The 72,089-nt window shown below is 42.4% G+C and overlaps 1 long non-coding RNA gene across 1 annotated transcript; it reads left to right on the top strand.

The window, feature by feature from the left end:
* Positions 1–42,835: 42,835 nt before the first annotated feature.
* Positions 42,836–53,581, top strand: LOC311519407. Its single transcript, XR_014711267.1, has 2 exons — positions 42,836–43,291; positions 52,139–53,581. It is a non-coding gene; the product is annotated as an uncharacterized lncRNA (long non-coding RNA).
* The last annotated feature ends 18,508 nt before the right edge of the window (positions 53,582–72,089 follow it).

Here is a 72,089-nt window from a genome sequence, read left to right as displayed (position 1 = left end):
AAGTTACACTGTTGAAAATGATAATGGATTTGTTTGGCCAGTGTTTTGTACACATTGAATGTTTTGCAATGACGTTTATGAACCTCCTTTCCCCCCTGCTGAAGGTAGCAATGGCAGAAGGATTTAGAATAGAATATAATAGGGTGGCTTGCCCTATAAGGCTCACTTGAGAGGAATCAGGTGATTCCCTGAAAAGAGCAGCTGGAAGGTGCACTGAGAGAAAGGAAGGAATGTGCATAACTCACTGTAAGCAGGTTTCAGAGTAACAGCCGTGTTAGTCTGTATTCACAAAAAGAAAAGGAGTACTTGTGGCACCTTAGAGACTAACCAATTTATTTGAGCATAAGCTTTCGTGAGCTACAGCTCACTTCATCGGATACATACTGTGGAAAGTGTAGAAGATCTTTTATACACACAAAGCATGAAAAAATACCTCCCCCCACCCCACTCTCCTGCTGGCAATAGCTTATCTAAAGTGATCACTCTCCTTACAATGTGTGTGATAATCAAGTTGGGCCATTTCCAGCACAAATCCAGGTTTTCTCACCCCCCCCCCCACACACAAACCCACTCTCCTGCTGGTAGTAGCTTATCTAAAGTGACCACTCTCCTTACAATTCACCAACAATCACATACCACACAACAGAACCACTAACCCAGGAACTTATCTTTGCAACAAAGCCCGTTGCCAATTGTGCCCACATATCTATTCAGGGGACACCATCACAGGGCCTAATAACATCAGCCACACTATCAGAGGCTCGTTCACCTGCACATCCACCAATGTGATATATGCCATCATGTGCCAGCAATGCCCCTCTGCCATGTACATTGGTCAAACTGGACAGTCTCTACGTAAAAGAATAAATGGACACAAATCAGATGTCAAGAATTATAACATTCATAAACCAGTCGGAGAACACTTCAATCTCTCTGGTCACGCAATCACAGACATGAAGGTCGCTATCTTAAAACAAAAAAAACTTCAAATCCAGACTCCAGCGAGAAACTGCTGAATTGGAATTCATTTGCAAATTGGATACTATTAATTTAGGCTTAAATAGAGACTTGGAGTGGCTAAGTCATTATGCAAGGTAGCCTGTTTCCTCTTGTTTTTTCCTACCCCTCCCCCCCCAGATGTTCTGGTTTAACTTGGATTTAAACTTGAAGAGTGGTCAGTTTGGATGAGCTATTACCAGCAGGAGAGTGAGTTTGTGTGTGTATGGGGGTGGGGGGGATGTGAGAACCTGGATTTGTGCAGGAAATAGCCCAACTTGATTGTCATGCACATTGTGTAAAGAGTTGTCACTTTGGATGGGCTATCACCAGCAGGAGAGTGAATTTGTGTGGGGGGGTGGAGGGTGAGAAAACCTGGATTTGTGCTGGAAATGGCCCACCTGATGATCACTTTAGATAAAAAGCTATTACCAGCAGGACAGTGGGGTGGGAGGAAGTATTGTTTCATATTCTCTGTGTATATATAAAGTCTGCTGCAGTTTCCACGATATGCATCTGATGAAGTGAACTGTAGCTCACGAAAGCTTATGCTCTAATAAATTGGTTAGTCTCTAAGGTGCCACAAGTACTCCTTTTCTCCTTACAATGTGTATGATAATCAAGGTGGGCCATTTCCAGCACAAATCCAGGGTTTAACAAAAACATCTGAGGAGGACTGTAAGCAGAAACTGTTAGGAGTAAGCAGACGCCAACAGAGTCCTGGGATCTGTGATGAAGACTTCAGCTAGGAAGGGCTGCAAGTAGCCTGCTAAGGCTGGAGCTACCCTGAACAAGCAGGGGAAAGAGTGCAAATGCTCTCCAGGCAGGGAGGCTTGGGAGAGACCCTGAGTAGCCAAGGGGGTAAACAGAAGGGACTGCAAAGCTCTTCAGACAGAATAGCCTGGGGGTAAGGAAGAGGAAATCTTTGGTGTTGTATCTCAGGTTGGGACTCTGAGTTTTATTCTGAGTTTATTTTCTGTGAACAAACACAGATCCCAAGGAGAGGGGTATCTTGACCACATAAAATTGTGGAGAGTCTGCATAAGGGGTCCTGAAGAGGAGTAAACAGAGAAAGGTGCTATCGAGTGACATCTGGCTATGGGGGGCGGGGAGGTGCTCAGAGCCCATTACAAAGTGGCAGATATGTGAGCTCAACATTAATTTTGAGGCACTTTCAGGATTAGTTTTTTCAGCAATAACCTAGTTTCAGCATGAACACATGTAAATTAAAAATTCATTATAGTGATTATTTACCATCTTAAACACAGTTGAATGTGTTTTAACAATATTCACAGATGATGACTTAAATATCAGTAGTATAAAAAGCATGCTCATTGCTGCTAAATCTAATCCCGTCAAGCTTATCGCCAACCCCCAGTCTAGCAGCAGTGTTTGAAAACATTCCAGTGCTGATCTCTCAGGGTCTAATTAGCATACATGAATCCCTTGAGGTCCAGATGTGCAGGTAATGAAAGACATTTTAGCAGCTAGTAGGTAAACTGGTATGTGTACGTGATTCTATGATCATTCACAAATGACCTGTGGTCTTTTCTTCGTTCAGTGTTGCTCCATAGTAACGCCCATGGGCAACACTGACCTTCTGATGTTAGCAGCATAGATCAGTTCCCCTGCTAGTGAGTTCATTCAAAATAATCTTTGCCACTACAGAACTCCTTGTGGTCAATGTGGGCAACCAAGACCACTTAGAGCAACCTCTCCTTTTGGCTGAGTTCTTGGAAGCCTCACTACCATCTGGGCTGAGTCCTTGGAAATGGGATGCTCCCCTTGTCATGCAGTGGGGCCATGCTCGCTTTGCTGCCTAAGAAGAGGGACTTTCATGACCTAAGTTTCACTGCTCAGCATGGACTGCATGGTTATAGCAAAAGCCATCTCACTGCACCTGGGGATTCATATGGACAGATGTTACCTACTCTGACTGGAGGAGGGCAGACATGGCCTGGTCTGCATCTGCAGACGGGTATACCCTTCCACCTTCAGGAACTGCAAACACTCCTTTCAAACACTCCTGGCAAACACATCCCTCCATCACCTCTTAGGATTCCAGTATGACTGGCAGCTCTTTCACCTCCACCTGATCGGTTTTCCCCAAGATATCTCTGAGCTGCTGTCTTTTACCAGGGCCTGGAAGCCAGTCTCAATGACCAGGTCCATAGTAGTCACCAAGGACTATCAGAACCCCAGTTACACAATCCATTCCAGAGGTTGGTCCTGTCTAGTATGACCAGACTTGACCTCCTGAACAGTGATCAAAGGAACTGGGTGGCCCTTGTGATGCTTGGCCAGTGCATATGGCTGTCCATCTGGCACTTCCCTTGTTGTTTTCTCCAAGAGGTGAGGGCTGCCTTGTCTCCTGCTTCTCTCACTTTCCTCAAACTGATCCTGATCCCCTCACCTCTGGCCCTCCAGAATTCACCATCAGGCCCCTGCCCCATCCACTTCCCGACAGCAAGTGGCAGGACCTGTTGCCACCTGAGGAGGGGTAGGAACCCCAGTGGGCCAGCCTGTACTCCACTCTGGTTCCACGGCCCGCTGGGGATATTAGTTGGTGGCTCCTCCACAGAGTGTACCATGTACCTGGCATGGTTCACAAACTCCATTGATACCTGTCCCTTTTGGGTGAGAGGGAGACCCTGGGGAACATCTATGTAGGATGCATCAGGATGCAACCCCTCTTACAGCCCCTCCAAAACCTCTTACCAAGGTTCAGGTTGCACTTTTCCCTGTGCCTCCTGATCTATGCACACCCCCCATGGCCCCACAAAGTCTCAGGACCTCCTCATCAACCTCCTCATGGCAGTGGACGAGATGGTCATCCGTAACATAAGGAGGAGAAAGCTGGATGGGGGTGGGCAGTATTCTGGAACTATGGGGCCTATTTATGGACCTTTGTCCAGTCAACTCTCTGGGCAAAGTTCCTCTGGGCAGTATCCACTAATTCCTTGGATGTCTTTGAGGAGCAGTTGGCACTGTCCGGGGTTCTCTGCTTGGTGTCCCCCTCTGGATCCCTAATTCTTTTATATTTTTATATAAAATATAATATATAAATTCTTATAATTAATTTTATAAGATATAATTAATTTTTATATATATATATATATATATATATATAATTAATACCTAGAGAAAAAGAATAACCTTGAATTAATCTAAAAAAAATGTTGCTGAATGTAGATGATCTGTAGCACATTGCTTAAAGAGTACCCAAATCAAGAGACCTGTCAGTTTTGGAATGTCAAATGTCAGGTTATTTGGAGGGAGGGGAATTCTACTTGCTGCAGAAAACCCAGGTAAAATATATCACTTTTTCTATATCATCTGAGCTGCTGAGCCCACCTAGTGGTAGTGATAACATTTTGAGGGTCTTCCTGTGTTTCGTCTGGACAAAAGAGAGACCTGAAATCAGTGCATGATGTGATAAACCTGAAATACTGCAATGTTTGGGCACAAGAGGGCAACCAGAAGTGGATTAAGCCTCAATGTTTCCAGATCTAGTCCAATCATCAACCCTCCTCTATTCCCCTGCCCACTTCCCCATCCATTCCCATGACCACCAACAAATCAAGTTGCTCATGATACTCCTGGCTTCCTGCCAATACCATCTGCATCCCACTCTTCATGGAGGACTCCAAGATTCTTTGATTGTGCCTGTCCATAATTTTTCCAAACTTTGTGGGCCATGGGTCCCTCTCAGCTCAAGGTCTGGATCTACAAATGGGTGTATCCTTCCTTAGTCCTCCTGTGAGGACAAACGAAGGACAGAAGTTGTCTGTGATCCATCACAAGGTTTGAGTCACAGTCTTAATGCTATTTACAATAAGGAAGTGATTATTCAGTTTTTTCTTGATACTTTGGATACAAAATATTGGTATACATTTAATCTGATATGAAGTACTAATCTGGCCAAAAAGACCTTAACTGAAAGTTTTAAAATATCTTTTTTTCTCCAAGAGTGCTTTAAAATCAATACACTAAACCAGACAGAATATCTGTTTCATAATTAACAATGTAAAAACATTTCTTAGCGACAGGATATATTTTAGTTATCTGCGTAACATCCTCTCTTCAAACATTAGGGGAAATTCATCCAAGCATCAAAGGCCGGTGCATTTATTATTCAAATTTAGTTATGGACTGAATACTTTTTAAAAACATTGTCCTTTCTGCATTGTCTATGAGCACTCTGCAGTTGTGAGCAGAATAGATCTCAACACTGCTTGATGAGTCTCAAAAAAATTAAAAAATGTGACACTGCAATGGTAAAATACAGCATTAGAGGCAGATTTTCCATTCTGATGGCATTCTGTTTCCACCAGCCCATTTGTATGGGTCACAGAGATCTCAGACAGATATAAGGTTATTACCCTCTCCCAAGTGTTTTCATTATAAAGAGATAGTCAGTTTGTATTTTCCCTTACCAGCTCTACACACTTCCACTAACCAGATAGGGCTTTCCCTGTCATGGGTTAGATAACAATTTCTTCAGGTGTTCTGCTGCTTCTATAATTTTGGAAATTTTGACTTTCCTCTGAATATTTTCTTCAGGCAGTTTCTTCAAAAGTCTTTGCTTCCCCCTAGATTGCATCAGAAATGAATTGATAAATGTGAGAAAATTGATTATATCTCTTGTGCTGTAATGCTAACAGCTCCCCATGCTGCTAGCACAGTGCAACCAGGATAGTAGTACCTCAGCTACTATCTATCTAGCTTCCACCTGGGGATTGCTGGAGGCAAAGATTGCTTGAAAGCCCTTTGGTGCAAGAGATGACAGTGCGATGGAGGCTACTGGACAAGAAACACTGGGATCTAGATCCTATTCCCACTTAAATCCTATAAACATACATTTAATTACCCTTACATTATTGTTTATTACTCAGAGGATGGGCTTAAGAGGGCAGTTGGGAGGCCAACTGGCAGGAGCTCTGAGTGATGAGAAGCAAGTCAGTGTGGGGGCACCAGAGCTCCTATTTTCAATGAAAATGAACATGAGCTGCGGAAGCTGTGAAGGAGAAGGTGGAGGTTTCCCTCCATAAACAGAGTCCGTGTGGATGGGGTGGGAACTATGAACAGGAACTGGGAGCTTGGGCACGCGCGTGGGGGAGCTATAGGTGCTCTCGAACAGCCAGGCCTAATTCCCTTTTTCCTGCCTTGCTGCTTAGGGACAGTGGAAGAAGAAGGTTTGAAAGAATTGATCAGCTTCCAGCAGACTTGACAAGCATGCTGCAGCTGGCCTCTTGAATGGGACTAACTTATTAGACCACATCACTCCCCACACTCTGCACTGGTTTCCCATCCATTCCTGGCCCTCTTAAATTTCTTGCCCTTAAGGTCTTCATTAGGCTGTGCTCTAGCCACATCAGAAACAGACTCTCTCTCAAAAAATCTCTGAGAATAATATAGTCAGGGGAGATGGTCCAGCTAAGGGAATGCCATGGGGGAAATATTTGGGTGCTGGGGATAGGCCACTTTCCGGCAAAGTACCAGCAGGAGATGAACATATATTGGCTACATGATTCCCTATGCAGCAGCAGTTACCTCTGAAAGAGAATGGAAACTCAGAGCTTCTTCTTGTGGAGTTTACTAGTCATTGTTACCTTGCAGAGGTGAGGTTTGGCCTTTATGGAAGGAGAAGGGCATTCAGCTTCAAATACTTGCAGATGCCCTGACATCCAATGTTCAATGCCATCTGCATATAGGAACTATGTCTCTGGACTTTATCTCCACTAACTATCTTCTAGGTCTCTAGAGGTTCCACAGCTCAGAAGTGGGAGGGATTTAAATTTATGCTATTCTCCTCTCAGCCATTGTTTGCCCTCCACTCCCAGTACAGAAGGGTGGAACTCACCCCTTCACTCCTTTCTCCTCTCCACTGCTACCATCCTACCACTATCCCAACCCCCCCCCCCTCCCCCCGGCTTGTATCCACAAGTTTTTCATCTCCTCCAGTTATGCAGGCAACAGAAGGGACATTTTAGTCCTGTCTCCTGCACAATGCTTGAGTAAATATTCTCTGTAAAGACTTCACTGACTAAGTCGAGGAGCACAAAATCATCTTCCCCAAGCCAAAGGGCCCTGCAGAAACCATTCCATGGCAGCTACTGCACCCCCAAGAATGCAGTCGCAAATGTGGCAGCTGTCCAATGCATAAGAGAGGATGTTTGGCCTGTGGATATGCACAGGCACAGGTGCATTGGTCATGTCTTCAGATTTGTCCCCCCATGGGCTTATGCCAGAGGCTATGAAAGAGCTTAGCTGTGAGGCTGTCTGGCCTCTTTACACCCTGTGCACATTGATTCCTCTATGATCCAATCCTTCTGTAGTTTTTTGACCTCAATATGCCAAGTTTAGAGAAACATCAGATAAGAAGAGGAGAAAATGGTAAACTCTGGAAGAATAAAGAAGGATGCATGAGAAAGGGGAGGGAAAGAGTGGAAAGAAGATGACATTATCTCACACTTCCCTCTCATGTTTAATTTTCTTAAGCTTTCTTTTTCCCCCCTGCAGATCAACAGTAACCCATAGCTATTATTAATTTGTATCGCACTACTACCTTGATGGCCCACCTTGATTATCATGCACATTGTAGGGAGAGTGGTCGCTTTGGATGAGCCATTACCAGCAGGAGAGTGAGTTTGTGTGTGTGGTTTTTGGACGGGGGTGGGGGGGCTGAGAAAACCTGGATTTGTGCTGGAAATGGCCCACCTTGATTATCATACACATTTTAAAGAGAGTGGTCACTTTGGATGGGTTATTACCAGCAGGAGAGTGAGTTTGTGTGTGGGGGGACGGAGGGTGAGAAAACCTGGATTTGTGCTGGAAATGGCCCAACTTGATGATCACTTTAGATAAGCTATTACCAGCAGGAGAGTGGGGTGGGAGGAGGTATTGTTTCATGGTCTCTGTGTATATATAATGTCTTCTGCAGTTTCCACAGTATGCATCCGATGAAGTGAGCTGTAGCTCACGAAAGCTCATGCTCAAATAAATTGGTTATTCTCTAAGGTGCCACAAGTACTCCTTTTCTTTTTGTGAATAAAGACTAACACGGCTGTTACTCTGAAACTACTACATCTATGTTCCTACAGAACTTTTTGAAGCCTAGTATGGAAAAGGAGAGACCATTCTAAAAAACAAATCGGTTGGGTCACATTCTGATGGTTCAACCTCACTGAAGTTTGTCCCAGCAACGTAACCCAAAATAGCAGTATCAGTAGCAGAGTCTATAGCCTACTGTCTATATGTCTCTTCATTGTTACCTGTTTATAATGCTTAACTGACTGGGAGGGTATTGTCTCTCTTTTTCCATCTCTACTGTTATGAGTAGTTTGAACATTTATACCTAATTATTACGTGTGTTGGGCATTTTTTTATTTCTTTGAAGGAGCAAGAGGAAACTTTCAAGTGTAATCAGTACTTCTTGTTTTACCCACTCAGCTCTCCTTCTGTTTTCATAACTGTAGAGGAATGGCTTTCTAAAAAACAAAGAGAATGACAAAGGGCCAAGGGAAAAGATATAAATTCTCTCTTAAAAAAAAAAAGTAGAATAGTGTTGTTGCTTGTTTTAACAAAACTGCCTGTAAAAAGTATCTGTGGGTAATAGATTAATAATACAGTGATACACATGAAGGCAGTAATTTCTTTGAAGGCATTACATGAAATACATATTTTAGAATTATAATTGTGACAAGTTGAACTGATGAAATGCTGGCATAATTCAACCCTAACCAACAGCTAGTGAAGAACAGCGAGATACAGAAGAAAAACATAATGTCCTTCTTATTCTATGGGCTAAATCCCAATTTGGTATATACATTCAGAATTGGATTCCCTGGAATCTCTCACACTGTGTATCACTGCAGAAATATCACAACAAAACAATCTCAGGTGATAAACAATGGGCACAATCCTACAGACCTTAATGAAGTTGGTAACCTTTACCGTCCCATGTCCAGAGCGAGCATTAGTTCTAGGGTCTTGATGTTTGGTGAGGCCTCAGTTCTGGTTCCACTCATGCATAAACGACATGCACTGAAACAAGTGGACTTTAGAGTGTGAAAATTAGGCCTTGGATGTCATTTCATTGGAGGATTTTTAACTACATTGAAAGGAGCTCAATATCATGTGTATATATAAATATAGCTTCTCTAACAGTGCATTAGTGCTTGTGCACAGATAGCCTATTTTTATTAGTTATTTATAATTCATGCAATATACATAATCGTATACACCACATATACACATAGAAACCATTAGTTCCCAGATCTTTACATATATTCTCTCATTTAATATAATTTATTGACCATGAATAATTGTTTATTTAGTTGTAAACTTGAATTTTTAGAGGTGAAGAAGACACACAAGTTCCAAATGTAACTTTTATAACTTTTAAATTCAGTCTTAATTATTGAAAATATTCCAAAATATCACAGTACCTACATCAAAAACTACTTTGTCCAATAACTGCAGACTGTCCTAGTATACAGGTCACAGCATGATGTATGCCAGTTGATCAGATCAAAATATATTGCACTGTATATAACATTTCACATAATATACATGATACATTTTTTCAAATAATTGTTGTTAAGAATACACTGAACTGAAAAGCGTACACATACACATGTTAGCAGAATTAATCATAGATAAACCCAATTAAAATAAATTATAGCACCTCATGACTTCACTCTGGGAAAATCCTGACAAGCAAACTGAATGTAAGTGTAAACAAGAATATATGTACTTTGTGTTCATGGACCAAGGAGGAATGTTTAATGGAGCATAAGGTCAAGAATCTGGGAAAGAATACAGAAGTAAGTGGCTATCAGTAAGAAAGGGCACAAAGATTCATGTAGGGCAGCACCCAGTAATGTTGACAAATCAGAAGAAATCTAGTCCAATGTAGAAACTGGGAACGGGCGATAAGGGATAGATCACTTGGTGATTACCTGTTCTGTTCATTCCCTCTGGGGCACTTGGCATTGGCCACTGACAGAAGACAGGATACTGGGCTCGATGGACCTTTGGTCTGACCCAGTATGGCCGTTCTTATGTTCTTATGTATACAGATTGTACAGAATCTTATTGTGCCATTAAGGCACTGGCCTTTGTCAGAGTTGGTGCAGTGCTGGAGTGGGGTCAACATAATAAATCTGAATTTTCTTTAGGGAAGGTAAAAGTCCCTTGTTTTGTATGTCAGAGTCCTCCAATTCAATTCCTTACACATTTCCTTTTCCAGAAATGCTTTGAGATATGTATGAAACACATAAACCTGCTGCCTTCACAGAAGACCTCCAGATTGCCAGCACAAAGCAATATCCTTTCTAGGGTCACATATTTTTCATTCTTGTTTAAATGCTTTCATACATTTTTGACATTGAAAGAGAACAGAACTGTAATCTCAATAAAAGTATTGAACCCTGAAAATTAGACTCTGATTTATGGGCTAATTTAAAAACATTATTCCTCATTCCAAGACAAGCACATTTTGTAAGCCCTGAGTAGGCATTACCTGACTAGCCTTCTCATGGAGATGACACACTGCCACATATTGTTGAAGGAGTTCAAAATTATTCAATCCCCACATTTTTATAATGTGTCACAAAATATTGTCTCTTTTGTTGCTGTGTCTTCTGGATCCATGCAACCTGACATATCTTATTTTGAACATATTTTCCAGGTTATCAATTCAATTATCCAGTGCTGTAGTCCTTAAGATTTACAGCCAGACCAATGTTTTTTTTTCCAGTGCAACTTATCTCCATGTTTTCAGTTTTCTATCTACCTTCTGCAATATGATACAAATGTTTTTGAACTTCTTATGCCTATTAACTATTGTAATTTACATTGCATCCCACCTTTTAATATTTCATACTGAGCAAGTCCAGTTCTATTTGCTTAATCAAATGAATCCCTCTAGATGCTAGATACCACAGTGAAGGGTGTAGTACAAGAACTAGAATAGAATAGCAACCAGGCCTATCTTTCTTTGTAGTGGAAGCTGAATTCTGGTGTACCTCTTTCCAGCTACTAACCATGACATCATTCCTTTTTACCAGCCCTTAAGAAAAGGGGTTTAGTAGTTAGAACAAGGAAGAGAGAATGTCCCAGTTTTGTTCCCAGCTCCAGTACTATCACATTGTGTCAGTTTGGGCAGAGGGGAACATTTTCAAAAGCTTGAACAGGTGCAAATACCCACTGGACATCCACCTAGGAACTCAAGTGGGATTTGCATACCCAGCGGATTTGCAGACCCACTGTTTGGCAACATCCACATTTTTTGATAACTCAATGGCTTGAGCACTCCAGAGTCTGGGTCAGGGGTATGATCCCTGGAATGGGCACCCAAGCAGCATTTTCAGATGTGCCCAAGGCTGTTCAAGGGCTGTTCCAGCTATTCCGAAACTAACTGTAAGAGCCAGGAGTAAGCAAGTTAAGGTGCTCCTGAAGCAACCCTTCTTTGGTTGGTCTGCAAAATGTGCACCCTTTAAAACAGCAACATGCAGGGTAAGGACTGATATGCATATCTGAGAGACACAGAAACAGATTCAAACAGATGGAATGCAAAAGCAAGAGACAGAGAACAAGAAATAGACGTTATACTTTATATAATTAGTTTTTGTCAAGGAGGAGAAGAATCAGAAATATTGTAGGGGGAAGGAAATGGGGTTGCAGGGCAGAAGGGCAATTAGGGGGTTGCTAATGAGAACAAGACTGCACCTTGATGGCTCATAGACAAGACGACCTTCAGGTCATCGTTGATAGATTCTCTGAAGCATCCCAGCTCTTTGGCCTCACTATCAGTCTCAGGAAGACAAAGGTTTAGTTCCAACCAGCACCTCATTCCAGTGCCCCAGTGCCAGCCATCTTCATCCAAGGCACACAGTTGAAAAATGTGGATCAGTTCAAGTATCTGGTCAGTACCATCTCAAGTGATGTTTCCCTTGACAAGGAAATTTCCTCCAGAATTAGTAACACCAGTCAAGCCCTTGGCCAACCTTAGAGCAAAAGTTCTTAACCAACACAACATCTGTCTCTCCATCAAACTGAAGATCTATAGGGCAGTAGTTCTAACAGCTCTCCTGTATGGATCTGAGATGTGGACTCTTTATAGACATCACTTTAAACAGCTTGAGCAATTTCACATGCGCTCCCATTGCTCAATAATGAGCATTCGCTGGCAGGTCCCAGTGACCAAAATTAAGGTCCTTGAGAGAGCAAACACAACCAGCATTGAGGAAATGTTATTGAGAGCACAACTTAGATGGACCAGGCATGTCTCCCAAAACAGATCTTGTATGGGAAGCTGAGTCAGGGCAAAAGAAAGAAGGGTCGTTCGTATAAGCGCTTCGAAAATAAACTGAAGAACAATCTCCAGTGGGCTGGCATCAATCCTAAAGAACTTGAGCAAATGGCTCAGAACAAGACTCACTTGCTGTCTCTGACAAGATCAGCATGTGACAAAATTGAGCAGGATGGACGAAATTATCTCCAGGGTGCATGTGAACAGCACCACAGAGCTGCATCATCAAACATCATAGATACAGACTTCCCATGACCTCAGTGCGGCCAATTCTGTGCATCAGGATTTGGACTGCGGAGTCATATGCATAGCTGTATATGAGAATTGTGACAATATCGTCATCAACGTCAGCTATGGACTACCAACACAATGAGAACAGTACCAGGGAGCTGGAATTGTATAATACCCTAACCATGGTGGGGCTAGTATGTTATGAGGTAACTCAGAGAAAAGAGACATCAGGCAAGGGATAAGCATGAAGTAAGAGGTGTCCAACAGGGTCTGAGAATCTGAAAGACCCTACTTGACTTCACTAAGATCATAGGGAGGTATACATTCACCCCTAAAGCCATACAGAATCTTTCTGATGTGCTGAAGTGTGGGCTATAGACAATGATAAAGAGGAGCTATTCCAAGTCTGTACCAGTTGAGTTTATCCATTCCACTTGACATTTTTCCTATCATTGGAAACTCCACGGACATCAGCTAGCCAACTGCCTTTGAGGAATTGCTAAATGCTATGACCCACAGGCTATGCTCCATATTAGTTCCCTGTAGATGGGCAGACAACACCAAACTGAACATGAATTATGTTTCCCATCCGTCCTGGGCATTTTAGAGAAGACATGTATACCTATGGTGGGATCAGTGGTAGATAATGCAGCTTATAGAAATAGAAAACATATCCAATCCATGAATATAATGGGTGCATACACAAAGATGGTGTTCGTGGCTGTGTTGTAACAAGGATCATGACACTCCCATAGTCACACCCAGAATCATGTCATAACTCCTATATACTGCCACTACCTACCCCAGTTTTGCCCCACCCACTATTCTTCCCCTCCAACACTCACACATAGAGCATTCATATAGTATACAATCTGAGCCCATAGCCTCCTCCTAAAATGGCAGAGTTCTGAACTATTTACCCCACAGTTTATCTTCAAGGATGAGAGGGGATAGTCATTTCTGTAATAACAGTATCAATTTCTGGGATTGTGTAGTAAAGCTTCAACTTGTAACTTCCACTTGTTCCTCTCATGCTCTTCGCCACCTCCCTCATCATATACACCTACCCCAAAGCCTGTCGTATGGCCAATGCTCACTGCTAAGCTTTTGGAACTCATTCGCATATGCTCAGGAGCCTGAAGAAAATCTCCATTGCCTCCGTCTCTCTTTTGACTCAAATCTCACACTCACTCTGCTACCAGAAGCCCAAGTGTTCAGTTAAACTCATGCTCAAAGCATTATCTCTGACACCCTCTTGTCCACTCCTAATTTTGTATTGAATCTTAGAATGAACAGCAAACCGATGAAGTTTCCAAGGATAGGTTTTCCTTTCTGGGTAAGAGTGAGGTAATGAGATACCATGCTTTGAAGAGCTGAGATTCTGACAGATCATAAAGGTGAGAACTACAGGAGTGAAGATTAAATAGAGATGAAGACATGAATAAGAGCTTTGGTAGAAGAGTGACTGAGAGAAAGTCTGCTAATGTTTTGGACATGAATGTAGTAAAATTTACAGATATGAGAGGTGTGAAGATAAACTAAATTCAAGGGTGAGTCAGATACCTAGCTATAGTAGGGATGAATGTGAGATTTGTATTGAGGATCAGGGATCTGAGCTGGGATTACAATCGGTGGAGATCCTCTTATCGAAAACAACATTACACAAAAATAAGTTATTTTTGCAACTGAAGTGCTTTGACTTTCTCAATGAACCTTTCTCATCTATTGTAGTCTCATTTCCAACAAGTACCAATTTTATATTCTATAGTCTTTCTAATTAGTTGCAAAGTACTGAACTACAAATTGTATAGGCTCACTTGATCTAGATTTCTTCGTCATATATATTCCTTCAGAGTATGTCTGAGTGCCTTCATTAATCATTTTGCCCTAGTTTGCATTTAAATGTAAGTTATATTAGGATTCGTATATTCTATTGGATATACTAATCTGTTTTGCAGCTTATGTCAGTTTGGGGTCTTGCTACATCCCTGAATATCCTATGCTAAAATTAAAGCTGTTTAAATCTGACAATATTTTACAACATGTTTAACAAATTAATTGCCAAAGGTTAGAGATTTCATTTGAACTGTTGGATATGTAGTTAGCATTGTGATTTTTATGGGACAGTATTTATAGCTTAAAGCTGTTATATTTATACAGAAAAGACAGTGAGAAATGGAAATCAAAGGTCCTGATTCTAGTGTCACTTATAATGGTACATGAAGGGCCAAAATCCATGTGCTATGTATGTAAAATCATGACACAGGCTGTGTCAGCAACTTTTCACAGGCCTAAAGCCCAGAGCTTGACCAGTGGCCTAAGGCCTAGCGGATAGTGAACAATATTATCTAAGAGAAGCAGAACAAACAAGAGAAAACCTTGTTTTTTACTAAGATAAGCGTGGTCAGCAAAACGGCAGGTGGGGAGCAGTTATTGGCACTCTTATCTGAAGCTGCAAACAGACAAAAGTATTGAAAGGGGCCCTGTGTCTGTGTCTATGTCTATGTCTACTCCTTTTTCAGGAAAAGATAGTCATGCCCTCTCCACATACCAACCTTGGGTTCATGGAAAGGTCCAGGCATCTCCGTATGAGATATGACATCCTCCCTCTCACAGATGCACACCCCTCCTCCCTCCCAGATACCAGTGTCTGCCTTTAGAAGCACACTGAGCAACCTAAAAGACAATTTCTATTGCCATTATACTTTTCAATGTCTTTTTGCTTTAACCCCCAGAAATGTACCTGTTGGACAATAAGAGGACCTACCTCATTCCTATGGACCCAAAATCAGAATTCAACATATATATTTTATACTTAGTACACAGGTGTTTTCCTTTAAACAATGTATAAAGTGTGTAACAACATGTTGCATGTTAACCTGAACCCATGGGCGGAGACATTATGTAATTTTTAGACTATTGGCTTACTGTGCTTATCTTGTCTTGCTGCTAGACCTATCCAGAGGCTTTGGACCTCCTACCCCATCACTTCCCTCTGCTCATGGAAATTCCACATAATCCATTGTAATCAATTGTTTGGCAGTGTCTCTGAGCCTAATAAGCAAAGTGACACTCCGCCGTGTTAGGATATAGATATTCAGGTCTGTCTGTAAAGGCCTATACTCTAAGAATGTAGGTGTATGTTTATCATTTAGCTAGTAATAGAGGTATACAAGAAAGAATCTGTGTAAGGGTCTTTGTGTGACAGTCTGAGGCCCTGTTCTTAGGCCAATGCCTTTGGCTAAGCAGCAGAGGCAGCCATAAGCTGGGAAGCGACCGGTCACCTCCTCACATTCCAAACTAGTCAATATGGGGCTGTTAGGAAGGTGATCCGATCTATTACCTCCAGAGAAAGGGAAGAGCCTAGAAGATGTAAAAGGAAATTTAGGTTGATCGTTTTCTGTCTGGTAAGAACTCACTTATCAATACACACAGCTGGGAAACCCTTATGTCTTTATAGATGTAGTTGTGAAATCCTCACTTCTGTATTGTTTTGTCATTATAGTTCCCACTTTGCTATTGTTTATTGGCATGGTCTCTGTCTGGTTCTGTAATTGTTTCTGTCTGCTGTAGAACTAATTTTGCTGGGTGTAAACTAATTAAGGTGGTGGGATATAATTGGTTAGCTAATCATGTTATGATATATTAGGAATGGTTAATTAAATTTCAGTAGAATGATTGGTTAAGGTATAGCTGAGAATATTACTATATAAATTAGGGGCAAACAGGAAGTAAGTTGGGATTCGAAAATAAGGAAAAAGGAACTTGGATTTAAGCTTGCTGGAAGTTCACCCCAATAAACATCGAATTGTTTGCACCTTTGGACTTCGGCTATTGTTGCTCTCTGTTCATGTGAGAAGGACCAGGGAAGTGGGAGAGTGAAGGAATAAGCTCTCTAACACGTCAGCACTGTGCGTATTAAACCCACTTGGCTGATTCTACACAGTGTCCATTCTGTTCCTTCAGTACAAATCAAAACACCTATGTTGTAGTTGTGTAAAAACTGGTGCAAGATCACAATGAAGTCTAGAATCCACTTGAAATAAAAAATCACAGCCTGCCGCTGTTCCCCGCATTGAACAGGCACCAGTCTGTTGTGAGTAGATCCAATGGCAGTACCCCTCATACTTCTATGCCCCTTACTCTGTGAAATGACTGGTCACTGTTCCTAGCTCTTGGTCTCTAAGGCATACTCCCAGGTGCAGATCTTGTGTCTAAACTCCTTTGTGTGGATGGGAGGTCTGCAGTCCAACTGCCTTATATACCAGAACTTGTACCTCATTCCTCATATATATAAGGTGAATCCACCATGCAGAAAATGGAAGATCAAGAATTTATTTTCAACATAGCTACATAGGAATTAGCATACCAGATCAGCCTAGTGGTCCATCTAGTCTAATATCATGTCTCATAAAGTGACCAATGTCAGATGTTTCAGAAGAAGGTGCAAGTGACTCTGCAGTAGGCTGTTATGAATATAACAGTATGTTATGAATATAACAGGTGCAAGTGACTCTGCAGTAGGCTGTTATCTGCAAAAGATAAAATTTCATTCCAACCCTGGGATCAATTATGTCTTGAAACATTAAGATTTTTGGAGGTTTGTTTTTGGTTCTTTTATCCTTATATTCTACTAGAACTTAATGGAACCTGTTCATCTGCTCATAGATCTATGACTCCTGTTCAACAACATTGATTAGATAGTATAAAATAGCAGATTTCTACAAGGAGATGTCTACTTCCTATTATCTATTCCTCCAGGATGACTTGTCAGTGTCTTTACTGATACAGTGCACCTGGAGGGAAATCATTCCTCTATTCCGTTTTGCTTTAAAGCCTGATGCTTTAAGTAATATTAGACAGGAATGACTCAGTGTATCCACTATATTACTTTCACTTTTATTTTAAAATTTCATCAAATTAAACAACAGGAGAGGATTGGAATAGGAAATATGCTGGCTGAAAATCTTAGATATTGAAATAGGGTTTCAGTAAAACCTGAAAAACAAATGCTGCACTGAAATGCCTATATACAAGTTGCAGAATCTCTATTAACCGCTACAAGAAAAGAACCACATAAAGATGTCATATATAAGAAGTATTCACTCCTAAGCTAAAATTTATTGGGTGAATTCTTGGCTCCACTGAAACTCATAGCAAACTCCCATTGACTTCAATGGGGCCATGAATCAGCCCCTGATGTTCAGCCTACTCACATAGGCCAATGCATTGGTGGAATAGAGAATGTGACAGAGGAATTAAACAGTCACACTTCATATTAATAGTACACGTATAAATAGTTTATAAAGGGTTAATAAATAATTAATGGATACCATAAGCATGTTACAGAGCTGAGTACTGTTATGAAGGGTCATGAGCATGTCAGGTGAAAGTGTGCTAGGTAGTTATAAACCAGAGGTATAACCAACCTAAACACGAGTTGAGCTCTCCAACAATGGATCAAACATTTATTAGAACATTTGTTAATCATTTATAGCCTCTTAGAAACTATTTACAGATGTACCCTTAATGTAAAGTGTGACAAAATAAACTAATGATGCGGGGGGGGGGGGTGTTACATTTTAAAACATCCTACTGAAAGACTACAATTAAATGGTACCAGAAAAAATAATATATTTTTTTATTAAAAAAACCTCTCCAACAGATAACAAATTTTTGAAAGCAATGCATTTTGCATACAAGGATTTTTTAAACATTCCTATTTGTGGGTGTCATTCTAATTATTTAGTTCTGATAAACTGCAGCCTACTTTTCAAGTGTGTGTCATTTTCCACCCTATTGGGTAATCTGCATCACTGGACAACAGCCTGCTGTCAAAGCTGGCTAATGGAGTTGCTGGGCTGTGGTGCTGAAGGTCTTGTGTTCAAATACTGTTGAAATGTATGTAAGGGGTTGAACCAAGAAAAAATTTGGTTGGAAGAATTTTTGATCCTCATGGGTGGGAGGGAGATGTGAACAAATTCCCCGTTAGCTCCTGGAAACTCTGGCTGGTAGGCCCTATTTGTGAATTAAGCAGTTCACCAGGGTGTCTTTATTATTGTTTATACTCCAGGTGCATCTCAAGTAAGAGCAGTTATGTGGAAGCCTCTTCCTACTCTCTGGCTCTGCCTTTTATACTGCTTGCTTTCTTCTCAGAGCTATCCAGTTGCTGAGCTAATCACCTCATTAGCTCATCAGGTTCCCTACAGGTGCAAGTAATTGTTAGGATATAGATATTCAGGCCTGTCTGTAAAGGTCTATACTCTAAGAATTTAGGTGTATTCTTATCACTTGGCTATTTATAGAAGTATAAAAGAAAGAATCAAAATCACTGTCCCTGATTGTAAGAGCCTTCTCTTACTGTGACAGTCTGAGGCCCTGTTCTTAGGCTAAGGCCTTTGGCTAAGCAGCAGAGGCAGCCATAAGCTGGGAAGCAAATGATCACATCCTCACATTCCAAACTAGTCACATTGAAAGAAGGTGCTATTGGGCTGTTAGGAATACAATCCTGTCCTGATAGTGCCTATCACCTCCAGAGAAAGGGAAGTGCCTAGAATATGTAAAAGGAAACTTAATTTGATAGCATCTTGACTGGCAAGAACTCACTTATCAATAGCTAGGCTGTGAAATCGTCATTTCTTTCAGAGTAACAGCCATGTTACTCTGTATTCGCAAAAAGAAAAGGAGTACTTGTGGTACCTTAGAGACTAACCAATTTATTTGAGCATAAGCTTTCATGAGCTACAGCTCACTTCATCGGATGAAGTGAGCTGTAGCTCACGAAAGCTGAAGTGAGCTGTAGCTCACGAAAGCTTATGCTCAAATAAATTGGTTAGTCTCTAAGGTGCCACAAGTACTCCTTTTCTTTTTTCCTCATTTCTTTGTTCTTCTACCACTGTAGTCCCCATTTCGCTATTGTTTGTCTGTATAATCTCTGTCTGGTTCTGTGATTGTTTCTGTCTGCTGTATAATTAATTTTGCTGGGTGTAAACTAATTAAGGTGGTGGGATATAATTGGTTAAATAATCATGTTACAATATGTTAGGATTGGTTAGTTAAATTTCAGGAAAATGATTGGTTAAGGTGTAGCTAAGGCGAACTCAAGTTTTACTATATAGTCTGCAGTCAATCAGGAAGTGGGGGTGGGTATGTGTGGGAAATTGGAATCATGTTTGGCTAAGGGCAGGAATGGGAACAGGGACACAGGTGTAAGGCTTTGTGGTGTCAGAGCTGGGAAGGGGACACTAAGGAAGGAAACTGGCATCATGCTTGCTGGAAGTTCACCCCAATAAACATTGAATTGTTTGCACCTTTGGACTTCGGGTATTGTTGCTCTCTGTTCATGCGAGAAGGACCAGGGAAGTAAGTGGGTGAAGGAATAAGCCCCCTAACAGTAATCCCTTCTAGTCTTCCAAACCCAAACTACATAAATCCTGGCTACTCTAACTATACCCAGTACCTTGGGTATTCTAAGTGACTCTGGTGCTGGCTTGCAAAGGGATCAATTTATAGCTCCTAATGGCACCCTGTCACAGCGTGTTATAGAGGATTAGGTACACATGGGAGCCAAGAACTCCTGAGTTCAAAAGAAATTAGGAATTGGCACTGACATGTATGACCTTACTTGTAAGATGGAGACAATACTGCTTAACTTCTTCCTTGTAGGTAAACATTCATTAGTGAATGTTTGTAAATCATGCTGAAGAATAGTTATATAAGCACAAGTATTCTCATCCATGCTGTTTCACACAAAAACATAGACAAGTGTCTGGATGTAAAATCCATTTTATATGTGTTTGTACGTTAACGAATTGTAGTGTACGGTAAGGAATTCAGAGATAGACAGTCAGTGGATAGTTTTGAAAATCCCACTCTCAGGAATATCTTTGCTCCCTTAAATGTTTAGGGATGGTTTCTCTGGTCTGCCAAGTTCATTTTGTACTGTTTACCTGGTGGACAGCAAATCTAAACAAGCCAGATTCCCACTGGAAAATTCCCGCATGATAGGAAGAGAGAGAGAGGGCATGGTAGAGTGAAGCAATGCAACACCCAATTCTCCACTAGATTAAGATCTATGCAGAGCCTTACAGCAATGGCATTCCCTGATAGCCCCACCCCTTACTGGACCTAGACTCTACTCAAGAACATCAGAGAAGCAAACCAATACAATCAAATAGTTTATTTAAATCTTTAGTGAGAAACACTAAACTGTGAGTTATGTGGATGAGAGTGACACCAAGCTTTGGTCAAGAGGTTCCCTGGTATTTGACTAATTTACGATTCATTTATACAGGATGGAGTTATTGCAATAGGGAAAGTTCTATCATTTTAAGTTGTGTTTGATACTTAATGCTATTGGGCATCATATGGCCTACATTAGTCTTTTTTTGGGGGGGAGAGAGAAGAGAAAAAACTTGGCCCCACTAAAGTCAATTGTGCTAAAATTTCATCCTTATTCTTTTACTTACATGAAAGCTGTGGAAGAAAGGATTTTTTGTAGATGCATATGAAGAAAAATATAGAGGAAATTTAAAAAAAAACACCCAAAGCATAGGGACAATATAAGGTCAAATGAATATTATCCACCATGTGACTGAAGCCCAACAGATGGAGAGAAACAGCTGAAGAGAAGAGAGAGGTGGGTGGTTGTGTCAGAAGCATGAAACTGAAAACAGATCCATGAATGTACTAAATATAAGTGAAAGGGAAAACTGAAGACTAAGTTTATTATCTATTCAAATCCTAAAACAGTTGTGACATTGACAGCATTATTATATGAAACCAATATGGTCTTCTTTTGAATGTTATTTTTAAAATATTTTCCAAATGATTTAGAAACATCTTCTGCAATAAATGCAGATTTTGTAAATACTGCACTTTTTCAAAAGCATTAGACCATTTTCTGTGTTTCCAATTCATTGAAAACTGTAAAAAGTTGAATGACACAACATTAGTTGTACAATGAACATGTTTAAATTTACTTGAATACTATGCTAGTACAAAAATATCTGTCTTTTCGACTGTATTCATAAACTTCTTTTTCCCCATACCATCTTATGGATATAAAGCAATTATGTTCAATGTCATTTCTGATCTGCTAAAGAAATAGAGGTGGCCTTTATTTCCAAAATGCAGGTACCTTTTCCTTCACATTAATAACCACAATTTTTTCTTCTGCTTCCCCCTAATTTTACAGGCACAATCAATGCTTCTGTTTTCATTTTTTTGAGGTTATTATTTCACACTGTTGTGATTTATAATGGCTTGTTTGGCTTCAGTTAAGTACGTGGTGTTATCAGTGGGTATTGGTTCATCTTTCAGATAATAAAACAGAAGAGCATTAATAATAAGGAACAGAAGGGAAGTGTAACTGTGGTATTTTAAAACAATAAGGGGCTTGATCCTGTACCAGTGAAGCCAATAGGAATATTGTGATTGATTTTGATGGGGATGTGGTGGAGTGAGGCATTAGAATAAGGTTAATTGAACACAAGATAAACTACTGAACCACAATAAAAAGGAAGGTAACTAAGGGAGAAAATCGAGAAACTCAGACTGCAAGTAATGGCTCAGACAGGTAAAAGAAGAGGAATATTGTCTTTTAAAAATGTATATATATTAGGGCTGTCAAGCGATTAAAAAACTGATCGTGATTAATCACGCTGTTAACAATAATAGAATACCATTTATTTAAATATTTTTGGATGTTTTCTACATTTTCAAATATATTAATTTCAATTACAACACAGAATACACTCTAGAGTGCTCACTTTATATTAATTTTTATTACAAATATTTCAACTGTAAAAACCAAAAGAAATAGTATATTTCAATTCACCTAATACAAGTACCATAGTGCAATCTCTTTAAAATGAAATTATAACTTACAAATGTAGAATTATGTGCAAAAAACAACTGCATTCAAAAATAAAACAATGTAAAACTTTCAAACCTACAAGTCCACTCAGTCCTACTTCAGCCAATTGCTCAGACAAACAAGGTTGGTTACAATTTGCAGGAGATAATGCTGCCCACGTCTTGTTTACAATGTCACCTGAAAGTGAGAACAGGAGTTTGCATGGCACTGTTGTAGCTGGCATCACAAGATATTTATGTGCCAGATGTGCTAAGGATTCATATGTCCCTTCATGCTTCAACCATCATTCCAGAAGACGTGCATCCATGCTGATGACGGGTTCTGCTCGATAACAATCCAAAGCAGAGCAGACCGATGCATGCCCATTTTCATCATCTGAGTCAGATGCCATCAGCAGAAGATTGATTTTCTTTTTTGGTGGTTTGGGTTCTGAAGTTTCTGCACTGGAGTGTTGCTCTTTTAAGACATCTGAAAGCATTTTCCACACCTCGTACCTCTCAGATTTTAGAAGGCACTTCAGATTCTTAAACCTTGGGTAGAGTGCTGTATCTATCCTTAGAAATCTCACATTGGTACCTTCTTTACATTTTGTCAAATCTGCTGTGAAAGTGTTCTTAAAATGAACATGTGCTGGGTCATCATCCAAGACTGCTATAACATGAAATATATGGCAGAATGTTGGTAAAACAGAACAGAAGACATACAATTCTCCCCCAAGGAGTTCAGTCACAAATGTAATTCGCGTATTATTTTTTTAAAGAACATCATCAGCATTGAAGCATGTCCTCAGGAATGGTTGCAAAAGCATGACAGGACATATGAATGTTTAACATATCTGGCACATAAATATCTTGCAACGCTGGCTACAAAAGTGCCATGCAAATGCCTGTTCTCCTTTCAGGTGACATTGTAAATAAGAAGCAGTCAGCAGTATTTCCCATCAATGTAAACAAATGTGTTTGTCTTAGCAATTGGCTGAACAAGAAGTAGGACTGAGTGAACTTGTAGGCTCTAAAGTTTTACATTGTTTTGTTTTTCAGTGCAGTTATGTAACAAAAAAAATCTACATTTGTAAGTTACACTTTCATGATAAAGAGACCGCATTACAGTGGTTGTATGAGGTGGATTGAAAATAATATTTCTTTTATCATTTTTACAATGCAAATATTTGTAATCAAAAATAATAATATTATATAGTGAGCTCTGTACACTTCGTATTCTGTGTTGTGATCACCTGGATCGATCAGTCTTCAGCTGTCGTTAAGACTCCGCTGATCACAGAACGTCTGCCATTCTTCTCTCACTCTTGCCTTTCTTCTCCACTTTCGTCTGAAAGGTTTAACAACGTCATCTTCCCATCTTCTTGGAGGCCAACCAGGTGGTCTTTTCTGTTCTCACGAGTACCACTCAGCAATGATTGTGGTCTACCTATTGTCCGTGAGCCAAGCTGTGTGGCCCGCCCATCGCATCTTGTTATGTCTGCTTTCCACAACAATATCTTTCACACTGCTGTGGTCTCTGATCATGCCATTTGGGATGCGATCCAGAAGGGAAATTCCCAACATACCTCGTTCCATTGCCCTTTCAGCTACCTACAGGCGCTGTTCTTCTCTCTTCGTCAGTGCCCACATTTCACTGCCATACAGCATGGCTGGCAACACTGTTGAATTGAAGATATTTGTATGTGTAGTCTTGTCGATTTTTCCTTTGAGGACATCCTTGATGGAATTAAATGCATACCATCCTGCCCGAATCCTTCACGAGAGTTCTCCATTCAGGTCTTGGCGCATATTAACTTCTTGACCCAAATATATGTACTGTTCCACTTCTTCTATTTCTTCTCCTGTTACCATTATTCGGGCTTTTCGTAAGACATCTGATCACATGTATTTCGTTTTGCAGTGGTTCATTTTCAGGCAGACCTGACTGCTTTTCTTGTCAAGTCTTTGTAGTCTGCTCTGCATTTGGTTGGTACTTTCAGCAATTAGTATGATGTCGTCTGAGAATCTGAGATGGGATAGGTTTCAGAGTAACAGCCGTGTTAGTCTGTATTCGCAAAAAGAAAAGGAGTACTTGTGGCACCTTAGAGACTAACCAATTTATTTGAGCATAAGCTTTCGAGCTGCTCAAATAAATTGGTTAGTCTCTAAGGTGCCACAAGTACTCCTTTTCTTTTTGAGATGGGATAATCATTCTCCTTTTATGTTGACACCACTCCTCCAATTGATCTTGTTCATAACCATTTTGAGGCAATATAAATCAATATATTTGAAAATGTAGAAAATCATTCAAAAATATTTAAAAATTTCAATTGGCATTCTATTGTTTAACAGTGTGATTAATCACAATTAATTTTTTAATCACCGTTAATTGTTTTAGTTAATCACATGAGTTAACTGTGAGTAATCTACAGTCCTAATATATATAAGGTTTTAATTCAAAGAACCTTGGAGAGATGACTGAATGGAGCAGCAAAGATCTCAGAAAATATCAGGCTTTTCCACTTTCCAGAGTAGGGGGGGATGAGTGTGGGGCCTTCAAGACAGAAGCTCCCTTCACTGCAGATTGGGATTGGAGAAGGGGACTGAGAAATCTTCTGAGAAGACAAAAGAGAGGTTCTTCTTTACTAGGCTTTAGTGCAAATCTCTGTTCTTTTATATCAGTACCCTTAGGCAGCACCAGGACTTTCCACTGCAGAAAAAACAGAAGCGAAGTGAGGTGATGGTTAAGGTTGCCAATTTTAGTTGGACATATTCCTGTAGGTTTCATCACATGACATAATCTTTAATTAAAGATTAATCCTTGAGACTCCAGGACAATCCTAGAGGGTTGGCAACCCGAGCTGGTGGATAATAGCCTGTTTTTTGGACCCAGAGCCGAACAGGCATATCTTCTTCCCAGCTTCATGGGCTGAGGAAACCAACAGCTGTATCTCCCAAATGTTGGGCCAGAACCACCAGGATTCCATGCATAGGGGTAGCGTATCCATCACCATGGCATAGATTCTTCTGCTTTCACTGTACATTGGTCTACTCTTTGCTGATTGCACTTCCTCTGATCCTTCTATCTACCACAGTGGCATTCTTGCTTTACTCTTCTTCTCCCTCTGGAGCACCTGCTTGCCACAGCCTGTGAAATAACCTGGACTCTATTACTGAGCTATGCACTGAAAACAGGGGTGCAGGCTGGGTGACTAGACTCACTATGTTGAGAGATGATAGGTGGAAAGAAAATCATGAGTAAGAGGTTAATTTAGCTGGGATATTTTTACAATTTGAAAAAAAAAAAAAGCTTGAACCTTACATTTTAAACAATATTAGAGTAATATTGGGTTTGTATATGAACATTGGGTCAGGAATTAACAAGTAACAGGTAGAGAGACACCTGACAGTAGTTTGTTTATTTAAAGCATACAAGAAAAAAAAAACAGCTGACAATAACCTTCCAACTTTCACCCTGAACATTTTTCTTATATATTGCATTCCTTTTCCCTATCCTTTATCTGTCACTCTTCATGGCAAGGCATGTATGTCCCTCTGTGCTTTGAAAGTGTCTGTCACACAATGGGAGCTAGCGTACTATAATCATTGATAATAATACAAAAGTAGGATTATAAAGTGGCTTCATTAATTTCTTTCTGCATGATAGTCCAAATAGATTTGAATATGCAGTAAATACAGTCACTCACATTCTTCATTTAGACAGTATCTTGTCTTCATACATTGGAATTCACAGCATGATATTTATGCATAGAAAGAAAGACTGGGAGATCTGTCATCCAAGAACCTAAAAAAATTGAAGATAGCTGACTATGGTACTGAATTTGCTGGGCTGTCTTGTTTATGATCAATTGTGTCATGAGCATGTCAGATGAAAATGACAGACTATTTCAATTCTTTGTCAAGAGTCATTCTTTTAAAGTATTTTTGTTTTGTGTTTCTTTCATTCCACATACATATTTCATATAAAATATGAACAACCTTCACATAAAACCACTGTATGTACAAAAGGAGAAATCAAAATGAAACAGATGATGTTATCAGGCATGAGGCTGTGATCATTATCTTGTTCTTACTGTAGAATTCCTAGAGAAAATCAATCCTCACTGATAATGGGTAGTAGAGGGCCACCGGAGATGGTTGACATGCATTTATATATTAAATACACATTTAAATTATTCAGAAGCATCAGGTAGTGTAGATTGCTTTTATCTGTTACACTCGTATATCGTCCTGAACTGAATTGGACACTTCCCTGCAAAGAACACTATGTGGTTTGTTCACCATCTAAGACAACGAAGTCCAGATCCAAAATGGGGCCTTTGGACTGAGATACAGATAATAAACAGTAGAAGTAACAATATTTTGAAATGCTGTTATAATTTGGATATGCAAGGTTTGAAGCAGTTCTTTGCCTCTGAAGGCTGTACCTAAAGTATAGTCCAAATTCAAAGAAGAGTCCAAGGGCTGGTCTACATTAGAAAATAAGAGTGACCCGCTTACCTCACTTTGGTGTGAAAAATCCACACCCCTGAGAGATGTAGTTCAGCAGTCCCAAGTCTCCATGCAGACAGTGCTAGGTCGACAGAATAATTCTTCAATCAACCTAACTATGGCCTCTCAGGGAGGTGGGTTTATTATAGTGAGGGGCTGTGACACTGCAGCGTTTTAAGTGTAAATGTAGCCAAAGTGTGTTGAAGGGAGTCTGGAAAGGGAAGGTTGGTGTAACTTGCAGGCTTTGGGGTTGGAAGGTAGTTTAAGTTACACCATCTTAGATGTACTTCTTAATTTGGATCCCTATATCTTTGCTGTGCAATGATAGCACTGAGCACTAATTTCTGCTCTTCATGCAGTGACTGTTATGCTTTGAAAAAGTCCCCCGAAGGCAGGTTGTCAATATTCTTTTCTTCCTTGTTATACCTGTATCTCATTGAGCTCCCTATTGATTTGTACCTAGATAATAAAAGATAATCTTATTAGAAATGCTAGATGGCTAGACAGATGTAAAGTATATTGACCTCTGCAATGTCTCTTCTTTCCAGGGCCATATCCAAAGACTACTGGAGCCGATTGACAGACTCCCTTTGACTCTATTGCTTTTTAGATCAGGCCACTAGTGGATATCTTTGCTGCTAACAACATAATGAATTCCTGGTTTTGCATGGTAGCAACCAGTACAGTCTTCACAGGTTTCCTTATCATAGCAATATTAGGGGCAATTTCTGCTCTTTTCAAGAACTTTTCACATCCAAACAGCCAGTGGCTCTATGCATATGACTAAAGTAGCAAAACTTAAACCAAATTATGCTGTTTTGATTGTCATGGCTATATGTTAGTACATTCTTCAAATCCTCATCTCTGCTAGGCGTGAGTATTGTTTAAGCCCCTAAACAGAGTAAGCCTCTATGTAAGCATTTTTGTTCATGTGCTTCGTTAATGGCTTTCCATTTCAGGAACTGGCTTTTGAGTCATTAGAGGTGATATGATATTTCATATCATATTTATGAGGTGATATGATATTTCAAGTCATTAGAGGGCATCACGTGACAAAGATTACCATAGTAACTCTGATTACCATTTCAAGAATCTCTGTCTAGGTGCTTATATAGCTCTTATCTGCCACTAAAAGAGGAGAGTCCAAATAGCATATGTAACATCTATTGCTTTTCAACAAGAAATATAATTTTTCATACATTTACCCTATTCTTATGTAACTACTATAGTCAACAAATACATAAGTCATCCAGTAGCACAATATAAGAGACTATCATATACTGCAACATTTTGCAGAAGAGGTTGTAACTTTTTGTGGAAACTCAATGAAGTGATAGGCATGTCACGTGATGCCTCTTTGTTTGTATGCCACCTAGACGATGAAAGACTGCATCCAAGAGTCATTGTGTGACCTTCATTTCAATTCACTTAGAGGTCTGCCACATGCCAGGAACTGCCACATCCCTCTCTTACACTTTGTAGAAGCAATTTTCATACTGTTATGTGCCTTTCTACATGGTGTTCAGAAACAGTGAAAAGAAAACTATACCTATCTGCTCATCCCAGCAACTTAAAGTTTCAAAAGACATGAAATGCTTTTTCAGGGTGAGCATTCATTCTCCCACCTTTTTTCTTCGCAAAAGTGAAAATAAATGTCCAAAAACAAAAAAAACATTTCTGAGAAGTGCTAGTTATTTGTCCATGTTTCAGAATCTTTGACTGAGTAGGGTGGGCATCATTTTCCTTTCAAGAACATGAAAAATATTATAGGCACAAGATTAAATCTGTCACTGATGAAAATACTATATTTATGACACATTATAATCCAGTTTCAGGACCCCCACTTTCCTGGGAATGTCAAAACTCCACATGATGTCCCTGAGTCCTGGATTTTGCATTTGAATGTCTGAGTTAGCTGAAAATGTATAAAACCACAGGTACTGGAGCAAGAGAACTCCCTGTTGGCTACACATCTGCAGGGGCTGGCACAAAAGCATACGTTTCCCCCAAATGTATGGCATAAATTTGTCTCAATAATTTATTTGTAGGTCTACTTTTTTTTCAGAGAGCAGAATTCAAATCTATTCATTTGTCTAAAATACCCAGGGCTGGCCCAATCACAAACCCTGTGGGGGATGATGAGCTATCACGAATGCACAGGTCATGAAAACCTCAGGGTCTGTGCTTTGTGCAGGAGAGTGGATTAACAGCAATTCAAATGTGTAGATTGGCAGGCTGGCGTCAGCACCTCAACTGCAATACAAAATGCATTCAATGTTTTGGAGAACCTTAGTGCACATTCAAAAGAGAACTTGTCCCTTAGAATTTGGAATTAATTCTACTCTTCAAATACAAGCTCTTTTTGAGATGCCAATTAGTTTATCTTGTACTGATTTTGGATAATACCAAATACATTACAAATAAGTGCCCTGTCATTACTCATGGAGTATATGTCAGTCCCAGCACACCTCTTCTTTCTTATGTATGATCAGTTTGGACACTGACCCCATTAATGTCCGTAGCACAACTCCCATTGACTTAAATAGGACCAGATTTTCAACACCTGTATCTATATATTGTTGAAAGGCTGAGTAAATGCAGAATAAATACAAAGTAGGTAACTCAGGTTTTTGCCCATCTCTAAGAGCTTTTTCTATACTTATGGCTAAATCAGCACTGCTGCAATCGATGCAGCGGTGTTGATTTAGCGGGTGTGGTGAAGACAAGCTAAGTCAGTGGCAGATCGCTCTCCCATCGACTTCTGTACTCCACCTTACAAAGAAGTGTAAGGTAAGTCAGCAGGAGAACATCTGCTGTCAACACAGCATGGTGTAGACACCTCTGTAAGTCGACCTACGTTACATTGAATTCAGTTATGTTACTTACATAACTGAAGTACCGTAACTTAGGTCAATTTACAGCTTTAGTGTAGACCAGCCCTAAAATGGCCAATGCTATGACTACCAAAGAAATTAGAAGGAAGCCCACTCTGTACTTGATAGCAAAGAGGAGCCATGTTGTAGGAACACAATTAAGAAAACAGATATAAGGCACATATTTTACACAGTAAGGGTGATTAACTGTTGGACTAAACTACCACAGAAAGTGATGGGTTCTCCATCTCCTGAAGTCTGCAAATAATACTGGATGCTTTTCTGGGATCAGTACAAGAGTCACTGGATGCAATTCTATGTCTGGTGTTATACAGGAAGTCAGATTTAGTGATCTATTGGTCCCTTTTTTCCTTCAAAATCTATTAATCTATTAATGAAGGTCCAAAGTACATGCACTCACAAGAAATAAAACACAACCCTTTGTCCATCCTACAACCTGTATCCTTAACAGTATTAAGATCACATAAATAAGGGCTGCAGGGTTAGATTTCAGTTTGTCAGTAGCCAAATACACTGAGTAAAAAACCCCATGCCTCTATCCATCATCAAGGATTTTCAGAAAAGACAGAATTACATACCCAAGTAGGTTGTGCTATCTTTCTGCCAGCTGCACATTTGTAAGTGTATGAAGACACTCTAAAGGACAAAACGTAACCCATAATTTGTCCTATTGAAGTTAAGGGGAAGTGGCATCAGATTATCCATTGCCACTTGTCAGCACTAAAGGCTATCACAAGTGTAGTTCTTCATTTGAAGAGAAAAAATGCTTTTAGTTTTATGTGCTTTACACAGCTTAGGCCGTAGCCCAGTACTGTGTAAATGTAACCATGCAAGATAATATAATATGAAACTGTAGAAAGCAGAATACATTAATTTATTACACACCATATGGTTATAGCCCCAAGAGGCATGGCTTTCTGTTAAAAGCATTGAAGCAAAGGAAAAAACCTCATGAGGTGATATTTCAGTTAGTATTCCATATTCTTCAGATCTTTAGTACGCACATGCATGACAATGGGTTATATAGTGACTCTGTTATCTTCACCTCAAAACTTAAAACGCAGTCTGCTCTGCTCAGACCACTATGCACCTACAGACTGTAAGATGCATTTTTATAAAGAACGTGAAATATGAAAACCTCTCAATTTTTATTTTAGAAAACTGTTTCTCCAGACTGAAAGATTAGTCCCAAATGGCAGGAAAAAATCTCTAATTCCTCTCACAGAGTGTACTTCAGATCACTCACTCATACATGTTTCCGAAGAGAGTCTTTGTAACAGACTCTTACCCATTGAGACTGCCATTTCTAATCCATCACCAGAAATGAAGATATATATAGACATATATAGTGACAAAGTTCCTACTCTACCTTGGTGGGTCTTGCGCTTATTGGCGGATTTGCTCGCCTTGGAGCTTCACGGCAGCCCTCAGCTTGGCTGTCTTTCTGAATTCACAGTCCAGGTCCACTCCTCCTGTGTCTGACCAGCAGTTGGGAGGATTTGGGGGGAACCCGGGCCCACCCTCTACTCCGGGTTCCAGCCCAGGGCCCTGTGGAATGCAGCTATCTAGAGTGCCCCCTGGAACAGCTATGTGACAGCTACAACTCCCTGGGCTACTTCCCCATGGCCTCCTCCCAACACCTTCTTTATCCTCACCATAGGACCTTCCTCCTGGGGTCTGATAATGCTTGTACACCTCAGTCCTCCAACAATCTGCATTTTCACTCTCAAATCCTAGTGCCTCTTGCTCCCAGCTCCTCACACACACACCACAAACTGAAGTGAACTCCTTTTTAAAACCCAAGTGCCCTGATTAGCCTGCCTTAATTGATTCTAGCAGCTTCTTGATTGGCTGCAGGTGTTCTAATCAGCCTGTCTTAATTGTCTCCAGAAGGTTCCTGATTGTTCTGCAACCTTCCCTGTTACCTTACCCAGGGAAAGGGACCTACTTAGCCTGGGGCTAATATATCTGCCTTCTATTACTCTCCTGTAGCCATCTGGCCCGACCCTGTCACTATATATATCATTTTAATACCCTTTTATTAAAGCCCTAGAGTTACATGGGAGTTTGTTGAAACTAGAGCGACTAGGTTCTTTCTATGTGAATCTGTTTCTCTGTGCAGCTGATGCCGGGATCAATCTCAAGGAAATAGAATTTCTCTCCCAATTGTTTTATTAACCCAAAGTATTTTACAAAAACATGGAATGACAATTGCAATATTCATTGAATATTTTACAGCAAGCATTTATTACATGTGACGCTTCAATACATCAAAATCATAAAAACAGGGGGAGTTATATCTCGTGGGTAAAATTCTGGCATGGTTGAAATCAATTGGAAAGTTCCAGCTGACTTCAGAGGGACCAGGATTTCACCTCAAGGGTCATTGGTACAATATGTGAATTGATAATTCAGAAAGGATGACATTCAATCCTTTACAGTTGGCCAGGTTCAAGTTTATGCCCCAGTGAAATCACACTGAACACTTAAAGCTGCGTCTGACATCAATGGGTGTTGTGCTTTGAACATATCCAGTGTTATATAGTGCTAAGTACTCTGAAGAAAGGTTCTACTTGTCTCAAATTGAGTACCCAAATTAATGAAAACTTCTGACCTTAATCTCTCTGTTCCTCAGTTCTCTATCTGTAAAATGAGGATAGTAACCACTCCCTCTCCTCACAAGTGTATTTTGAAGATAAATTAATATTTGTGGAGCTCTCAGATACCATAGTAATGAGTTCCATAGAAAATGCACATGAAAAAAGTATTAATTCTGTCTTCAGAGCAGGGTTTGAATAGTGCACAGTGAATAAGGCACAGGGTCACACATTGAACAATAAGGATAAAACAAAATATTGAATAGATGCTGATTAGGTGAGCACTATCCCTCCTGTGCACTTAATGAGGCAGGGCCCCCCTGGAAAAAAATACTATGTGGTCATGTAATTAAATATTGTATTATAATCCATACACACAAGTCAACTGTAATTCTGGCATTTTCTAATTTTTGAGTGCTTAACTTTACAACCTGAATAATTTTCTTTTGGCAGAGTTTTTTGTATGTTATAGTATTTTACAATAATGAAACACAGGATATCATGAAGAAAAACATTTTTAATTAATACATCTTCATAAGAGCTGTCAAAAATTAGGTAATGCATTAGAGGGTAGATGAGCTTTTAAAACTGTGTTTGTTTCAGTGTTACAAAGTGTTATAAAAGATGGGTGGGTCTTGAAAATCATTCACAAATGTGTTCCATAATTTATGGACAGCCCCAGTCTAAGTATTTTTTGTTCATTCTCTGTCTTTTTCAGTGTTCCATATTCTGATTAATTTCCTGAAAGAATTGACACTTATACCCAGTAGAGTGGTATTTATTATGGAGAGAGATTTTGTTTGCATAGTCCCTTTTGTAGAGCATTCTCAATAGATGACTTAAACTGATACAATAAAGTTAGTTTAACCAATTGCCGAGGCATTCTCTCACCATAAGGGGAATCCTCAGATGGTGTAGAGCTGTCATGATGTCTCCATTTTGACCCCTTCTAGCCCCCAGATTAAGGGGAAGAAAAATGGTCAGAGTACCACTGCTATCTCAGCTACTCTTTGGGCCATGGGCATGGAGGTGAGACTTAGAGCAGCCCTGAAGCTGCTCTAAATTATTCCAGGGACTGACCGCTGGATAAGGGAGCTATATAGATGGACTAAAAGCCATTTTGCCCTGTCCTCCAATCCTGTACTGGGTCAAACCAAAGGATTGTCTCTCAGACTCTAAAAGCTGGTTTACTTTATTCCAAATAGAGAGGCAGTTCAAAGAAGCAGAATTTGATCAATCATTTACATCCAAATATAAAAACTACATCAATATTTAACCAAAACTTTTTCATGTTTTGTATGTTTTATTATCTTTACTAAAACGAGAATGGTTTGCCTGTTGTTCTGTGGTTTACTTATTCAACACATTAGTATGGGGGAAAGCATAAATTTTACTTATTTCCCACAGCCTCACATTTTCTGCTCTGCATCTTTCCCTATTTTCCTTATCATGCTGATCCCCATGGTAAAACTGCATTTAGGGAAAGCACTGAACTTAGTGCTACAAGTATCATCGTTTCCTGCAAAATGTTGTTCTCATTTTTGTCTGTTTCCTATATCATTTTAAAAGCACATGTATATGTAAAAGTTTATCTCAGGCTTGTGTGCAGAGATTAGATTGAATCCAATTTGTTTCTCTAGCATTCTGTAGGCAGTATTTGAATATCAAGGATTTACTTGAACGTTAACTGCTTAGACATAGTTGCTATCTATGCAGCATTTCAGACTATTCGTAATAAACCTAAGAGCACATTTAAGTCTTCTAATGAATTATCATTTTCTTTAGCTTTTGATGGTCAGAAATGAAGTAATTAAATCTTCATGGGAAAGCTGTCTGTTTGATAAGAGAACAAATATGCAAAGGGTACTATAACAATGAAGAATAGAAATACTGTATGTTTTTCACAAATGCCTTTTAACACTTACCGGTCAGTAACAACAGTAGGTTTGTCAAGAAGTTATCACCATGACATTCTGAAGACCTGGGAAAAAGAATTACCTAGGAGGTTTTTTTTAGCTATTATGTGGAACAAGTAAATTATCTTCCATATTTCTTCCTTTATTTTTTTTTTAATATTTGAACAATATGCTCATTTGCAGGAACAGCCCATTAACATGTCACTGACAAACAAAGGTGTCAACTTGCTGCTTGTCAAACCAACTTGTCAAACCCACATATGATTATTTAATTGTGTGTATGTATTTATTTATTTTGCATCTAGTTAAGGTTTTGTGAAATCAACAGTTTTCTTAACTGGGGGAAGGTTGTCAAGTGTTGCAAAAAAGAAGAAGAAGAAGAAAGTGAAATGGAAGGGTGCAGAATCAACATTGCTGCTGCTTGAAAATTGTGGAAGGCTGAGATATTTAGTGCTTATAAAAGAATCAGTTAGTAGAGCCCAAAGATCAATATTTCAAAACTTCCATGCATACTCAAACACAATGATTTTATGTCACATTAGTCAGCATTGTTGCAAGCATTATAAAATATATTGGGTTATAAAGAATGTCAAATGAGATTCAAGAGTGAAGCTTACTGTACTGAACATGCTTAAAAGCATGCTCACGTACATGTACAGTCTTAGGTTTTTGTTCATATTGTGACAGAGTCAGGGCAGATGGCTACAGGAGAGTGATAGAAGGCAGATATATTAGCCCCAGGTTAAGTAGGTCCCTTTTCCCTGGGTAAGATAACAGGGAAGGTTTTTTTTTTTTTTTTTTTTTTTTTTTAAACAGAAAGGAAATTTATTTGTAACAGTTACAAAGAATACAAAAGGATAAAAAAAAAACTTAGCAACAAAACAACGCAATCAAAAGGTATAACACAACAGCTTTCAGGAGGGAGAGGTGTTCAGGTTAGCCCAGGCCCAGAGCGGGGGGGCTTCCTCGACACTCGTGGTCTTCCACCCTCCTGAGTTACCTGGTGGCCTAGAGCGGGGGGGCTTCCTCGACACTCGTGGTCTTCCACCCTCTCGAGTTACCTAGTGCCGCGCCCAGGGTCACCGACCCTCCCTCTCCTGAGAGTGCCCGACAAGATGGGCACGGCTGCGGGGTGGGTGGTTGGGAGGGAGGGGGGTACACCCATGTATTATAGGACCCCTCCTAGAAGACAGTAATGATGGTATTCACAGCAACTAACGGCTGTGACTGGCGGCTCTCGCTCTTTCCCTCAATCAGAGGGTCAGACGGAGGGAACCGGACGGGGTCACCGAGCAGAGAACCCCGGACAGCGCCCACCGCTCCTCGAAGGTGTCAAGGGAGTCGGTGGACGCTGCCCAGAGGAACTCCGCCCGGATACGTGAATGTACTGAGAGTCGGAAAACGGCCTCACAATCGCAGGACGCCTCATGAGCCAACCTCCGCTCTCTGGTCTTATAAATGGCTGTTTTAGCCAAGGCTAGGAGGAGGCTAACCAGGAGATCCCGCGACTTGGTGGGGCCACGGATGGGGAGTGTATAGATAAAGAGGTGGGGAGAAAAATGAAGCCAAAAGCGCAAAAGAATATTTGTGAGGAGCCGAAAAAGAGGCTGCAATCTGGCACACTCTAAATAGACGTGCGCCAGGGTTTCCCTCACGTTGCAAAAAGGGCAAGTCTCCGGAAGGGAGGTAAAACGTGTCAAAAACACGCCCGTGCTCACAGCCCCGTGAAGGAGCCGCCAACTGATGTCCCCGACGGGCCTCGGGACCAAGGTGGAGTACAGGCTGGCCCACCGAGGTTGCTCACCCTCCAAAGGTGGTAAGAGATCTCGCCACTTTGTATCGGGGCGGGACACCAGGGTGCGGGCATGAAGGGTATGGAGCGTGAGTGTATATAGATATTTCCGTGATGCAACTTGAAAACCGACCGGTTGCAGTTCATGCAGCCGGCTCGCAGTGAAAGGATGAGGGGTGTGTTGGGATCGACAGAGTAGGGGCCCGATGGAAAGGTCCGGCGGGCCTGGGGTAAGGGATGGGCGGGGCGCGCCCTCGCACAAGGCTCGGCTAACATAAGCCCGAGCGGCGGGGGTCAGAGCGGCCTCCACCTCCTGAAGCACGCGCCGGGGGGTGCGAAGGCTGGAGAGCCCCATGCGTCGAGCGAGCGTCAGGGGATCCAGCCAGTCCCCCCGGTCGTAGTCCAGGAGGTCCCCGACCCTCGTAACTCCCGCCAGGACCAACCTCTGGCGCACCGTGCGGGACTCCGCCGCCTGCACACAAAGTTGGGGGTTGTGTAGCAGGGGTTCCGTGAGGAGATCTGCCCCCACGATGGCCGCCACGGACCTGGTCGTTGAAAACAGTTTCCAGGCCCGGAGGAGGTCCTGGTAGAAATCCGGCAGCCCGGAGAGGTCTCGCGGAAAACCTCTCGGACAAAGATAAAAGAGCTGTCGGTCATAGCGGAGCCCATGGAAGCGGCGTAAAAAGGCATGCGCCAATATGCTCCACGGCGAACTACCTGCACTATAAAGGAGCCTCTGCAGGGCCTGGAGGCGGAAAACGCGGACCTGAGTGTACAGACACTTCAGGCCCTGCCCTCCTTCCTTCAGGGGCAAGTGGAGAACTCCAACAGGGGCCCAGTGCAATCCTGACCAAAAGAACTCCAGAATCAATCTCCGGAGGTGGGACAGGAAACCCGGGGCCGGGGCTAGGGTGTTGAGCCGGTACCAGAGCGTGGACAGGACTAGTTGGTTAAGCACCAGTGCTCTCCCCCGAAGGGAGAGACATCGGAGTAGCCTCGTCCATTTCCTGATCCGCTCAATCACACCGCCTTCCAAATTTTGCCAGTTCTCCGGCGGAGAAGGGTGCGTGGCAGAAAGGTAAACGCCGAGATAGAGCAGAGGGCCGGCACTCCACCGGATGGTCTGAAGCGCGGGTGGGAGGGGGCTTACCTGCCGCCAGCCCCCCACCGCCAAGCCAGAGCTCTTGACCCAGTTGACTCGGGCGGAGGAGGCTGCCGAAAAGATGGCTTGGCATGCCTCCACTCGCGCCAAGTCGCCCGGGTCCTGGACCACGAGGAGGACGTCATCGGCGTACGCCGACAGGACCAGCCGCAGCTCCGGCTCCCGCAGCACCAACCCCGTCAACCTCCTGCGGAGGAGACAGAGGAAAGGCTCGATCGCCAGAGCGTACAGCTGGCCTGAGAGGGGACACCCCTGCCGCACCCCTCGCCCGAAGCTGACCGGTTCGGTCAGGGTCCAGTTGAGCCTAACCAGACACTCCGCGGAGGCGTACAGCACCCGGAGAAAACTCACAAACTGAGGTCCGAATCCAAACGCTCGCAGGGTGCTCAGGAGGTACCCATGATCTACCCTATCGAACGCCTTCTCTTGATCGAGAGACAGGAGGGCGAACGACAGACCGTCTCTCCGCCCGAGTTCCAAAAGGTCTCGGACTAAAAAGAGGTTGTCAAAAATGCTGCGACCCGGGACAGTATAGGTCTGGTCTGGGTGAATCACGTCCGCCATCACGGACCCTAGCCGCAGCGAGATTGCTTTCGCTACGATTTTATAATCCGTGCTAAGGAGTGAGAGGGGACGCCAGTTTCGTAAGTCGCGGAGGTCCCCCTTCTTCGGCAGCAAGGCGAGCACCGCTCGTCTGCACGAGAGAGGGAGGACCCCGCCCTGCAAGGACTCAGCCCAGACAGTGACTAGGTCTGGGCCAAGGATGTCCCAGAACGCGCGGTAAAACTCCACGGTCAGCCCGTCCATGCCCGGAGATTTATTGGTGGGCATGCGACGGAGGGCTTCCGAGAACTCGGCCAGGGTGAGAGGCAGCTCTAGCCGGTCTCGGTCGCCCACGCTGACCGTGGGGAGTTCCTCCCAGAGCACCCCGCAAGCGCCAGGATCGGTCGGATCCGGGGAGAAAAGGTTTGCGTAGAAGTCACGGGCCCTCCCACACATCTCCTCCGGATCCGTGAGGGGGGTGCCGTCTTCCGCTAGAAGGCAGGTGACGTGTTTTTTGGCCCCCCTCGTTTTCTCCAGGGCGTAGAAGAAGCGGGAGCCGCGATCCATCTCCTGAAGGAGGCGGATGCGGGACCGGACAAAGGCACCTCGGGCCCGGTGGTCCTCGAGGGCTCGAAGTTCCTCCCGCTTCTCCCGGCACGCTCCGCAGAGGGACGGGTCCCCGGGGCTGGCGGCCAGGCGCCTCTCCATCTCTAAGACCTCCCGTTCCAACTGCTCTATCGCCGCATTTCTCCGTCGGCTGGTGCCCCGAGTGTAGTTGCGGCAGAAGAGCTTGGCGCGCACCTTCCCTAAATCCCACCATCGCCGCACCGAGGGAAAGGCACGCCACTGCTCTCGCCAGGCCAGCCAAAACTCCCGGAAGGACATCACAAAGCTCTCGTCCTCCAACAGGCTGTTATTAAAGTGCCAGTAAGCCGGCCCCGGTCCCTCTGCACGGAGGGAGACCGTGACGGCAACCAAATGATGGTCGGAAAAAGGGGCCGGCCGAATGGTGGAGGAGTGGGCCTGTGAAAGATGGAGACGGGATAGATAAATACGGTCTAACCGAGAGCGGTGCGACCGACGGGCCTCCACCCGAACGAAGGTAAACGTGGAAGTATCATCTGGGTGATGGTCACGCCAGACGTCCACTAGGGAGTGATAGTCGACTATGTCTCGAAGAATGGTCGCGGCGGCCGGGCTCGGCTCGGCCCCCGAGCGGTCCCGTTCCTCGAGGGTGGTGTTAAAGTCCCCTCCCAGGATCAGGCACTCGTGTGAATCCAGGGTGTCGAGAAATTCGGACACCTGCTGGTAAAATTGCGGCCGCTGTGAGCTCACTTGCGGGGCATAGATATTAACAAAATTGACCACGAGCCCCTCCAAACGAACTCGGAGGTGCAACAAGTGGCCCGGCACGGCCTCAGTGACTCCGAGCACCTCGGGCCGCAGGGTGGGGGAGAACAGGGTCGCCACTCCAGCTTGCCAAGCCGTGCAGTGGCTAAAGTATACCCCGTCCCCCCATTCCAGCCGCCACCTATCCTCGGCGGTTGGGTCCGTGTGGGTCTCCTGCAGGAAAACCACAGAGTACCTCCCCTCCCGAAGGTAGGAGAGCACCTGGGACCTGCGGAGAGCCATCCTACAGCCCCTGGTGTTCAGGGTTACAATGATGAGAGGTGTCATGCGGAGGGCTGGGGGGGTGGGGAGTTCTCAGGGGTGGGGGTACTCATGGCCCCCGGCGGGTCGCGTAGCAACCCGTGTCCCATCCCGTGAGTAAGTAACTCTTTCCGGAAGCTGCGGGCCCGCTCGTAGGCCGCGGCACCGCCCTTCCCTTGCCCTCTACCCTCCCTCATAAGGGCTCTCGCGGCCCGAAGGAGTCGATCAAAGTCCCCCCATTGCTGGAGAGCCAGCTGTGCCCTATCGCGGGCACCACGGCATCGTTTCAAGAACTCCCGTAATGCATGCTGCAGCTCATGGGGGGGTAGGGTTACAACTCCCAGAGCAGTCCCTGGTGGGGCTTTTGATGCAGCTTCGTGGTCCGCTAAGGCGGGTAGGCAGGGTGCGGACCGCCGACGGGGTGTCTGACAGGCTGGGGTTATTAACTCCATCTCGTGCCTTGGGGCGGACGGGGATGGCAGGGGGAAAGGTGCAACTCCTGGGGAGTCGCAACTAGAAAACATAAAGACTGCTCCCTGGGGGGAATCTGCAAAAGGCGGAAAAGAAATAACCCCAGGGGCGGCGGTAACCTTGCAGGAGGAGGGAGACTGAACCGGAATAGGGGTGGGGGCAGGGGCAGAGGTAAGGCCCTGGGCTTCAGGAGGCGCACAGCGAAAAGAAGGCGCCTCCCGAGCAGGGTCGGGGGTGAAGGGGCAAGGGAGGGGGCTCCGAGGAATGCTAGGTACTGGCTCCGGGGTGGTCGTGGCAGCCATGGCCCCAGGCGGTAAACCACTTTCCGTGGGGTGCTCACCCGGAAAGGCAGTCAGGGGGAAAGGGCATGGGGAGAGGGGGCCTGGGGTGAGATTGTCCAAATCGAGGCCGGCCGGCAGTAAATCATCCCCTCCCTGGGTGACCGGGGTCAAATCCAGGGCTTCAATCTCTGCGTACACAGAGGAGAGGCCAACTCCCACCACCCCAGGGGCCTCTCCGCTAGGGCCCGCCTCGGCGGTCACGTCGGGGTTCGTTGGGAGTTCAGGTGGTATCTGGTTAGAAGGGGCTTCCCCCGGGGCTTCGGAGGGGAGGGTCCCCCGCGGAGGGGGGATTCCACCCTCCAATGCTGGTCTATCTTCACCTCCCGACACCAGCGAATGGATCTCACTCGTGGCCGAGGCGGGAGGCTCAGGGTCGGTACCTCCCTTCCTGGTCTTCCGGGGGGCTTCCGCGTCAGATGAATGCAGCGGAGCTCGAGCCCTCCGCTTGCCTCGCTTCCCCTGGACTACAGTCCAGCCCTCCATGGCATCGTCCGGGGGCTGAGTAGCAGGGGACGGAGCGGGGCGCGGAGGCAGAGGTTCAGGGGTTTGGGGGGGTAGCGGTAAGGCAGCATTAGGGGCGGGGGGTTCTCCTAGGGGCGAGCCCTCTCCTGCACCCGGTAAAAGCTTTGCCACACCCCCCTCCATAGGCTCTGCCGAGGTGGTTACGGCAAGAGTGGGACTCCCGTGGTCGCCCGGGCGTTGTTGGAGGGGTGCCTCTTGGGCCCGGACGGGGGCAGCGGTGGATCGGGTGGGAGGGGGGGTGGTGTCGGGTGCCGGGTGGCCAGGGGTGTCGGCAACAACAGGGCCGATATCCCGCCGGGTCTCGGGGGTCTCAGGTGCCCCTCTCCCCCGGGCCAAAGGGCAGTCCCTGCGGACATGCCCTGCCGAGCGGCAGAGGTAGCACCGGGCCTCTCCGGTGGAATAAAAGACCCTATAGCGGGCTCCCTGGTAGGGAACTAGGAAGGACCCCTCGAGCGCCTCTCCGTCACGCACCCCCGCCGGCAGTAAAATCTGCACTTGCCGGCGGAACGATAGGACGTGACGGAGGGCGGGGTCCTTGCAGCCTAACGGGAGAGGGCTAATAACAGAAACAAGCTTCCCCAGGGCAGAAAGAGCAGGTAACAGGGCAACATTAGGTAAAAAGGGAGGAACGGAGGTGAGGACGAAGCGAACGCCCAGATCTTCTAGCGGTTCTAGGGGGAGAAACACCCCCCCCACCACTAGGCCCTTCTCCACCGCCTCCTGGGCGGCAGTCTCCGAGGCCAGAAAGAGAACGACCTTCCCATACATCTTGGAGGCCGCCACAATGGCCATGGGTCCTACCACTTTCGCCAACGCCTGCACGTATGCCTCCACGTGGGGCGAGGCGGGTACTAGGAGGCAACGGACACCGTGCTTCCTGGTCAGGGCGGGAAGAGGGCCCCGACTACTAGTAATGGCAGCGGAGGCAGTGGGAGGGCGAGATGAGGAGGCGGCAGGTGAGGGGGGGCCTGTCGCCACCCGGGCATACGTCCTGGGGGCCGGGGGAGGGATGGTCGCAGAGCTGGTGGAGGGAACAGCTGGGAGGGGTGCCGCGATCGATGACGAGGCCACTGTGGTGGGGGCGGCCTCTGCCACGGAGGGTCCAGCGGCATTAGCGGGGCCCTTCCCTTTTGGCCCGCTTCGATTTTTCCGTCTAACTGGGGGGGGGTTCCTAGAATCTAGTGGGGCAGGAACCAGAGCAGCAGTAGTAATCGCCCCGGTGCCTCCCACTGCCGATGCCCCAGCGGGGGCGGTGGCAGGGGTTCTAACAATGGAGGCGGTGGGGAAATCTTGAGGGGTGGGCAGGAGGGTAGATGGGGAAGGGGCAACCAATTTCGGTGGAGGGGCCTTGCGTCCCTCCTTCTCTGCCATTGTGAGCAGGGAGAGACAGGGAGACACTGGGGGGGGGGGGCAAAAATCGGGGTCCGGTAGTAGGGGTAGGCTGTGGGGTAAACAATCCGGGGGGGGGTGGGGGGAGGACAACCCACCACAAGTGTCCAAAGAGTCTCGCTTGGTTGGTTATTATGCCTGGGCCAAAAGGCAAAGTCCAAAGCAAACAGCTGGATCCGAAGGCAGATGGCAGATTGCCAGCAGGGACGAAGCAGCGGGGGCCGTGATAGTTGTAATAGTGGTGGGGGGGTTGGGGGCACCGATGGATCTGGGGGTAGCTCCCTGCTACACCCCTGTGCCGCCGCAGGCGCAGCTGAAATGCAGTCAACTCCCCCCCCCGAGGGTAGAAATTCAAAAGAAATCCCTCAGTCTTACGGCCTCTCTCCACGATGATTCATAGCTGCCCGGGAGTTCTCCGGCCTCTGGCGTCTGCTACAGCTGTTGGCTCTGTCCCAAGGCTCTCGGAAAAGGTCCAGGCAAAAAACAAAACAGCTGGGTCTGGGGGGGTCCACTCCCCTCCCCGGACAGCAGGTTGGCAGTCCTCCCCCCCTCCTCCGGGGGTTTCAAGTAAGCAAGGAGCAAAGTCCAAAAGCAGGCACCGGGGGGGGGGGGGTGCTGGCGACCGGCCAGCACACTGACGCAGCTCAAAAAAACGGGAAAAAACGAAACCAAAAAAACAAAGCGTCCGGCCCAAACGCGGGGGGGGAAACTAAGCAAAAGGAAAAGTGTGAAAAATCCGGGCCGGGGGGCTTTAGGAAAGAAAGGAAAGCAAATAGCTCAGGAGCGAGTGAAGAACGATTCCGGCTCCTTAACAGGGAAGGGTCCAGAACAATCAGGAACTTTCTGGAAACAATTAAGGCAGACAGGCTGATTAGAACACTTGCAGCCAATCAAGAAGCTGCCAGAATCAATTAAGACAGGCAGTCTAATCAGGGCACCTGGGTTTAAAAAGAAGCTCACTTCAATTTGTGGTGTGCATGGGAGGAGCTGGGAGCAAGAGGCACAAGAAGCTGAGAGCGAGAAGGCGTACTACTGGAAGACTGAGAAGTACAAGCATTATCAGACATCAGGAGGAAGGTCCTGTGGTGAGAATAAAGAAGGTATTGGGAGGAGGCCATGGGGAAGTAGCCAAGGGAGTTGTAGCTGTCACACAGCAGTTACAAGAGCCACTGTAGACAGCTGCAATCCACAGGGCCCTGGGCTGGAACCTGGAGTAGAGGATGGGCCTCGGTTCCCCCCATCCCTCCATCCCCCCAACTCCCTAGTTGATACCGGAGGCGTTGACCTGAACTGTGGGTTCCACCAGAGGGGAAGGTCTCTGGCCTGTTCCCCGATCCACTAGGTGGATCAGCAGAGATTGCGGGGATTGTTCTTTTTCCTTTTCCCCATGCTGGCCAGTGATGAGGCTAACTGAGTGAATGGCAGATATGAGCCACGAAAGTGGCCAAACTGGGGGGTCCCGTGAACCTCTGAGGCAAGCAAACCTGCCAATGAGCGCAGGACCCACCAAGGCAGAGGAGGAACTTTGTCACAATATTTATACATTAACATTACTGTATTTTGTACTTTTACTGATATTTGTCTGAAAGGTGAGCACCTCCAAATATAGACCAGTGGTTTTCAAACTTTTTTCATTTTTGGTGCCCTAAAAATTTGGAATGGAAGTGCAGACTCCTTTGGAAATCTTAGACATACATTGCGGATCCCAGCACAGGTTCAAAACCACTGATATAGACCACTACCAAGTAACAGGAAAGGAAGCCTGGATCCTATTCTTGGCTTTTTCCCTTGATGCATCTTTTTCCTACTCTGTAATATTGAGAAATTAATACTAACCTACCTCACAGGGGTGTTGCAACGCTAAATTTATTAATATGTTACCACTGCCTGCAATTTGATGGAAACTAACTCAATAAAATTGCACAGAGATTCTGTTACACACCTGCAGGGCTGTTGTCCATTGAATTACCGCCACATAAGCAGTGCTGAAGAGATTGCAATAGGGGAAGAAATATACAATGTATAATTTTGCATTGCTCTCAAATGCAAAGTTACTCGCAGAAAATTAAAAAAGGTAGCAAAACTACCTTTGGAATGAAAAAAATAAACATCCCTTCATAAATGGTCATGTTAGAAATGGTCAAAACTGCAATGGCGAATGCAAATACAAAAAAAAAGATTTAAAATATTATTTTTAGCAAGCAAAATCACTGATAATTTTGGAAAAACTTATTGTTTAGTTCTATCTAAAACACATTGCAATAATATAACTGGCCTCTGAAAGAAAAGGATGATAAAACTTGCCAAGTGCAGGTAATAAAAAAACATTCTTAGTGACCACTGTTGCCTCGATATTTAAAAGCTGCTGGGCTGTCACTTGTGGGATGCCAATAAAATTTCCACCATTTTTCTGTAGGAAGTATGTATGAACTTATTTCTGTGGAATTCTCTCCCTGGGTATATCTGCCAGAAACCTTCTGTGATTGTCTGTTGTTAAATCTCAGCACAAAGATTTCTATTTGAGGTCAGTCCATCCGTGAATGTTTTGGCCTTTCCTACTCACTTGCTCTTCTTCCCTTTTGGATAATTTTATTTTAACCATTTTGTTTACTATTTTGATTTGTTTCTGGGTCCCTTGTCTTCATGGCTGGGAGCAGGCGGCAGCCACCCAGGTTTCTCAGCTCCCTGAGCAGGGAGTGGAGAACCTCCAGACAGAAGCCCAGCTGGGAGCAGGGAGCCACGGGCAACTGGGCTCTAGCTGCCTGGCTTTCTTGTCAATTTGACTCCATCATGGAGCCGTGAAATTGACAAGAGAGCCAAAAGCAGATGTAAGTAATGCAGTGTCAACCTGTGGAACTCCTTGCCAGAGGATGTTATGAAGAACAAGACTATAACAGGATTCAAAAAAGAACTAGATAAATTCATGGAGGATAGGTCCATCAATGGCTATTAGCCAGGATGGAGTTGCTACCCTCTGTTTCCCAGAAGCTGGGAATGGGTGATAGGGAATGGTCATTTGATGATTACCTGTTCTGTTCATTCCCTCTGGGGCACCTGGCCTTGGCCACTATCAGAAGACAGGATACTGGGCTAGATGGACATTTGCTCTGGCCCAGTATGGTCGTTCTTATGAAGTGTCTACACAGACACTATGTCGTCTAACTACACCGACATAAGGCCAATGTCTCTCAAGGAGATAGAATTATGTCAGTGTAGTAGGGCACTTGCATCGGCAAGACAAGGCTGTAGTATGTACACTGACATAATTAGGTCGACATAAGCTGCTTTTTGTCAACCTAACTGTGTAGTGGAGACTGGGCCTAAGAAATTAACTAGGTCACATTAGAAATGTAAAGGAAATTCTTACATTTCAAGGGACAGGTGGTAACACTAGCTGGCAGGAATGCCACTGGTTATTGTGATGGTAAATACAATTAAAACAGAAAGAAATTATCCGTATGTTGCATTGCAGAATTTAACAAGAATGTTGCATCCAAAATGGTAATTGACAATGAGTGAACTGCTAAAAAAGTGATGTATATTATCCCTTTTAAGGTGTATTTTTTTAGTACTATGAGCAACTTATCTGTCATGTAAACAACACAGATATAAAAAAAATGACCAAAGAGTAACAAGCAATGAGAAATGTGGTAATTATTATAATTTAAACATCTAAAGAAGACATCACATCTCTGAAATATCCCACAGTTATTTTCAAACTAGTGAAAGCTAACGAGGAAATAAATATGCACTGTGTGAAATATAGTACAGATCATTCTGAAAAGGAGAAAAGACAGACATAAAGATACATCTGAGCTATTACTTTAGAAAGGTTTTAAAAAGCACTGCTCTAGAGTAGTTTAATATTCTTACTTCTTAATAATACTTGTGGACACCTGTTCTTAAAAAGACAACTGCAATCTATAGGCCTGATTGTCCTCTCATACCCCACTTATCTGAGCTTCTGCTGCAGCTTGAAGGAGAGAAAGAGGGTGAGAAAGATGTTTGCCTTATTTGGATTGGGAAAATTCAGTATCTTATCATCTGAAAGAGTTTCCTCTGGTTCAGAGTCATAACATAACAAGAGGAGACACATAGCTACCTAAGGAGAAGCAGAATCAGGGAATACATAAAAACAGTCATGTCATTGTCTCAAAAAGGCAACTTGTACACATAAGGCCAAACCTCCAGCTGAAGTAAATCACTGTAGCATCATTGAAATAAGTACCCCTTTCCAAAAGAAAAGGTCCTCTGGTAGGCCCTGACACATGCTGGCCAGCACCAGAAATTAGAGATGGATATGACTACAATTGAGGTAGAAGAAAAACGTAGAGAGTTTAATGCACACAAATCCAGGAGACCAGATAATTTTCATCCCAGAATACTGAAAGAAGTGGTACATGAGACTGCAAGTCCAGTAGCAGGGATTTTTAATAAATCTGCCAATTTCAGGGGTAGCACTTTATGACTAGAGAATAGCTAACATTGTACCTATTTTTTAAAAAAGGAAAGCAAGTGATGCAGGTAACTACAAACTTGTTAGAATATGTCTACACTGCAATAAAAGACTCACAGCAGTGAGTCTTAGAGCCCGGGTCAACTGACTTGGGCTCATGGGGCTTGGACTGCATAGCTAAAACCAGTAGTGTAGACATTCCTGCTCAGGCTCTGAAACTGGGTGATGGGGGAAGGTTTCTGAGCCCAAGGTCCAGCCCAAGGAGAAATATCTACAAAGCTGTTAGAGCCCCAGAGCCCAAGCCCGCAAGCCCAAGTCAATTGACCAGGGCTCTGAGACACAGTGCTGCAGCTTTTTTTTGCAATGTAGCCGTACCCTGAGTTTGAATGCAGAATGCAAGGTTTTAGAATAAATTGTGAAGGAAATTGATAGAGGTAAAGGGGAGGTAGTGCAATATGGGCTTATCAAAGATAGGTCATGCCAGATTAATCTAATTTCCTTCTTTAAGAAAATAACTGATTTTTAGGTAAGGGAAGTGCAGTAGATCTCATCTACTTGGTCTTCAGTAAAGTATATGACATGGTGCCACATGGGAAATTGTTGAAGATGGGGATCAGTACAAGCATTTTAAGATGGATAAGGAATTGGCTAAAGGGGAGAAGGCAATGGGTTGTGCTGAAAGCTGAATTATCAGCCTGAAAGGAGGTGCTAGTGGAGTTTCTCAAGGATTGGTTTTGGGCCAGTATTTTTACGAATGACCTTGGCACAAAAAGTCAGAGCATGCTAATAAAATCTGTTGATATGAAGTTGGAAGGTGTGGTCAGTACAGAGGAGGACAGAACATTATACAGAAAAATCTGAATGAGCTTGAAGACTGGAGTGGCAGAAATGGGATGAAATTCAATTGTACAAATTGCACAGTCATACACTTAGGATCTAATAAGAAGAATTTATGCTACAAGCTGGGGACTCATTAGTTCAAAGCAACAGAGGAGGAGAGAGACCTGGGTGCGTGGGCCAATCACAGGATGGTTATGAGTCACCAGTGTGATGCGGCTGTGAAAATGGTAAATGTGATCCTAAGATGTATTAGTCAAGGCATTTCCAGTTATGAGAGAGCAGTATTAATGTCATTATACCAAGCACTAGTAAGACCTCATCAGGAATACTGTGTACATTTCTGGTCACCGATGTTCAAGAAAGATTAATTTAAACTGGAACAGGTGCAGAGAAGAGCCACTAGGATGATCTGGGAAAGGACTGTCTTATGAGAGGAGACTGGAAGTGCTTGGCTTGTTTAGTCTAGCAAAAAGAAAACTGAGATGGGATATGATTGCTCTTTATACATACATTAGGGGAGTACATATCTAGGAGGGTGAAGAGCTATTTAAGTTAAAGGACAATGTTGGCAAAAGAACAAATGGGTATAAAGTGGCCAAATTCAGGCTGGAAATTAGAAGTTTTCTAACCATCAGAGAGGTGAGGTTCTGGAGGCAAACAACTTAATTGGTTTTAAGAGCAAGCTGGTCAAATTTATGAGTACAGTTGTATGATGGGGTTGCTTGTGATGGTGGGGAACAGGGCTAAACAGCCCGGTTTATGTCTTATGTTCCTAAAGCTCATGACTCAGGGTTTCTACCAGCCACCAGAAGGGGTTTGAAAAGTGTTTTTTTCCCACATTGTATTCTTGGAGGGTTTTTTTTTAATCTGCTTTCTCTGAAGTATCAGGAATGGCGACGACTGGAGATGGAACACTGGGTGGGGTGGGCGATGGCTCTGAGCTGGCACTGAGCATTCTCTGTCTCTCAGGTGCTTGGCTGGCTGGCTCTTGCTTACATGCTCAGGGTCTAGCTAATCACCATATGTGGGGTCAGGGTGAAATTTTCCTCCTGGTCAGGTTGGCCAGAAAGTTGGGTTTTGGGGTTGTGTTTTTTGTTTTTTTTTTATTTTGCCTTTCTCTGCAGCATCTGGGTTTTTCTCATGTAATCGTTTTACTGCCATTGTAGGAGCCTTGGGTATTGGTGCACCTCTGTCCCTCCCATTTTCTGCTTCTGGCACATAATAGTCTAGTGTCCTGTGAGCTGTAATACTTTGGTCTTATTTTGGTTGCTGAATTTAGCATGCAGGTGCTGGGTGTTGTTGGTGGCCTGTGATATCCAGTGGTCCCTTCTGGCCTTAAATACTACAACTCTTGATCAGCACCACTCTACTTCCTGGGCTGCACAGCTCCAACCATTGTTTCTTGCCATATAAATGTTTCCCTCCTTCCTCACCCCCACAAAAAAACAAAACAAAAAAAACCAACCCAACCAGCTCCTTCCTCTTTGTTTTGAATAACAAGCATCCATTATTTAAACAATAGTTACTGAAGGGGTCCCAGAGGCCAGACCAGATTATATTGATAGTAGACAATGTCATCTCCTGTTGACCCCAAAACAAGCTCTAATAAAGGCCTGTTTGTGGTTTTACATTTTATAGAGGAGAAAATGTAAAAGATATTCCACTGCTTCCAGATTGTTCCATATTTTTTTAGCTATGGAGCTCAAGTTTAATCACTATACTGTTTCAAGGGCAGGCACAGTGTCTTCACTTCCTACATAAAGTACTTTTTCTCGGCATTGCAAACAGTACATATAAACTGAGGGAAACTGAGGGAAACAGATTTAGTATTAAGTTGACCACAACTATGGACTCAATATGTACAGTTCAAAAACATAGAACTGGAGTGGACTGTGTACATAAAATAAACATGTTAAACCACTTTGTATATATATATATATATGAAAGCACATCAAACAGCTTTTGTAAACCTCTCCACATTTGCTTCTCTAACTTTTCAGAAGCTTTACTGAACAAATCTCCCCTTGTCTTGTTTCACCCATGAGAGAGAATTTATTTATAATGCCCATGAAAGAAAAGGATCATATATAAAGCTTGAGTAAGGTGTGGGTTATTTAAGATTTTCTTCCTTCATTCCTTTACCATCCTGTGTTGCTGAGGAGACATGCTGCAATGTTCTGTAGTTAAAGTTTCCTAAGTGTTGAAGGCTTCATGCCCAGACATATTGCATTACTGTATTCCATCTGAAAGGTGATGAATAACTGAGACCAGGTCATCATCATCCTCCAGGATCGGACAGACTATCTTAGCCAGTAAAAGATGATGATAGAAGACATTGCTGCTATGTGAGAACTGAGAATCAGCTAGGAATCCAAGAATACTCCTGGAATATGGACCAAACTGACCAACTATGGGACAAAGGAGATTGCCCCATGGATGCAAACTCTTCAAAGAACTTTCATCTGCCCACTAGGATCACCAGTGTCTTGTTTGGGTTCAGCTTGAGCCAGCTGTTCTTCATTCATGAACTGAGATCATCCACGCACTTCGCCATGCAATTTTGTATATTATTATATATCAAATGGTTGGCTATGACTCAAGTCAGGAAGTGATTAAATGATACATAGTATATATGTTATTTAGGTAGATAAACACTGTATCATAACATATATGTACAAAGGGCAGAGTTAAGGTTATATCTGCAACAATAACTTGACATTTCCTTAATGGCAGTAACGTAACTATTTATACTTAATATTATTTTTAAATGTTTTTGTGTGGAATAATCTAGTAACCTGTATTAATTTAATGACTTAATTCATTCAGTTATGCCTTTAACTCTATCAGTTATGTGGTTTTGAATATGTACTATGTTGTTTGAGTCATTTCTTCCCACAGATTACAAAAAGTTCTCTTCAAGCTTTAATGAAAATCTTCCATGTAAGTGAACGGCCATCAGTGGTTTGGAACCAGTCTGTACTGTGAGATTTTGTCCTTTAATTTTGGATAAAGTTGTGTATGGATGAATAACAGAACAAGGACACTGTTAGATTTATAAAGTAGTAATGTCAAAATGGTTAATGGAATTCACCAGTTCAATAAACTGGATTACACTTTAGTAGGACAAAAGATCAACGGAAACCTATTTATATTCATTGAATGAAGGCTGTAACAGCAACCACATAGTGTTTCCCCTCATCTTTAGGCTCATTAGCTATGGGTATTAGATTTGTTAGGTACCATAACATCCAGATGTTTTTGGATAACTCAGCTGACATTTTATCCATGTGTACACTAAGTATTAATGGATTGCAGGTGCAGAAATGCAATCACCACTCTGGGTTTTGGAGAGTTTTCAACACAGCCAGTACCTTCTGCACCCTCCACCCCACAAGGTTTTTCAGAATTTTGATGCGTGAACAGACAGAACAAAACTCTTGCAAAATTATCCAAATTCAGCTAAATATTGCTAAGTGATTCACTTCTACTGGCACAATATCTTCATGTCTTAAAACAGAATTCAGCCTCAGGTGACCAACTGATCCACCACAGAAGTTATGAGTTCTTAACTGGAAATTTCAGGAATCTCAATGGAAGCTGAAACCCCTCCTGACCCATTTAACTTCTAATGGCCTGGCCTGTGTTTCATTGCTAGGACAGTTCTGGGAAGGCTGTTCTTTTGCAGTCAGTTGATTTTGAATTACAACATATCCTGGACCGTTTTGAGTGGGAGGTAGAAGTGAAGAGTTTGGGAATTTTTACACCATTTCTGCTCTCCTCAGTACAAAATATTGAAGAAGTGCATTGGTTGAAATTATTATGGCTGTGTAGGGGAGAACATTCTGGTTTATTACAAAATACCTAAAAGTATTTTTTTGTTATTTAAAAGATGAAGCAAGGCAAAGGGAAACTTTAATGATTTACCTGTACTTTGTTTGTAACCTGGTTAATCTGTATATCTGTTAGCACAGGATAAATGTTACCCATACATTTTATATATAAACCTTGATAATTTTCCTACCCATTTTGTTAAAATTTCTCCATAAGAAAAGAAAATCCTGATCAGACTTCACTAATTTAGGAACAGATTTTGCCAACTCTACTTATCTGAGTATTATGTTACTCCATATGTAGTCCCTTTGGGCCAGATCACTTCATTGAAATCAATAGAGGCCCGTTTATACCCTTTGAAGATCTGCTCGTGATTTTAATGGCTCTGTGCAAAGTAAAATACTGCTCAAGCTTAGTAATGGTGATAGAATCAGGCCCTTCCTAGTTTGTGGTTACCAACTTGGGGGCCAGATCCTGCCACCCTTACTCATGGGAAGCAGTACCCTACTTTTTCCATAGCCACAATGAAAATGTGATCTTGGGTGGTTATTTCAGAGCTCTCCAAGCAAAAAAATGAGGCCATCTGTTCTTTAATAGAAGACATTTTGCTGTCAGACATGCCCCTGGACTTAAAACAACAACAACAACAACAAAAAACCCCAAACAAAGAATTACATTTCCTTCAGCCAAAAAAAAAAGTTAATGAGATATATATGAGATAAAGTTAATGAGTTATAAGAGAGTTCAAGTAAAAGTCTTTGAATTCACAGGCCTTAATTAGTTCATTTGAATAAGTTTGCTGTCTTGATTTGTTTTTCAGCTGTGGGACTAAGTGGAGGAGTCAGTTTTACTGTACTCAGGAATGCTTCCTCTCTCTGCCACTTGAGATTTATGAGAAAGAAAAGAGATTTGGTACTCCACATCAACTTGAGATTTTATTGGATGTTCATGGTCAGTGGTCGCAGTTAATGTCACTCAGCTGTCTGTTTTAAATGACAGCTTAAATCCACAGTTGGTCCAGAAATAATTGTTCAGAAACTAGTCTCCAGTTGTGTGTCCAAGACCGAAAGAATGTGAAACAACTCAATTTCCCGAGAACTGTCTGCCTAAGAACTTTAGAAAGAGGAATGTGCATTGCCAGTGATCCATCTCACAGAAGTCCAGTAAATGAATTTTGAACTCAGCAGTCAATCAGCTCTAAAATATAAGTATGGTCAAACTCACTTTTACCTAATTTTGAAACCTACTCAAACATCCTGGGCCTGACATTTCATCTTGAAAACTAACATTTTGAGGGTTGCATTCTGATGAGGAGTGATTTGATGTTTTAATAGCCAAAAGGGGGGGAATAAAGACATGAAATCCTGAGGATGAAAAATAGAACAGCATGAAAAACAGATTTAGGTATGTCTACACTATGAAATTAGGTCAATTTTATAGAAGTCGATTTTTAGAAATCGATTTTATACAGTCGATTGTGTATGTCCCCACTAAGCGCATTAGGCCAGCAGAATGCGTCCTCACTACTGTGGCCTTGCCAACCAGTATGTAAACCGCAAGGGGTACTTCTCAATGGTGCTGCAAGCACTGGTGGATCACAAGGGACATTTCACCGACATCAATGTGGGATGGCCGGGAAAGGTGCATGACACTCGCATATTTAGGAACTCCGGGGTGTTTGAGCAGCTGCAAGAAGGGACTTACTTCCCAGACCAGAAAATTATCCTTGGGGATGTTGAAATGCCAATAGTTATCCTTGGGGACCCAGCCTACCCCTTCCTCCCATGGCTCATGAAGCCGTACACAGGCAGCCTGGACAGTAGTCAGGAGCAGTTCAACTATAGGCTGAGCAAGTGCAGAGTGGTGGTAAAATGTGCCTTTGGATGTTTAAAAGCTCGCTGGCATTGTTCGCTGACTAGGTCAGATCTCAGAGCAACCAACAGTCCCATTGTTATTGCTGCTTGCTGTGTGCTCAATAATATCTGTGAAAATAACGGGGAGATGATTTATGGCGGGGTGGGAAGTTGAGGCAAATCGCCTGGCATCCGATTTTGAGCAGCCAGACACCAGGGTGATTAGAAGAGCACAGCTAGGCATGCTGCACATCAGAGAGACTTTGAAAACCAGTTTAATGACTGGCCAGGCTATGGTGTGACAGTTGTGTGTGTTTCTCCTTGATGCAAACCCACCCCTTTGTTGATTTTAATTCCCTGTAAGCCAACCACCCTCCCCACTTCGAAATAAAGTAACTATTGTTTTGAAACCATGCATTCTTTCTTTATTAATTAAAAAAAAAGAGATAATGGTCAAGGTAGCCCGGGTGGGATGGGGGAGGAGGGAAAGACAAGGCCACATTGTTTATTGTAGTCACACTAACAATCAAGCTGTTTGAATGACAGCCTTCTGTTGCTTGGGCCATCCTCTGGAGTGGAGTGGCTGCATGCTTGGAGCCTCCCCTCCCCTCCCCCATTCTGGGCATCTGGGTGAGGCAGACTTGGAACTTGGGGAGGAGGGCAGACAGTTATACAATGGATGCAGCGGGGGTCTGTGCTCTTGTTGGCTTTCCTGAAGCTCCAACAGATGCTTCATCATGTCTGTTTGCTCCCCCACTAGCCTCAGCATCGCATCCTGCCTCTGCTCTTCACGCTCACTTAATTGTTTCCTGGCCTCTGCCACTGAATGCCTCCATGCATTAAGTTTTGCCCTATCAGTGCGGGAGGACTGCATGAGCTTGGCAAACATGTCATCGCTAGTGCGTTTTTTTCACCTTCTAATCTGCGATAACCTCAGGGATGGAGATGATAGGGGGAGCATAGAAACATTTTCACCTGGGGGGAGATAAAAAGGGAGAGTAAAATTTGAGATGATACATTTCTGAGAACAAAAGGGAGTCTCTTTCACAGTGAATCAAGCAATTCACAGCAGACAGCACATGTGCTTTAGGTACAAGGTCACATTTTGCCTTTTATATTGAGCACCTGGTGGTATGGTGACACACCACACACACATGGCTGGGCAACAGAATTCGGTTTCCAGGCAACCATGGTAAGTCTTTTGGTATGCGCAGTTGGCTTCTTATGCCTTCATAACATCTGAGAATGTTTTCAAACTGCAATGCCCTCCTATCCCAGAGCAAGCAATGCCAGCTGGGTTTCACATTTAAAAGGAGGGGCTGTGGGTTTTGGGTGGATGTGCAGCACACCCCTCCTCCCACCCCTCCACATGGCTATTCTCTGGGATGATCTCTTTTAGCCAGTGGAAACAACCCAGCATGAATGGGGTCCTTTTACTGTTCCCTTACAAAAATTCCCCTATTTCAACCAGGTGACGATGAATGATATCACTCTACTAAGGCTAACACAGAAAGATATATATCAAATGGTGCTTGAATGCGACCAAAACCTAGGACCATTCGCTGCCATGCTTTGTGCTGCAATGATTCCAGACTACTTGCTACTGGCTTGGCATGGTAAAGTGTCCTACCGTGGAGGACGAAATAAGGCAGCCCTTCCCAGAAACCCTCTGCAAAGGCTTTCAGAGTTCCTCCAGGAGAGCTTCATGGAGATGTCCCTGGAGGATTTCCGCTCCATCCCCAGACATGTGAACAGACTTTTCCAGCAGCTGTACTGGCCGCGAATGCATCCCAATTCTTCAGGGCAAATCAAACATTAAAACTATTGCTTTTAAACCCTGTACTGTAGTTACAAATATGCACTCACCAGAGGTGCCTTCTCCGGCTTCAGGGTCGGGGATCCTGCCTTAGGAGGGTACTGGCTCCAGGGTGATGAAAATGTCCTGGCTGCCAGCGAGAACGGGTTCACCGCTTGCCTGCTGTGCATTCTTCTCGTCCTCCTCCTCCTCTTCCTCTTCCTCATCCACAAAATCCTCCTCGCTGTTGCATGAGACTCCTGCCTTGCACGTGTCTACAGATACTGGTGGAATAGTGGTAGGGTTCCCCCCTAGAATGCCATGCAGCTGATCATAGAAGCGGCATGTATGGGGCTCTGACCCGGAGCGACCATTTGCTTTCTTTGTCTTTTGGTAAGCTTGCCTGAGCTCCTTAACTTTCACACAGCACTGCTGTGTGTCCCTGTTGTTGCCTCTCTCCAACATGCCCTGTGAGATTTTGGCAAATATATTTGCATTTCTTCTTTTTGATCGGAGTTCAGCCTGCACAGATGCTTCTCCCCAGACAGCAATCAGATCCAGTGTCTCCCTTTCAGTCCATGCTGGAGCTCGTTTGTGATTCTGCGGGGACTGCATGGTCACCTGTGCTGCTGAGTTCACCATGCTGACCAAACAGGAAATAAAATTCAAAAGTTCCCGGGGCTTTTCCTGTGTACCTGGCTAGTGCATCGGAGTTCAAAGTGCTGTCCAGAGCGGTCACAAGGGAGCGCTCCTGGAGGCCAATACCATCGATTTGCATCCAGACTACCCCAAATTCGACCCAGAAATGTCGATTTTAGCACTACTCCCCTCGTTGGGAAGGAGTACAGAAGTCAATTTTAAGAGCCCTTTAGGTCGACGGAACAGGGTTGGTTGTGTGGACACAGTGATTTTTAAATCAGCCTAACTTGGCTAAATTCGACCTAACCCCATAGTGTAGACCAGGGCTTAAAGAGCCTGTGGAAAACTGTATCAGAAATGGGAGGACAATTCTAATTCAAAAATTTTAATATAGAAAGAGACATGGTATATGTCATTCTTTAAAGTAAGCCTGGATATATTTCTAAAATATATGCTATAACTCAAATAGAAGTTATGGGTTTGATGCAGAAATTACCAGGTGATGTTCTATGGGCTATGCTATTCTGGAGGTGAGACCAAGTGACGATAATGATACCTTCTGACCTAAAAAAAACCCTATAATCTGTGAAAACCATATGTAAACCACTCTCTTGTGCCAGGCTAGCTGTTTAGAGGTTCTTCTGACCCTAATATATAGCACAGGGTTCCCTTTACCTGTGTAAACATGTTTTAAACTGAATCACCACAAGAAATAAAAAGAGATTTCAAAAATAAGTAAAAATGGATTTTTGAACTTGAATGACTTTTTCACACCCCAAACAATATTTAGAGAGTTGCAAAGCCTCATGCTCCATAAGGTTTATCAACAAAGCACTGTGCTCCTTCTAACCCAGTGGTTCTCAAACTTCTGGACTGGTGACCCCTTTCACATAGCAAGCCTCTGAGTGCCACCCCCCTTATAAATTAAAAACACTTTTTTTATATATTTAACACCATTATAAATGCTGGAAGCGAAGCAGGGTTTGAGGTGGAGGCTGGCAGCTCGCAACCCCCCATGTAATAACCTCACAACCTCTTGAGGGTTCCCGACCCCCAGTTTGAGAACTTCTGCTCTAACTCAAAGCACTAAAAAGGCTGAGGATACAGCTTCCCTCCAAAATGGTAACCTGTCTATAGAGATTATTATGCCAAAAGCAATGGAATTGTATCTTGGCTTTGTCTGATTTAAAGTTTCCAACATAATAGCAATTCCTTTTTCAACAGAAATTCTTACAAAGTAAGGACATTCCCTTTTAGAGTGTAAATTTAGAAAAGAATTGAAGCAAAGCATTGATAATAATAACTTATCTATTTTCAAATGGGTGTTCTACCTCAAAGGCAGCTTCACTTTGGCCTAGATCTTATGCTAACACTATTCCATGTTGCTGACTATAGGCTTTATTTTTAGCTACTCTCTTCTGACCCCATTTAGGTTAAGTCTGTTGTTTGCTGTTCTAAAATCTGATGTTCTGATGGTTTCAGACATATCTTAAATCTTTGAAAAAATTGATAAAAGCTGACAAAATTAAACCGTATTAATCATGTAAAATGTTTAATTAGTCACATTGTTCCTGATTAGATGCAAAATCTTCAGCAACAAGATAAGTGATAAAAATTGCAGTGGAAAGTGACTTTTAAGACCAGCAGACAAGTCCAGCTGCAGTGTTTCTTTCTCCTTTTACAGTCTTCAGCTGTTTCCATAAATGCTACCTCTCGGTAACCATAGGAACAGTGTCCATTGTGATTTCTTAAAGTGGAAGCACAAGACAGTGCCTACAGTAATTTCTTCTAAAGGAAAATATATGAACATAATTACTTCCTAATTATTATATACAATATCTCACATAGCATATTACATGTTCATGTTCTCTGTGCCTGGATGAAGAATTAGATTTGTAACCTTTTCTCCACTGGTGATTGTGATATATTTTAGATTGGGGAAAAAAGAATGTCTGGAACCCACTTGCAAACAGATACTAATGTTGGCAATAAAGACTTTTTTGATTTTTTATTCATGTTGGAGTTCGTGAACTTCAGCTCCTCCTCCAATCCTGAAATGCTATTGTTCTATGCATCCCTTCATCCCTACCCTGAAGCCACTTGTGATTGTCTTTCAGAAAGGGAAGCAGCTTGGACCAGCAAATAGGGTGATGAAAAGGGAATCAGGAGACATTGGATGTATTCCAGAATGTCCTACCAACATTCTGTGTGACCTAAGGAAAATCACTTTAGCTCTCCACTAGAGCTGGTTGGGAATTCTTCAGCAAAATGTTTTTCATCAAAAAATGCAATTTGTCAAAATCAAAGTTTGATGAAACTTTAATCAGGAAGGTTCCTCAAGTCCAGGATTTAACTTGTGGTGAGACAGACAGACTTTATAGTCCAGGGGTTAGGACACTCACCAAATTAAGCAGGTACTCAAACCTAGGTTTCCCAAATCCCATTCGAGTGCACTAGCCATGGGGCGGGCTATTGGGCATGGGGAGTCTCTCTTGTTTGTTTGTTTTTTTCATAAAAAGTTCCAAAAGGGCCCCCTTTTATTTGGTTGTGCCAATGCAGAGCGAAAACAAATTGCCATAACCTTGAATTTTTTTAAGAAATGGAATTCTTGTTTTCCAGGAAGCCCTACTCTCTACACCCCATTTTCACAGCTGTAACACAGGTTTAATGACTCCCTCTTTTGTGAAGGACTTTGAGATCTATAGATGAAGTGAGCGATAGAACATCTGAACATGGTGCTTCAAACTTTATAAAGACAATTAAAAAACAAGCCATGTGCAAATGGAATGTCACAAAATCTCTGCCTAGAGATTTGCTTAAATAGCCTCCCAAACAAAGCTTACATAGCCTGCATTCCATTTCTGAATAATAGGTGAGATGGGGAAGAGAACTGTGTCCCTCCTGGACTCCTGAGGTTCGTCCCATTCCCTGTCCCCCACCAGATTTAAGCCCTCACCTATTCCCCAATGCCTTAGAACGTACACTCCATCATTCCTACCAAAGCAAATGTAATGGGAATTGATTTACAACCTGCCAATGCAACTCTTTAAGTGGCCAAGGGTTGAGCAAACTCATTGTCTTGAACAGGATGTTAGTAGAAAAATCCTACCCATACTAAGCCACAGTAATAATATAATACATCTAATTTCTCTTCCGGAATTTAGTACAGGTACATCAAGTTTTTTTCATTAAAATCAATTAAAACTTTTAAAGAACTTTTGTAACTATCAGCTATTAGTCTGTGGCATCGCTTTGGAGAAAGGCTGAAGCTCTGTCCCAATGAGTTGACAGTTTCCTTCTCCATGCTTCCCATCTACAAGGTCAGAGTTCAGGTTTTTTTCTCTGCCTCTAACAACTCTCCTAGATAAATCAGATGCCCCGCTCAGTTTGGTATGAACCAAAAGAAATTAACAATTTTACAGCAATAAAGAGTTTTTTAATGTACACCTAGATGAATACTACAGAAAGTGTAGCTAGACTGTTTCCAATCTTAAAGACACCAAATATTAAAAAGATACTTGGATTTATAGCATGGTAGAAACATATCTATTCTCCCTTGAACCCCATTCAGAAGACAAAAAAAGTAATGATAAAAAATATTGAAAATATAAAAATTGCCCAACCAATCTGTAAAAGCAGAATAGAAGCAATTGCCTCTGAATTGCTGTAATACTTAGAAGGCAGAAAAGAGAAGCAAATGAAACTCAGCCAAAGTTTTAAAGTAGAGCTGGTCGGAAAATGGGCTTTTCAGTGAAAATCTGGAAACTAAAATATTTTGACTTGAAATGATGCTGTGGTGCCTCATGGATGTTGTAGTTTGGGTGTTTCATGCTCCCATTCTCTTTTTTAGGCCAGGGTCCCAGGTCTCCTTTGATGTACCGCCTCTCATGGTGAGGAAAGACAGTTACATCATGGGAGTCCCTATGTATGGGGAGACTTTGGCAAATCAGTAAAGTGCCTGAAACCACTATGGCTTATTGCTAAAAGCAGCCAAGTCAGCAGGCTGCAAATTGGCCATTCAGCACTCTCAGTTTGACCAAGGCAGGAGGGGAGGGAGTGCCACAGAAAGGGCAGCTTGACCCCGCGTCCTTCCTGATATGAATTGTGTTGAAGTGGCTGACACATGCATTTTAGAAGAGCAGGATGTGCCCCAGGAATGTCTACTGGGGCCTCAAGGCTGCAAACTCTGGAAAAACCCACACCTGGTTAATCGATAATCAGAAGGAACCTCTTGCTTGACCATTGAAACTGCTTACTTAATAAGGTTTCTTTAAGGGATATGTCATTCTATTACTAATGTATAAATAAGGGGAAAAAGTCTGAGGTAACTGGACTCTTTTTGGACTCTCCCTCTGGATACATCTTGCAGTCCCCAGAAGCAGACAGAAGATTTGGCCACCGGAAGCCTGCCACTGTGTCACTCGAGAGCCACACTCAGCTTTGGTAATTATCAAGGGTTGGGGGTGTTTTACTAACCTGCTGCAGAAGTGTGTAAGTGCTTGAGACTAAGTAAAGTTTAGCTTTAAGTGAAAGCACTCTTGTGTTGTCCTGTTTGTGCCAGCCATCTATCGATTGGACGGCCATGTCTCCCCTGATTTATTTCTGACACCACCTCGCACAGAGTAAAAATTACCAAGAGCTTTGGGTTGAAAGAAGCCCAGGTAACTCTTAGTCATGGTACCTTATGGGAGATGATGTCCAGTTGGGCAGCATGGTCCATAGAGAAGGAAGGGATAACCATGAGGAAACCAAACTTCAACTCCTCTGAGTTGGGATATCCAAATCAAAATATTTTGGGGTTTGGGGGCGCTTTTTTTTTTTGACAAAAATGTCCATGGAAGTTAGACACTTTTCATGACAAATGTTTATTCCAAGCCCCAATTTTCCATCAAAATTGTTTTTTCAATAATTTTTTTTCAACAAACTCCCATGGAAAGGTTTGATTTAAACTCATTTATAAAATAATTGCTCCTATATCTGTTACCTTGTCACCCAGAGCTCTCGACTGATCCATGGAATTCTTTTTTCGGTAGGCCACATCATCTCCTCAGCATGTGCTTCTTTTTTCGATCTTGTTTTATTAGATTTCAATTTAGAAAGCCCAAGGAGAAGGAGAAGGCCCAACTGGTACTTATTAGTGACATTCTTAATAATTATGGTAGTTCAATACCTGACCTTCTACTTCACACTATGCTCCATCTGCCAGTCTTGCTCCTTTGTCCCCCTCACAGCTTCTCCTCCACCCAATATATTAAGAGCTATTGAAATAATCTAAGGAGATATTTTATTTGCAGTTATGGTATTGTGGGGCGCATGCCTCAGAAATGACTTATCTAAGGCAGACACATACCTTACAGCACTAGCTTCTGTGTGAGTCACTTAGAGAGCACAGGTGACACTTGCTGTTTGCATGTGGGAGTTTTCATGGCTAGAGCCACCTGCCTTTTACAGCCACGCATGTGCTATACACTGTGCATGGGCAAAACAGTTCTGTTGTACTTCCTATGTCTGCATGGTGTTCTCATTCTTTGTGTTTTTGTGTTGAGATGTCGCCTCACCACCATGCAAACAATTATTCTATTATGATAGACTATTATAAATAATAATTATTCTGTTATTATAGAATAATAGTGAGGCACCATTTACTCCTTTAATCACCTTTTCCCCACTGTTGGTTGTACTATTGACTCCTTGATTTTTGTAATTACAGTGAAGTAGAATCCAGCCAAGCAAATCTGTAGAGAGTAGAAGATTGCAGGAGTTAAGAAGAAAATAAAAGTGTAACTCTCCAAATCCCTAGCTCCCTCTCACACAAATTACAAAAACAAAAAAATGCAACATAGGAATTTATCCAACCACCAGCAATTAGGTACCTCTGTTCCACATTTATTTGGAGGAATGATGAATGTTTTGTATACTCTTTCCTTCCCATCGCTTGTATTTTTCCATCCTCTTCTTTTTCGTCATGTTGAATGCAATATCCTGATTCATCAGTTACATTGTTCTTTAGCCTGTACAATCAAATTGGATTTAACTTGGAGCTAAATATTTTTGTAAAACAATTAAAAAAATTAATCATGATTAATTACACGATTTAAAAATTACTTGAGATTAATTGTGCAATTAATAGCACTGTTAAACAATAATAGAATACCATTTATTTAAATAGTTTTGGATTTTTTTCTACATTTTCAAATATATTGATTTCAATTACAACACAGAATACAAAGTGTTTATATTTATACTTTATATTTATTTTGATTACATATATTTGCATTGTAAAAGAAAAAGAAAATATTTTCAATTCACCTAATACAAGTACTTTAGTGCAACACAGAATACAAAGTGTACAGTATATACACTTTATATTTATTTTTGATTACATATATTTGCACCGTAAAAGAAAAAGAAAGTATTTTCAATTCACCTAATACAAGTACTTTAGTGCAATCTCTTTTCATGAAAGTTCAACTTACAAATATAGAATTATGTACAAAACGTAACTGCATTCAAAAATAAAACAATGTAAACTTTAGAGCCTACAAGTCGACTCAGTCCTATTTCTTGTTCAGCCAATTGCTCAGACAAACAAGTTTATTTACTTTTGCAGGAGCAAATGCTGTCCATTTCTTGTTTACAATGTCACCTGAAAGTGAGAACAGGCATTCTCATCGCAAGGTATTTACGTGCCAGATATGCGAAACATTCGTATGTACCTCATGCTTCAACAACCGTCCAGAGGACATGCATGTATTCTGATGACGGGTTCTGCTTGATAACAATCCAAAGCAGTGTGGACGGATACATGCTCATTTTCATCATGAGAGTCAGATGCCACCAGCAGAAGGTTGATTTTCTTTTTTGGTGGTTCCGGGTTCTACAGTTTCTGCATCAGGTCTTTTAGGACTTCTGAAAGCATGCTCCACACCTTGTCCCTCCCAGATTTTGGAAGGCACTTCAGATTCTTAAACCTTCAGTCGAGTGCTGTAGCTATCTTTAGAAATCTCACATTGGTATCCTCCTTGCATTCTATCAAATCTGCAGTGAAAGTGTTCTTAAAATGAACATGCTCTGGGCCATGATCAAAGAATGCTATAACATGAAATATATGGCAGAATGCAGGTAAAACAGAGCAGGAGACAGACAATTCTCCACCAAAGGAGTACAAGTCAATTTTAATTAGCACATTTTTTAACACACATCATCAGCATGGAAGCACGTCCTCTGGAATGGTGGCCAAAGCATGAAGGGGCATATGAATGTATAGCATATCTGGCATGTAAATACTTTGCAATGCCAGTTACAAAAGTTCCATGCAAACACCTGTTCTCACTTTCAGTGACATTGTAAATAATAAGCAGGTAGCATTGTCTCCTGCAAATGTAAACAAACTTGTTTATCTGAGCAATTGGCTGAACAAGAGGTAAGACTGAGTGGACTTGTAGACTCTAAAGTTTTACATTGTTTTATTTTTGAATGCAGTTATGTTACAAAAATAAATAATATAAAGTGAGTACTGTACACTTTGTATTCTGTGTTATAATTGAAATCAATATATTTGAAAATGTAGAAAAACATCCAAAAATATTTAATTAACTTCAATTGGTATTCTATTGTTTAACAGTGTGATTAAAACCACAATTAATTGTGATTCATTTTTTTAATCACGACTCATTTTTTTGAGTTAAGCACATGAGTTAACTGCGATTAATTAACAGCCCTAATTTTCTCAGATACAAAAAATTAGTTTCTTTGGCTCTAATTTTTCCACTGGTACATTCAAGATTTAACCCCCCTTTAACTGTCCAGGCTAGACATTGCTGTATAAATGATATGGAGCAACTATCCTTTATGCTAATTTTCTTCTTCTTAGATGCTACTTGCTTTTGCCTCCTTTCATACATTCGTAGTGTATGAGGTCTTATTAGATTGCATTCTGTTGGTGCAGTGGGTAGAAGACCAAGCCAAGAGACCCAGATTCTATTCCTGTCTCTCTCTGTGACAACCTGGGTGACTTTGGACAAGTCACTTCAGTGCTCTGTGCCTCAGTTTCCCCTTTAGTAAGACAGGTTGAATGATAATTAACTTCCTTTGCAAAAAGTTTTGACAGCTTTGGATTGACATATATGTGCTGAGTATTATTTTTTGTTCTAGGGATATGAAGGATTCAGTCCTGCAAGGTGGTGAGAACTTTTCAGCAGTGCTGAGTGTCCATAATTCTCATTAAAATGAGTGGACATTGAGCGTATTCAGCACATTGAAGGACTAACCCCTGTGTATGTTTTATTTCCACTATTCAAAAGGTTTCCTTCTGTATTTTTGTGTGTATATAATTCTTTAATGATGTTCTTCTGCTATATCATTGCCTATGAATACAATCTTTTCAGGGTTTCTCATCCGTATGCATTTTCACTGTATCCTAGCTTTAGCTATCCAACCCAATGCTTTTCTAATGTGCAGTACTTGCATAAAGGGATATAGCTGACTTCAGAATCAGGAAAGGTCTAACAAAAGGGGTGGTTCACAGGTTCTGCAGTGTGGTCTTGACATTTACAGTTATGGCTTGAATTATAGAGTGGGCAGAAACCTCTGGGTTTCATGCTGGGAAAAAATTATGGCAAATTAAAACTTTTGGAAATATAATTTTCATTTCAGGAAGTTTCACATTGTCAAGGTTCCTCCCCCACTCTGAACTCTAGGGTACAGATGTGGGGACCTGCATGAAAAACCTCCTAAGCCTATCTTTACCAGCTTAGGTCAAAACTTCCCCAAGGTACAAAATATTCCACCCGTTGTCCTTGGACTGGCCGCTACCACCACCAAACTAATACTGGTTACTGGGGAAGAGCTGTTTGGACGCGTCTTTCCCCCCAAAATACTTCCCAACACCTTGCACCCCACTTCCTGGACAAGGTTTGGTAAGAAGCCTCACCAATTTGCCTAGGTGACTACAGACCCAGACCCTTGGATCTTAAGAACAATGAACAATCCTCCCAACACTTGCACCCCCCTTTCCTGGGAAATGTTGGATAAAAAGTCTCACCAATTTGCATAGGTGACCACAGACTCAAACCCTTGGATCTGAGAACAATGAAAAAGCATTCAGTTTTCTTACAAGAAGACTTTTAATAAAAATAGAAGTAAATAGAAATAAAGAAATCCCCCCTGTAAAATCAGGATGGTAGATATCTTACAGGGTAATTAGATTCAAAAACATAGAGAACCCCTCTAGGCAAAACCTTAAGTTACAAAAAAGATACACAGACAGAAATAGTTATTCTATTCAGCACAATTCTTTTCTCAGCCATTTAAAGAAATCATAATCTAACACATACCTAGCTAGATTACTTACTAAAAGTTCTAAGACTCCATTCCTGTTCTGTCCCTGGCCAAGACGACTACAGACAGACACAGACCCTTTGTTTCTCTCCCTCCTCCCAGCTTTTGAAAGTATCTTGTCTCCTCATTGGTCATTTTGGTCAGGTGCCAGCGAGGTTACCTTTAGCTTCTTAACCCTTTACAGGTGAGAGGAGCTTTCCCCTGGCCAGGAGGGATTTCAAAGGGGTTTACCCTTCCCTTTATATTTATGACACACATATTTGTTGTTTTTCATGTACGTCAGCCATTACTTATTACATAGAAGCACCTTAAAGGTTTTATGATGTTTTGTTTAAATGATAATCTAAAGAGCTTAATGTTGAGTGTGGACAGGCAAGAAGCATACTTTTTCCTTCTTAATACAAGGGGAAGAACTATTACAACCAGATCCTAATTCTGTTGACCTTATTATTAGCTTTTCTATAAAAAGGGTAGAGGCAGGGGCGGGGTCACAGGGCTGTCAGACTAACTATTGGTAGAAAAACAAAGACATTTTGTTTCTGTGGAGGCAGGAGTAAATGTTTGAATCCTCTGTGATTACATTTATAGATTCTTACAATTTAGGGGCCACAAAGGACCCTTAGATCCTCTAGGCAGACTTCCTTTAGATTACAGAAAATCTAATTTCTCCCAGTTACTCCTGGATTAAGCACAATACATTTTGGTTGGCTAAAGTGTATCATCCGGAAAGACAGAGTCTTGATCACATCAAGAGATAGAAAAGATACTTAAAAGAGATACTTCCCTTGGTAGTTTGTTCCTGTAGTTATTACCACCACTGCTCAAAATGTGAGCAGCCGATGGCCATGAGTGTGTGCCTGCATTCTCTCTTTACCTGTTTGTGGTGGGTCTTCACTGACTCAGCCCTCTGGCCAACTCATACATAGTCTGTCTGTGAGATAAAAGCAATGCAAACCTCTTTTGGGTACAAGTCCAACAAGGGCCTCTCTCCGTGCCCTCTGTGATGTCGCTCACAGTTTGCCCCTGCTCCAGAATAGAACAGGGCCTTATTTCCAATTTGAATTTTAACTTCTAGTCATTAGAGCTTGTTATGCCTTTCTCCGCTGGATTACAGAGCCCTTTAGTACCCAGGATTTTCTCCCTGTGAAGGTCACTTCACAATTTTCTTTTTTATAAACTAAACAGATTGAGCTCTTTAAGTCTTTAAGTCTCTAACTGAAAGGCATTTCTCCAGCCCTCAAGTCATTTCTCTGTCGCTTTTCTGCACTGTCTCCAATTTCTCAACATCCTTTTAAAAACATAAATACTGTAACTGGATGCAATATTCCAGTGCCATACACAAAAGTAAAATCTCTCTCTGTTCCTAATCACTAACTCCCTGTTTATACATGCAAGCATCACATTAACCCTATTTTCTACAGCAGTGCAACAAATTGTGTTGCTTGGCCACTATGACCTCTAAATCCTTGTCAGAGTCACTGCTTTCCAGTATACCTCCACCATCCACCATCCTCCAGTATAATGATCTGGAGGATGGTGTGGATTGCACTCTCAGCAAATTTGCGGATGATACTAAACTGGGAGGAGTGGTAGATACGCTGGAGGGGAGGGATAGGATACAGAAGGACCTAGACAAATTGGAGGATTGGGCCAAAAGAAATCTGATGAGGTTCAATAAGGATAAGTGCAGGGTCCTGCACTTAGGATGGAAGAACCCAATGCACAGCTACAGACTAGGGACCGAATGGCTAGGCAGCAGTGCTGTGGAAAAGGACCTAGGGGTGACAGTGGATGAGAAGCTGGATATGAGTCAGCAGTGTGCCCTTGTTGCTAAGAAGGCCAATGGCATTTTGGGATGTATAAGAAGGGGCATAGCGAGCAGATCGAGGTATGTGATCGTTCCCCTCTATTCGACATTGGTGAGGCCTCATCTGGAGTACTGTGTCCAGTTTTGGGCCCCACACTTCAAGAAGGATGTGGATAAATTGGAGAGAGTCCAGCGAAGGGCAACAAAAATGATTAGGGGACTGGAACACATGAGTTATGAGGAGAGGCTGAGGGAGCTGGGCTTGTTTAGCCTGCAGAAGAGAAGAATGAGGGGGGATTTGATAGCTGCTTTCAACTACCTGAAAGGGGGTTCCAAAGAGGATGGCTCTAGACTGTTCTCAATGGTAGCAGATGACAGAACGAGGAGTAATGGTCTCAAGTTGCAGTGGGGGAGGTTTAGATTGGATATTAGGAAAAACTTTTTCACTAAGAGGGTGGTGAAACACTGGAATGCGTTACCTAGGGAGGTGGTAGAATCTCCTTCCTTAGAGGTTTTTAAGGTCAGGCTTGACAAAGCCCTGGCTGGGATGATTTAACTGGGAATTGGTCCTGCTTTGAGCAGGGGGTTGGACTAGATGACCTTCTGGGGTCCCTTCCAACCCTGATATTCTATGATTCTATGATTCTATGATTCTATACAATCCCCCATTCTGTAGGTATAGCCAGTGTTGCTCGTTCCCAGGCATCTAACTTTGCCTTTGGCTGTATTAAAACAGAATTTGTCTGAGAGGGCCTATCCTACCAAGCAATCCAGCTCCCTCTGTATGATTGCCCTCCTTTGGGGTAGTGGCGGCAGGGCTCTGGCGGCGCTTTAAAGGGCCCCGGGGCTCCGGCCACTGTGGGGAGCTCCGGGCCCTTTAAAGCACCAGCCTGGGGAAGCTGGTCTGGTCCGGCACGGCGTACTGGCAAGACCGGACCGGCTTATTTTCATCTCTGGCCCTGCCACATCATTGCCAATCTTTGTGTCATCCACAAATTGTATTAGCTGTGATTTTATATTTATTTCCAAATAATTGAAGTTGGATGTTGAATAGTGTCTGAAACGATTCCAGCTTCACATTAGATGATGTTAGACTCATTCTTAGCAAAGTTTAGTGAGGCTTTTTCACAGATCCTCTCTTGAGAAATTTGAGCTTCTACTTTCTCTAAGCTCCATTTTTTTTCAGGTCAGAGCACAAAAGCAGCTGACCATGACGGTGAGATTCAGCTGATGAAAATATGTAGCAGCAAGCATTATGGAGCCTTTAACCTTCAGCTGTCTGAAAAACTTTGAATGGTTTCAGCTGGTAAATTTTGCTCTCGGTACAAATGGGAGATATATTTCTATGGAGCACATTATGTGGCTCTGGAGATAAGCTTTAGAGGTGGAGCTGTAAGAAACCATTCAAGTTCTGCTCTAAACAGTGCAAAGGTTTTTTTGTCAGGACTGATTCATGTAGGTTTATAGATGATGAAATTGAAATGAATCAGAAATTAACCTTGCAGTCTCACTGCAAATCTGTAGGGAAAACTCCGGTTTGCAGAGATTCACTTGGCATTTACTGGCTCACTGCAAATCTGTTTATTTCAGGCTAGGTCACGGCTCACAGTATTCACCCAGGGTCATAATGGGAGTCAAACCCCATCCTCTACACCTTCCCTGGACCTTGGATCCAGGCACTTAGGGAAAACAGGTGATATGTGCCCACTGTTTTCCTCCCTGAGCTGGTAGATGGGGCATGGATGGTACCTTGGGTCTGTCCCAACTCTTCATGGCAATGACCTGGCAAATGCTATTGTTATGTATGAGGCTATACAAATGGCCATTCCAAAAAGTGAATGGCAGTTCTAATGTTATCAAAGGCAAAGAAACATTTGTTCCATTGGAGACAGGAAGGAAACATTTTGTTCTGTTTTTGATGCTCAGATGCTGAGGACCTCATAAGTTCACATTTGTCACTTCCTAGATGAATGCTACAATACACAAATACTTAACTGCAAACCAAGAGGAGAGTGCAGAGCTGGGATGGAGAGATGTGGGCTAATCTATGTGTTTACTTTGGAGTTTAAATGTCAGCTGTAAATTTATACTTTTATCATATTTTTAGTAGAAAAGTTTGTATACATTAATTAAATTTTGTAGAGGTTAAAATATACAGAGAGACAGGTTTCCTCCCTTGCTGCTGAAGTTAAACACAGGCTTAAATGCTTTGCTCCCTCAGACCCATCTTTGAAAGGGTTTCTCTGCTTTTCTGTAACAAATAGATTCTTTGAAAATCAGTCTGCAAGAGGGTAAAAGTGCCTTGTGTATGTAATTTTATAAAAAAAATGGGAACTAGACAGACTATACAAATGACTGTGGCCTTGCATAATGTACAGCATAAATATATTCATATAGTCAAACAGCCCAGGCTTTGTCAAAAACACAGCCACAACAGAATAATAAAATAAAACATCAATATTTTATTAACAGCTCAAGTTGATATAATCTTAAAATGTCTTTTCTCACAGGTACTGAATAATCATACTGTCCTCTTTTCTTTTCCTGAGCTTAATGGAGCAGGAGTCCCTGGTGAATTCTTCTGATCATTCCACAGGCAGTCCTTAAGAAGAGCAAAATCCTGATGCTGCTTGCCAGCAGCTGTCTCACATCCTCATCCCATGAGCCACCAGTTCCTCTGCCTGGTACTGCCTTGCAGGAAGACAGAACTCCAGGAGAATATTTCTTTAAACTCAGGAACACAAGACACCAGAATCCTTGCAGTACTGAACAAAGCTATATGCATTCTCCTGTCTACTTTGCTTATCAGGCTCGGTATTTATATGGCCTCCATCATTACGGTACTTGAGTGCCTCTCTAGTATTTGAATAACTGTTAAAACAAGGAGAAATTGATTAAAGCTGCAAAGGCCACATTTAGTAAGATGTAAGGAAATGCCTTTGATATTAAGGTTCGTCAAAAAGGAGAACAATTTGCCTAGTCAGGTAATTAGGGTAAAATCACTAGACATGTTTAAGGAAAGGTTTATTAAATGACTAATATCCCCTAGGTCCGGTCCCTTCCTATTTGAGGCAATAGGCTGAACATAATGATCCAGTGAGTCCTTTCTAGATCTTTTGTACAGTTGGCCAAAAAGATATTTGATGGAACAGTTTTCCACTGGAAAATGCAATTTAGTCAAAATTGAAAGGTTACACAAGCATGGGCACACACAGATATTTTTCACATGGTACATGTTCCCTCCCCCTACTCCCCTTCCTTCCCCTTCTTCCTCCCCGACCAGCCTGACTCTCCTCCTCCCCTCTCAGGTATTCACACCACTGCCAGCCTGACCTTACTGGCCCATGAGCACCTACACCCATCCCTTCCCAGGATCCTCCCAGGGCATTGAATTCTCTGGCTCCTACTTTCAGCCATTGATCTTGTTATGCCTTTTTCTGTTGGATTAAATAGCCCTCTAGTACCCGGAATTTTCTCCCCGTGAAGATTTGTATACACCATAATCAAGCCACTTCTCAATTTTCTTTTTCATAAGCTAAACAGATTTGTGTCTTTAAGTCTCTCACTGTAAGGCAATCCTCAGATCATTTTTATTGCTCTTTTCTGCAACTTTTCCAATTTTTCAACATCATTTTTAAAATGTGGGCATCAGAACTATACTCAGTAATCTAGTATCGGTCTCACCAATGACATATACAGAGGTACAATGATCTACCTACTCTCTATGCCTCCTTTTAAAAATCCAAGCATTACATTAGCTCTTTTTTGGCACAGCATCGTACTGGGACATCATGTTGTGTTGTTTGTCCACTATGACTCCTAAATCCTTTTCAAAGTCACTGCTTTCCAGGATACAGTTCCCCATTCTCTAGGTTTGGCCTACATTCCTTGTTCCTAGATATATAGATTTTTTTTGGTTGTATTCAAATGTATTTTGTTTGAAAGGACCCATCTTCCCAAGCAATCTAGATCACTCTGTATGACAGCCATCTCCTCCTCATTATTTTTCAGTCTGCCAAATTTTATCAGCAGTGATCTTATATTTACTGTCATATCATTGATGAACATCTTGGATGGCATTGGGAAGTACCAGTGCCTACAGAACCCACTAGAAATACACCCATTTGATGATGATTCTGCACTGACTACTACTTTTTGAGATCTGTCAATTAGCCAGTTCTTAAACCATTTAACATACCCTTTATTGATATTGTATGGTGTTGTTTTATTAATCTGAATGTGATATGATACTAAGTCAAATGACTTACAAAAGTCTTTTAAAAATATTTATCTCTAGAGTGATGAATGGACTGGACGTACTTCATCATCCTCACGTGATACAAGAACATCATACAAAGACGGAACAGAAATAGTTACTGAACACTTCTGCCTTTTCAGCATCATTACTAACAGTTCACCATCTCCATCTAGTAATGGGCCTGTACCATTTTTAGGATTTTTTTTGCTCCAGATATACTTTAAAGACTGTTTCCTGTTGTCCTTAGCTATGCCAGTGAGCCATTTTTTCCCTGATGTCTTTAGAATCCCTTATCAATTTGTCCACCTTTTCATAACTTGTAGCTTATATTTATTAATATCTCTTTCCTTTTTTTCCATTTGTTTTATAATATATATCTCGATTTCTGCCTTTTTTAACCAGCTCTACTCTGTTGTCTGTGGGCTAGATTCTGCCACCATTTCTGAAGATGAGTAGCTAGCTCTACACCTCACCAAAATATATGGACTGCCTTGCAAAATAAGGTTCTAATCGGCACAATTATTCAATAAAGTCCTTTCACTTTCAATAACACAAATATATTTAGCTAATAATTTCATAAAGAGGTATGAAATTTACCTCAGATGTAAATTAAATAGTTAGGATGACATTTAACTTTGAGATATGCGTTTAACCTTCAACAGGAATTGTGTGTGCCTAACTAAGGACAGAATTTGGCGATTAAGAATTACCATAAACAAAAATATAACAGATTGCAAATGGTTACTCATATTAATTTTGTTAATTGCTTGTAATCTTCTTAAGCATTATTTAACATGATACATTTGCAGAACGGTATGATATTTATAACTCCAGAGCATAGAATGCTGTTAGCTGATGATGTGAAAATTAGTGATGGAGAAACCTTGAAGAAGTTAGGAGGTTTCATTCAGAAGTTTTTTTCCAACTCTGTCATTTTTGATCTGCAAATCTCACAAGATCAGACCTTCTTTTGAGAAATAGGGCACTTCCCTGTTTTAGGCTGGTCAGAAATATAATGAAAACTGTTTCTCTTCTAGTGTTTCATTGCTTCATCTTTGGTCCCAACTGAGCCAGAAGGCA

The sequence above is a fragment of the Lepidochelys olivacea genome (assembly GCF_965140295.1).
Source record: "Lepidochelys olivacea isolate rLepOli2 genome assembly, chromosome: 1".
NCBI classification, from domain to species: Eukaryota; Metazoa; Chordata; order Testudines; family Cheloniidae; genus Lepidochelys; species Lepidochelys olivacea.
This window is presented reverse-complemented; position numbering and strand designations above follow the sequence as displayed.